Source organism: Peromyscus eremicus, chromosome 10 (assembly GCF_949786415.1).
Source record: "Peromyscus eremicus chromosome 10, PerEre_H2_v1, whole genome shotgun sequence".
Classification (NCBI taxonomy): domain Eukaryota; kingdom Metazoa; phylum Chordata; class Mammalia; order Rodentia; family Cricetidae; genus Peromyscus; species Peromyscus eremicus.
The window spans coordinates 81,264,674-81,325,621 of record NC_081426.1 but is presented as its reverse complement, the minus strand read 5'-3'; the positions used below and the strand labels follow the sequence as shown (position 1 = coordinate 81,325,621).

General features: G+C 38.5%; 2 protein-coding genes across 2 annotated transcripts; both read right to left on the bottom strand.

The window, feature by feature from the left end:
* Window positions 1–318: 318 nt before the first annotated feature.
* Window positions 319–18,758, bottom strand: Afp (alpha fetoprotein). The gene is made up of 14 exons (XM_059274653.1): window positions 18,665–18,758; window positions 17,913–17,964; window positions 16,859–16,991; window positions 13,578–13,789; window positions 12,353–12,485; window positions 11,051–11,148; window positions 9,491–9,620; window positions 7,604–7,818; window positions 5,474–5,606; window positions 4,727–4,824; window positions 4,048–4,186; window positions 2,203–2,426; window positions 880–1,012; window positions 319–363 (listed from the first exon to the last, which is right to left on the bottom strand). Exons 1-14 carry the CDS (start codon window positions 18,747–18,749, stop codon window positions 319–321), a joined length of 1,830 nt encoding a protein of 609 aa, XP_059130636.1. The 5' UTR covers window positions 18,750–18,758.
* Window positions 18,759–32,112: 13,354 nt separating this feature from the next.
* Alb (albumin) lies at window positions 32,113–49,289 on the bottom strand. The gene is made up of 15 exons (XM_059274651.1): window positions 49,164–49,289; window positions 48,252–48,309; window positions 47,191–47,323; window positions 44,543–44,754; window positions 43,631–43,763; window positions 42,555–42,652; window positions 40,858–40,987; window positions 39,672–39,886; window positions 38,238–38,370; window positions 37,110–37,207; window positions 35,807–35,945; window positions 35,271–35,494; window positions 34,170–34,302; window positions 33,344–33,411; window positions 32,113–32,257 (listed from the first exon to the last, which is right to left on the bottom strand). Exons 1-14 carry the CDS (start codon window positions 49,240–49,242, stop codon window positions 33,370–33,372), a joined length of 1,827 nt encoding a protein of 608 aa, XP_059130634.1. The 5' UTR covers window positions 49,243–49,289; the 3' UTR covers window positions 32,113–32,257; window positions 33,344–33,369.
* Window positions 49,290–60,948: the final 11,659 nt, after the last annotated feature.

Sequence of the window (60,948 nt, the reverse complement as noted above, 5' to 3'; positions counted from 1 at the left end):
TGAGTGCTCTATCTGCAAGTACAACTTTATGCCAGAAGAGAGCATCAGATCCCACTATAGAAGTTGTGAGCCACCATGTGGTTGCTGAGAATTGAACTCAGGACCTCTGGAAGAGCAGCCAGTGCTCTTAAACTGCTGAGCCATCTCTCCAGCTCCCTTATTTCAGTATTTTAAAACAAAACCTGTTTTATTAAATTATACTCATTTTAAAGGAATTTAATGGTATTTCTTAGAATCTTCATCACTACAGATTGATATGTAGGGAGAATCAACATCATTATTTAGTCTGAGGCTGAAATTTTTGTTACCTGGAGGAGTTCAAACTCCCAAAGCAGCACGAGTTCTTGAAATCAACTTTGGACCCTGAAAGTCAAGAACACATAAAAATCCTCAAACAGAGAGATGCGGGATGGTGGCAGTCACACAGTCAACTCAGGCAATCCCTTGCTTCTATTGTGGGTATACAAAAATGTGCTCCTAAGTGAGTTCAAGTGTATATCCTAAAAATATTCTCCTAAGATCTTGGTTATGTAATTAATACACTAAATAGTGAACTCTTTTAATTCAGTTCATGAAAACTGATTAACTTTAGCTCAGAAAAGTCTGCATTATCATCAACTATTTATATACATTTAATCATTCTCTCCATTAGGAAATAAATCAAAATTACTGATTCTCTTAATACAGTTTAAATTTTCAATTCTCCCTGATACTTAGGAAAATGTTACTGTTTTTGAACCTCAAGAAATATCCAAAGAAAATTTAAATCTGTCATTATTTTAAGTTATAGATTTGCAGCATATTACTTCCATTCTTTACTGCAGGATGCTCCATGCCAAGACAAACATTTTATTGGGGAATAAAATGTTTCACACGCACCTCTTCTGCAAAACAGACTTCCTGCTGCTGGCTTTGGCAGCACTTCTCCAAAAAGCTAGAGAAATCAGCAGTGACAGCCTCATGTTGCTCCTCCGTCATGTGAGGCTTTTGCTTCACAAGGTTAATGAGAAGCCTGTGGTTTAAAACAGAAGGAAATACAGGAGAGTCTGCCTTGTAATGGCGCTTTCCCAAAACGCTTTTAGTAGAACATTTTCAGAGCCCTGGCAGTCCCCACCCTTAGCCAGCACTTCTTCTACTCATTGCCAGGCTTAGCCCTCACAGTTTTCATCAGAAAGACTGAGGCTGGAAACATGCCAAGCCACTGGCCTGCCCTGGTGCAAGTTATAGATGAAACACCATGTCAGGATTCGACACGCTTTTATGGAGTGAACTGTGTGGTCTCTGTCTTACTTGCCTACATTATCCTTTTCTATTCCCTCTTCTGTAGTGTGGTTTATCCATGCACACAAGCCCAGATGTATAGATGCTCACACCTGCCACTGTCATACCTTAACCCAAGTATCACTGGCTGCCTACACTACTCACTTAGTGATTATATGGTGGACTTAAAGCTGGCAGGGCAATAGGGAAGGTTTGGGTGAAAAAAACACCATTCTTATTATTCTCTTCTGACTGAAGTGAAGAAAAATGGAAGAATGGGTCTCCCAAGAAAGGAAGGTCCTGTGCAAAATCAGTGAGTATTAAATTTAAATTAAAATGTATCGGTATTTAAAGAATGTAAGTTCCACTAGCTTTATCCCAATCACCATTACAGAATGTCACTTGTCATCAATGAAATGTGTATTTATTCCCTTTTATTTTAACAACATGATTTAGTCAGATATAATTATCCTGCTTATATTTCTGGTTGTGAGCCTAGCCTTTAACGGCTGAGCTAATAATAATAATAATAATAATAATAATAATAATAATAATAACAATAATAATAATTATCCTGCTTATAAATGCAGTCACACATTTCCTCTAATTGGAATGGAAGTACCCAGACTCAATATGAAGATCTCTCCTAATTTTTCAAAATAGATCATCCATTTTCCTTCTACCTAAAATATATCACAGTTGTTAGGACAGAGATAATTTTTCATAAAGGGAAAATTGTCTGCCTTAGTGGATTTTTCCAAATCAACTTCCCCCACAAGGCTGTATGAAAACTGAAACAGAACTAATTTCAAAGAGACACTTTAGTGCTTCAAGGGCAGTTATGTTCTAGGGAACCTATGAGTCATAGAAATGCAAAGCAGGAGTCTCAGCTCCTCCCTCTAGCATTGGTCTTCTCCAGGGTAGAACATAACAATGTCTTACTCTTGTTTCATGGTCTGCAGAGCTATGCCCTGAGCTTGGCACAGATCCTTGGTCAAGGTGAACTTGTCATCAGAAAATGGCGGAGGGACATAGCTTTCATCTATCACCAAGCTGGTGATGCATGGCCTCCTGTTGGAATATGAAGAGTTGCAGCAGTGGCCAATACCAGGGTTCAAAGGGTTTGCTTCATGTCGTATACACAAGTGTCCAATGAAAAGGTCAGCCTGGTTAGGAGAACGAAAAAGAAGAAAGCAGGGAAATGGAATTAGCTACCAAGTTGGCTCACAGTTCCTGAAATCTCATGTAGTGACACCCAGTGTCAAAGAACTTATCACTAATATTACAGGAAAACTTGCTATGTATTATTGTTGCCATACTAACAGCATGTTGTGGACTTCAATGTTTGCCCGTTTGCTTGGGATAAAACAATATGGAGTGACAGATTTTAACACATGTGACATTGATGAAAGCCCTTTAGCTGGCTGATATATGCTTCTAGTTGCACACAGACTTTCAAAAAGGAAAAATATCTCTATCTTGATGTGTACAAATCAATCAGTTGGTTGTTTTCTATGTGTATCTGGTTGAGTTTTGCTTTTCTTTGAACGTTTGTTTTATTTTTAGGCATGTGTACATAGGGGTGGGTGTGGGTGCCTGTGGAAGACAGAGGCATCAGATCTCCGTGGATCTGGAGTAAAGGGTGCTTGAGAGTCATTTTCAGTGGGTGCTGAGAACCAAACTTTGGTCCTCTACAAAAAGTACATACTTTGTTGTTGTTGTTGTTGTTGTTTTTGTTTTGTTTTGTTTTGTTTTCGAAACAGGGTCTAACTGTACAACCCTGGCTGTCCTAGAACTTGCTCTGTAGACCAAGCTGGCCTCGAACTCAGAGCTCTGCCTGCCTCTGCCTCCTGAGTGTTGGGATTAAAGGAGCGCACCGCCCCCAAGCAGTACACACTTTTAACGATCCAAGCTATCTCTTCAACTCTGGAGTTTGGGTTTTGATGCAGAGAATCACTTTCTGAAGGTCAGACTAGAACAAATCTAACCTTTGCAATTTTTATTACACACACACACACACACACACACACACAACTCATAGAAAATAAATGGGTGTGTAAATGTGTATCTAAGGCTTTAATATAGATTCTTCCAATCTTACATACTTCAAAGAAATCTCTTAAATATCTAGTTATAAATTTTAATTATTTTTAGCATGTTTGTGTGCTTACTATTCTCAGGCTAAGTCTACATGAGTCATTCAGATTACCTAGTCTAAGACAGTCACCCTAGAAAAATGGTACAATTTTTATTCTTAAGTATCAAATGCAAACAGCTCAAGCTTACTGACAGAAGTCTCCTTTCAGTGTGACATGAAAATTAAGGAGCTCACTATCCAGAACATGGATCTTACTCCTATACTTTACCTTGGGAACAAACTGCCCCAAATAGCACTATAATGATAAGACTGGCCTGCAAAAGGCAGATCCCTAACTATGGCTAAAATAAGATAACTAATTGCAATATATTGTAAGTAAGGCTTTGCTTTGCTTTTCAAATATTAAAGTAAGAATTTAGATAATACGAATAAGTTGAATGACATATTGGCTATTATCCTTCCTATGCATAAAGCTTGCTTATATGTTATTGAATAAGTCGGCTGCACTTCTACCAGGCATTCTAGAAGGACAGGAAGCCTTGGAAACCACTGAGAGACAGCACTCCCACAAACCCCTCCATTTGAACTCACTGAATAAACCAAGCAACGCCATCTCCACTATTTCTTCTAAGATGGAAATATGAAACAGCTTCAAGTCAAAGAGAGCAGAAGCGAGAGAGGATACTCACCGATCCCTCACCACAGGCAGACCATTTATCCTCGCTGAGCTGGCAGCACGTGGCTGCAATGCCCACCATATTCCCGGTGAGGTCTATCAGCTCTGCCGATGTCATCTGTGGGATTTTCCTTGTGTAAGTAATGAGGAACCTGAAAGAAGCATTTTTTACAGTGTCATCATTAGTTTTTACTCCTTCCTCCTTCACAAGGACCTACTTTTAGTGTCAGGAGACATGAGCACGTGGCTCAGCAATTGAGAAGTTTTTATTCCGACATCACTCCACACGCTCCAGTCTTCCCCACGTATCACTATGGGATGCTGATGCCGCAACAGCGGGCTGTCTTCCCAGCATCAGCACTTCCTTGATTTCAAGTGTGACCTTTGGGTGTTGGAACCTTGACAGGCTGTGAGCAAAATGGACTCCTCTCCTGCAAAAAGCCGCAGGGTTTGGGGAACCTGCAGCCAGTTCAATAGATCAGATTCCACAGGTGCTCCTGTGGATCCCTAAGGGGGAACGACGACCTGGGAGGAATCATGTAATCAGCTTTATACTGACTTCTGTCCAACTGGGGATGGAAGTGAGGGGAGGAGTGGCTTAAGAATTTAAATTTATGTTTCCCTCACCTATTAAAAGTGTTACATCACTGAACACAACAACAACAACAGCAATAACAACAACAACAACGTACTCCTTTTGTAAGTAGTAGGCCCCTAGCTTCTGGTAGAGAGCACAGCTCTGCTTCGCCAGGGCTTGGCTCTCCTCGACGTGTTTTTGCAGTTCTTCTTCCTAAAAATACAGATATTATTACGTGCATTTTTCTCTCCTCCCAGACACACAATTTTCTTTATGCCAGTATCTTATTCCATTACAAAACCCATCTTGGAAGCCTTTATAAAACATTAAAGATGATAGAGTGTGACTTTTGAAAATTAAAACAAATGAACTCTTGAGAACACAACCACTAGATAGCTGAAATTTCTGTGTAAGATTTTGCCTTCCCAAAACTGTCAAAAAATGAATATTCTCTCTATTCTATTCACCACAGAGCATTTGACCAACATTTTTATTTCTTATATAAGCCATTGGTTAGTGGTTGGAATAATTACTTAATAGTTAGGTTACTAATTTATACATATAATTAGCTAATTACTAGTTAATAAATAGTTACTTTGTATTTTAATAAAAATAGTCTATTTTTATTATTTGGTGAGGAGCATGTGCTTTTCAAAGGACATGTGTGGAAGCCTCTCAAACATTGTGGAGCAGGTTTCTTTTCCTTCTCCCTTCACATGGTCCCCTTCAACTCAGGTCCCCAGGCTCATGATATGGGTACCTTTACCTGCTGAACCATCCCTCTGGCCCACAAACAGTATTTTCAATGCTTCTTTATCAATGCAGTTTTATAGATTATGCCCCAAATTTCAGAGCAGCCTACCACATTATCCTGGCATGCAAGTGAACTTTCAGGCTGGGAACACTTCTCCAACATCTCCTGGTATGTTTTAGCAATTCTTAGAATGACAGAGACAGCATAGTTGGGATGTCTTCTTGAATATTCATAAAGAAAGCTGAAATATGTAGGAAAAATATCATGTTGTTGGAACTAAGACCAAATTACACTATTAATTCCCTAACCATTCCTATGTAATAGTCAGAGCATATAGGCATTAAAAATCAAATAGCAAGTGAAGCAGAAAAAAACAAACATAATTTGAACTCTATGAACAGCAAAACTCTTAATGCAGGCTATATATATAGTCCCTTAAATTATTCTGTAAAATGTCCTTTCATGGAAACATGACATCTGCCAGAAAATAGATGGAACTGGAAATCATTAAGTTAAGTGAATAAGCTAGTTTCAGACAAACTCTACATATTTTCTCTCATATGTGGAACCTAGGTCTAAAACTATGTATGCATGTATGTGAAATTATTTCTAATTAAAGAAGAATGATACAAATAATGCTGTTTTATTTTCCTTCATATTTTATGTTGGCTTTTTAGCGATGAGGTTTAAAATCATTTAACCAACAGATATGTTTTCCAGAGAGTACTGTATGCTAAAATTGCTCTAAACAGTGAAGGGCTAACGCCATGTAGCAGAAAATCTCTTTCCTCCCCGAAGCATTTGTTATAAAAAGGCAGAAGCAAGTTTAAAATGGGTCATCAATCTTTGGTAGTGATAAATCAATGGAGAGAAAATAAAGAAAGATGAAGGGCAAGAAGAGAGGTGGCGCCCAATGAGGGGTAGTCACTAAAGGGCACAGCTCCTTTGCGTAAGTGATACAGCAGTGGGAGGTGTGAGGGAAGGAAGTGCAAGGGCATGGAGGAAGACCGTTCTTAGCTGAGACAATTTCCACTGCAAACATTCTTTGCCACCAAAGGCCTGTCTCTATGAAGCACACTACTGGCTTTCTTAGATGTGTATGCACATATAAGTGTGAAGATTGCTCTTTAGTATTAATTGTGTTCCATGGTTATCGATATTGGTAGTGCTTACTTATACCACCAATAAAATCTCTAGCTGTGTCTCCTGAATCTACTCTTTCTTTTTGGTTTATATAATTTTATTTAGCAGTAAAAATGATATGTGAATTTTCTGATTTTAAGGCAACCAAAGAGCTACGTCTTCTGGGAATACTGGAGAGACAGTTGAACCATTGTTTTCACTGTGCGTTAGAATCAGACTCTTGAACTGAGAAAGGCCCTCAGAAATCATTAAATATAATATCCTAAGAGCTGCACAAATCCCTCTTCGCACAGTGTGCACAGGTACATACAGTAAAGGAAAAGGTATTAACTTGACTGTTGGCAAATAGAATGAATACATGCCTATTGATTCTACTACAAAAAAAACTACCATTGTGAAAATGTTCTAAATGTGTTTCCATTGGCTTAAAAACTCAATAAATAGTGAGCAATCTGTTTCAATGAAAGACTGTCTATCTGGCTCTAGCTATTGAGTTAGATTTAGGGGAATGGTTTTTTAAAACATGTATAGCAAGAGAGTCTATTCATGATCTTGGGCCCTTCTTGTTTTCAAATTTAATTTTATTTATCTATTACTACTAGATGGGGAGGCACATATGCCATAGCATGCATGTGTTGTTGAGGAGCACTTTTGGAAATTGGTTCAATCACTTTCCCTGGTTTGAACTCAGGTAGTCAGGCTTGTGTGGCAAGCATTTTTGCCAACTTGCCAGCCTAAGCCTTCCTTATTACAGAAATATCTATATTATCTCTGAAAGTTCACGGTGGCTATCATATGAGATATGTAACTAGGATGGCATTCCTCGTTTCAGAGAAAATACAAAACAAAACTTAGATTCATAAGCAAGCCAATTAATAGTGATTATTGATTATTGTGGAAGTCTCATCACTACCGTAGATCTCATCCCCTAGTTACTGGTTCCCTGCCTGCAGCTCCTTAGCATCGCAGCATCAAGACAGACAGCCTCAACTGAGCTCAAAAACTATAGCCACCACTCCCCATGCCAACAAAACAAAGCTTCCAGTCACATGATGGTCTCTATCATTGTGAACATACGTTTACGGGGCATGTTACCTTGCCATGAACATGATTTTTTCCTCTGAAGAAAATTGGCCAAAATTTCTATCTCCCAAAAACCCATTTAGATTTGGAGATAAACCTTCAGGTCTCTCATCGTTTTCTGCATGAATTATGCAATAGCCAAGTTCCAGGGTGGGTAATTTGCAGCATTCTGCTATTTTGCTTGACAGAATATCTTGTTGAGAACATATATACGACATGACTTTTTCCTGTAATGGGTATAACAAAATATAAATCTCAAAGATTTATCGTTTAAGGTAGAAACTTAAAGCTTAAAAAGGGAGTGGAAGAAGATATCAATGGAAAGGTGAAGAGAAAAATCAAGAGCCAATACAAGCATTTTGCTTCATCTCTCTTTCTGTTTTTAACTCCTCTCTCTCTCTCTCTCTCTTCCCTTTTATTTTGCTCACCTTGCTTTTCCTCATTGCTTTCCGAATTGTTCAAGACCTCTTTCCTGTAAGTCCTTCTTTCTATTTTAATAAAAATCTTCAAGAAATGAAGGAAATATGCTGCTCAAACCACACAGCATCTTTTTATTGGTATTGAAATTTTCCAATGGACAATATTCGCAGCGGGCATTCTAACCTTGCCAGCTCTCCCCTCCATCTTGATCAGAAAGATATGCAGTGACCCACTCTGCCCTCCAGAGGGCAGTCTCTAAACAACAAACCCGCAGTGAAAAATCCTGGAGAGAAAACTTTTGTCTCTGCTCAGGGCCATTATCAGCTGTGATGGTTGAAACCTAATATTCAGTTGTTAAAGCCTTCCTTAAAATACTGAAATTATTTTTTCTACTCTCAATGAAAAAGTAACTACAAGCTCCAAAAGTTAAATGGTCATGTTTTTAACCGTCTATGAAAATCAATAAAATTGTTACTTACAAACCAAGAAAGCTGTCGTCAAAGAAAAGCAAAATACTTTTTTGCTGGTATTCCTAACTGACCAATGAATTCTTAATGTGATGAGCAAATAAATACTCAAATCTATGCTTCCTGGTTTATCCATTCCTCATGACAGGGGTGCCTGTTGCCCTAGTATCTGTGCAGCTCTGTCCCTGGCAACCCCGGGCACCTGCTGACTTCCTGACTACCCCTACAAAAGCACCATGGGAGTGTACTGAAATGAGTCTTTTCTGCCTCATTTTCCAAGTCACTTGAGCCTCTAACAACAGTGATTTTTTTTAAGCCTCCTTGGTGTCACAGGGACGGGAGGGGAAGTGATTTGTTGTATGTAGACTTCTTGTTCCATGTCTAGGAAGCCCAGGATTGGCCCAAAATTGCCACGCCATGCACATGACCACTTCTTATAGATTCTATGGCTAGGAGTTTGGGGTTTTAATTCTTTTGGATCCCTTTATTCACACCTCTGCTTGCCATGAATGGACATTTTCCCTTGTGCAACAGTTTCTTGGGTTATTTTTACTTATAAATCTGCCATCAAACTATGACAGACTCTCTCGATGTGAAAGGCATTGTCCTGTAGACATATCAGTGAACAAGACAGTCTATAACTCCATGAAGGCCATTGTCTTATCTCTCTGATTAAACTATACATTCCTTGATGTCAATTTATGTTTTCCTAGTGCCTCTCATGGTGAACCAGCAGCTAACTGGGTGGTAGAAGATACTCACTGTATTTCAGTCAAATAAAGAAACAAATGTACCTTAGTCTCACAAACAGGGGCAGGGGTTGCTAAGGCCTGAAGTGAAAGCCAAGATCAAGAACATAGCTTAAATTCTACCCTTAGAAAGCCTATAACTTCACAAGGTCACAGCTACCATACACTGTGCTCCGGCCAAGGCAAGTAGCCTTCATTTAGAGTGAGACAAAGTGAAAAGGGAGGAAGCAGAAACCATCTCATAGAAAGAGAGAGACTCCTACCCCATCCTGCAGGCACTCCAGCGCATTTCCTAGACAGCACTCCTCATGGATGTGGGACACATCCAGGACCAGCTTCTCAATCTCAGTAAAATTCGCCCTGGGAAACTTTTGACTTAGCTTAATAATGGTTCTGGGAGAGGAAGATTTAAAGAAAAAAAATCAGCTTGTTTATGTATTAGAATGAAATTGCATGTCTATCAAGTGTCTGTTGAGTTACCTCCAAGGGAAAAGAACTGAGATGTCTTAGGTCATCAGCTTCAGCCCCACCTCTCCAGGTGGAAGCTCTGTAGATCATGGGCTGGGTCTCCAAATGATTTGTAAGCAATTCATAGCTTCGTAAAGACTCTCTAGGGACTCAAGATAAATGGTGTCCTTGCTTGTTCACCCCTGACTCTGAATATTTGGGATCCACTTGTCTATAATTCCAGCAGGCAGAAGGTGGAGGCAGGAGAATTGGGAGTTCAAGTCCAGCCTAACTACCAGATTCTGCCTCAAAGGGGACAAATACGTATTTTTATTAAAGAATAAATGATGAAGGGGTGGGAAAATTCTTTGAGAATAACACTTGCTTTTCATTTCTTAGAAATAAATAGTTGTGAGAAGCCAGCGAGGGTGCAGATGCCCAAATCAAGGAAATGAAAGAAGTGGAGCAGACTCAATGTTGGAGACAAGTCATCGGGTCAAGGCAGAAGGAAAGGATAAACGAAAGCTGCCTGCATCTGGGGATTCCATTCATGGGAAGGGCTAGCCATGCACATATCCCGCTCCTTGAGTAGATGCTTGAGTCATTGCTACTGATGAGAGGGAGTCTGGGGACAACTGGGGAGCATATGGCTCTACTTGCTGATAGATACATTATGCAGTTGCTGTAATTGTTTCTTCACTTCTATTTTACTCCTAAGACAGATTTTTAAAGTGCTTCATGAACTGATCATTAAGTTTCTGGCAGAATTGGGAAGTAATTGAAGGGTAAGTCGGGCCTCTTCCAGAAGGAATTCCCAGCCAGTCTTTGGAACTAACTACATGACTAAAAATGTCCGTTGAGTTTCAGCTGTGCACAATACTCATGACTCACATCATTTAGAACTTTCTTTTCACCTGCCACTGGGCTCTAAAGTTTTTGCCTCGAGGGAATATTTTAATGAGAAGCAACACTTGACACAATGGAGCCGATTAGGAAGCATAGTTAACATGAAGAATTTCTTGTTAGGCCACAAGTCTGAGATGCCTCTCCATGAGGGTTGGCCTACTTTGTAGAAGACCTAGGAAAATATGGTCTAACAAGGTGGTATAGTTTGATTGCAGATGGAAAATAAAGTGTCTAGAACAGGCAAACAATATAAACCTTAAAATTCTCTCTTGAATATCACCCCAGTGTGGCTTTTGTAAGTAATAAATGGCCAAGTGATCTGATAGCTTCCTTCCGATCCTAAGATTTCATGACTCTAATCACAGTCTCCATCACCAAAGGGGACTTTGCTCTGTAAGAGTGACATTGAGAAAAATAAACAGCAATTCTACGGCGCCTAGCTGATTGCTTCCATAGAAGCTTAAACTTACATGGCCTGGAGGTTTCGGGATCCAAATTTCCTTATTACTGCACATACGTGCTCATTCAGCAAGCTGCCTTCTCTTAATTCCTTTGCGATTGATGCCCTCTAGATGCAGAAGAAGTGAAGTGTTAAAAAAAAAAATGTACTCTTTCTAAGAATTAGAAAAGCAATGGGTACAGATAACACATGAAAGTGCATGGAATTTTTTTTTACTAATCTTAGAATTACCAGACATTTAAGCAAATTATTTTTTAATGACTTTTAGATTAATTCTTATGTATATTTGCCTGAGATTTATTTAAAATACTTCAAAACAAAACATCATAATTTTGATACAGAGACCATATGGACAGCTGTGCCTTTCCAGCCTCTAGGCAAACTGAAGCCTACTGACTCCTGCTCCATTAAAAAAAAACATGATTGCATCATAGTCTGGTATTGAGGAAAGTCATGCACTTCTTAGGAATTTGGGCCCAGCTGGGGCTATATAGGACTCTGTCTCAGCCAGGTGGTGGTGGTACATGCCTTTAATCCCAGCACTCCAAAGGCAGAGGCAAGTGGATCTCTGCTAGTTCAAGGCTAGCCTGTGCTACAGAGTGAGTACCAGGACAGGCTCCAAAGCTAGACAGAGAAACCCTGTCTTGAAAAAAAAAACAAACCCAAAACAAAAACAAAAACAAAAACAAAAAAGACTGTCTCAAAAAGTAAAAACAAGCAAGCAAACAAAAGCCAGAAGCTGAAATATGCTCCACTTTGCTGACATGAACAACCCCATCAACGTTCAGCTTCTTTAGCTCTGGTTGAACCTGTAGTGTGCTCATCACCTGTCAGTAATCCATGGAGTCGTTTATTCTGTATGGATACTGTTTCATGTCTGTCTGAGAAGCTGTAGGGACGCATTTCATTGTCCTACTCTGCAGAAGATGCATGGTTCCATCATTCTGTCCAGTTTATAGCTACTAAGTCACCATTTCCATGTAGATTGCTATTACTTCTACTTTCTTTAAAGATTCCGTAAATGCTGATTCATGAAGCCACAAAATATACACATTCTTACTTTGGCCTAAAGTTGTACTTTACCATTATGGGTATTGTTTCTAACTATAACTATAAATATAAAAGGAAATTTCACCGATAATGGGAAAGGTTCAGTAAAAGAAAAAAAAAGATGTTCATTAGGATAGAAAAGAATTACACTCTCTTCTGAAGATGATAGTCTCCACATGAGGCACATCTCCACTTTTAACTCTGTTTTCCTGAGCCATAGCTAGACCCCATTTAGGTGCAGATAGCTACACAAAGAGATCACCTTTGTCTGGAAGCATTCCTCCGCGTTTTCAGCTTTGCAGCAAGCTGGGACTGCTTTGTCGTACTGAGCAGCCAAGGAGAGAATGGTAGGCGCATACAGGAAGGGGTACCTTCTTGACACTTCGTAGATGACCCTGTGAAATGGACAGCACTTGGAGATTTGCAAACATATAAAAAAAAATGGATGGACGGCAACTGCTCTGAAGTGGACTCTGGGATTTATTTAAAGATTTGGATAACAGCAAAAGCAATGGAGTGCACTGCACGGTGCTTTTACTTTACTGGGCCCTTACGGGGGAAACGTCCATGCTTCTTCCAGATGCTGTCAAAAATTTTCCTCTCTGTCAACCCCAGGAGAAAAGAAAAGGTCAAATACTTGCTTCCAGAGTCTATTATGAAAACAAGCAAAGATGCTATGATTCTTATGGAAATGTCTTTTTCTGTAAGTCTGCTCAGACATGCCTGGGGAACCAACAAGGCCAGACCTCTTAGTAACCATCCTAGCAAGTCCCCCTCCCCCCTCTATATAGATAGATATAGATATATAGATAAATAGATTAGATAGATATATAAATACATGCGTGGATGGATGGTTGGATAGACAGACAGATAGATGAATGATAGATAGATAGATAGATAGATAGATAGATAGATAGATAGATAGATATAGAAAATTTTATATATATGCCTGTAACCCCAGCACTTAGAAGATGGAGACAGGAGGAGCAGAGGTTCAAACCCATCCTTAGCTACATACTTAGTGCAAGACCAGCTTGGACTTCATGAGACCCTGTCTCAAAAATAACATGAAATATTTTTAAAGGAAGGCAAGAGGGTGACAACAGTGCTTGTGAGCATTCATCCAGCCATTTGTGCCCAGCACATTTGTTCCAACATTACCTGACTGTACACTATTAATTATCAGTTTAGTGAGTGAGATACATAAATAAATACTTGGCTATTGGAAGTCATTCTTTCATTCAATACTGATGCATTTGGAGGTGAAGTGAAATCAAGACTTTAAGGGTGGGAAAGAGATAATGTCTCCAGAGGCTGAAGGATCAGAGGCTGGGTCTGCACATGGTCTGTCCTGCATCTCACAGCCTGTATTAAAAGGAGCCCTCGAGGTATTCTTGGTACAGACCTCAACAGACACACACTTCTACACACTTTGGAGTATACTTGTAGACTGCAGAAACACTGACTGCCTGGTGGATGGTCCTTACCTGTTCATGAACGCCTCCCTGTTTTCTTTGTATGCTTTGCAGCTCTCGGCAGGTTCTGGAAAGCTGAAGGGCATGACAGAGGCCACAGCAGTCTTCTTGCGCGCAAGCAGACACTGGTGTCTCCCCTCCCCACTTTGACTGCAGCAGTCCGAGAGTCCGTACTTGTCAGAGATCTCCCTCTCATGGCAGATTTCATCCAGAAACACAGATATCTGGGAAGAGAAAATCTTTGGTTTTTAATGAAATGAGGCCAGTAAACTAAGAAAATTGCCTGTACGTGCTCAATATGTTTCCTCTCAGTCTGATGTGATGACTTTCCTTGGTAGCTTTTAGGGTGAAAGGCTTCTAATTTACATCCTTGGGTAGCACATAAGACATAGCTATTTTATTTTAAAAGAAAAGGGGCCATGTAATAGTTTATCTTTCCTATCTTAATTTTAAATTAAGTGATTTTACTCTTTCATTTCATGAAAAATTTGGCCTCAAGATAATAGAAACTTTCCTCATTGTTTTATAGATATTCATTCCATTTGGCCTTATAACAATAGGATGATAGTCTAAAATTGAATATTATTTTCAATTAAAAGTAAAAACGACTTCAAAGTGGACTAAAAATATAACCACCCTTCATTAGTCATAATTACAGATTTAACTACAATATTTTAAAATGCTTCCTTTGTTAGTGCCTAAATTCACTGAGCTTGGACAAGATCTGAAGAAAGCCTCTAAAAAAATGCATGTTTTGTCCATTTTAGGAAAATCTTTAACTATTATAACTGCTAATATTTTTTAAATCTTGACAGTCTTACTAAAGACTCTACTTCTCGATATTCACTTCCTGTTATTGATGTTCTCTAAAAGGTTGAGACGGTGTTTCTTCATGAGATGGTCCTTGCTGGCCTGAAACTCACTTGCCCCAGCCTCCTGAGCACTGAGGTCATAGGAGTATGCCACCATGCTTGTCTCGATCCACCCTTCTAAATAAACCTTTTGAGTTGGAGGTGACAAATCACCCAGTCTGAAACACTGTCCTGAACTCTAATTGAACAAAAAAAAAATTCACAATAAGAAGTGGTTTGGGCATGATTCATGCACATGTTTTTTAACTGACTAACAGAGAAAGACAAAAACAAAAATATAAACCAAGGCTTCTTATTAACTCATAAACTTTAGAGTTTTAGGAAGCAGCTGAGGTTGCCTTCTTACTGGCTAGATTTCATAATGCCAGAAGGTTCTGTGCAAGCTGCTGGGGGAGAAAAGTCATCTAATCTATAGTCTTACCCAGCTATAAACTGTACAATTGTTAAGTGTACAATAGCCATTAGCCTGGCTAAGATATATCCATTGGTGCAACAGGGGCGTGAAGTTACAAGGGTAAATCTGATTGGCTGTCAGGCCTGCTCTCTCAGGGTAAGACTCATGCCTGGCAATGTAAACTGCACCAAGAACCCATGGTTGAGTATGCCATAGGCCCTAAGAGAGGACCTGTTTTTATTTATTTTACTGAACGGACATAGTATCGGACTGCCTTCTAAACCCTCGTGGCTACTGCTGGAGCCTAGTCCAGCCCTCAGCCTGCATCACTGATGCTTCTATTTGCGCTGGATGGTGATTAATACAGAGACTGACAGTTGTCAAAGTTCAGAAGATAAGTGACTGTGGGGTGCTCGCTCAGCAATAAAAGGAACATCTATAGAGAGGGGAACACTCTCTGCCCACAAGGGTCAGGGTCCATTGGGAAAGAGGGGGGAAAGGTTGTAGGAGCCCCAGATTGCAAGAAGACTTCTGCGAAACTGTTTTTAGACATGACTGGGCAACTGTACACATGAAGTTATAATGGCTATGGTTGTCTGTACAAGACCTGCATAAAATCAAGCTAGTCAAAACTCCTCACAAAGCCCCAGTCCTTGCAGAGGAGTTATTGGCAGTTGTTGCCTACTAGAAGACAAAGAATCGGTTTTCTTTAGGATGTAGCCCTTGGCACATGTACCAGCAGATGGCCCTGTGCCCATGCACATACTGGAAGACATCATGGATTTTTTTTAAAAAGGAAACAAAACTGAGACAGAGATGTAGCAGTAAGGGTAGTCTGGAGGACTTAGAAAGAGGGCTTGGAACATGAACATAATTAAAATACTTTGTATAAAAGTCTCAAAGAATACATTTTAAAATATACATTTTAAAAAGATCTCCTCTACAGTGCCCAGACACACAACGTTTTGGCAACTTCAACTCCACTGGGACAGAGCTCTGGGGATTTTGCTCCATACTTGCTAATTCCATCAAGTATAAAGTCCATTTCTATACAAAAGTAAACTAAAGGATAATAACTATTTCATAATGAGCTTTTATACCAGGACAACTGTGTACTTAAACTTGGTGGTTTTTCTGAAGTTCTGATTTACTTCGGTTATCAGATATTGATGCTCCTGTATATTTGCTATATCCAACAACCCGAAGAACCTGCTATGAGCCTCACACTCACTGTGCCATGCTGAACAGTGTGAGCAGCCTGCTAAGGACCTTATTTCTGGAGGCAGATGTCCTCATTTAAACCTCAGTTCTGCCAAACTATAGTTCCCTAAAGGAGTGACTTTTCTGAGTCTCAGTTTCCTGCACAGAAAAATTGTCCTCAGCCTCGGAGAATTATTATAGAGATTTGATTAATTTAACTATTATTATCATAAAATAGTATAACAATGTAATGTTATATAAAATCATGATTATATAATAAATAGAGATTGTTGTATAATTTAGCGATTTATCATTTATAAATTAGACAGGGATTCTGGCGATAAGCTGCAGCTAAGTTCTCTTAGATCACTGGACCGATGCTCTGATTGGTGGACATCATCTTCCATGTAGTGTTTTGATTAGCAATGCATTAGCAGTAATCCCTAGAGAGACGTCAGCCACACTGTGTGCACAAGAGGAAATGACCTGCCATTCATAGTTAACGTAAATCTCCATGAGGACTCTAAATGGACTTAATGTCACCCTGTATAGTGTAGATATGAAAGCTCAGAGAAGAGAATGTGTCCGTGGTTGCTCAGATAATCTTACTGTGTAACTGTAGCTGTGAGTCGCTATTGTTGTTTCCCTTGGCTCTTTTTAGCAGCCACCTGCTTTGTGACAGTGCTGTTCAGGATTTCAGGACTAATGGAACCCTGCTTTCATACAACAGGTTTTCAAATAACTAAAAGCACATATTCCCAGTACCTTCTCTTCTACAGCCTAAATCTTGGTCAAGTTTCGAAGTGGCTTTTCTTTCTTTCACTCACCTGGTTTTCTAAACACCCTCCATGCTGCTCATCACTGGTGGGTTTCTTAATCGCAGTCAACACATCGCTTGTCATTTTGCTTACTTCCTTGATAGTGGCTTCCGGAAAAAACTGGGCAAAGGTGATGGTTGCACTGAAATAAAACCACATGCAGAGGCTTAAGGACTAGACTTGGGTCACACTTGCCTTCCAAGCACAGCTTTTCCTGTTGGCTTGTGTTCTGATCTATTCAGAAGGCACCCTTTGCTAAAAGTCTGCATGAAATCAGGTTCTGGTCCCTCAGAAATGAATGTCAGCTGTCTTTCTGTCATCCTCATCCATAAAGACGGATGTTAACTCTTACAAGTCAAAATAAACAGATTTCCAAAAAACGTGCATCCTCCTTTTTGGACTGCTGCTCGTGTGATACATTGATAACTGCGAAGACCTGTATTCTTTAAAGTTTTTTCTTTCTTTCTTAATTTAAGCAAAGATTAAGACATTAGACGTCCAGTTATGTTTGCTCCTATCATGGCTGAACTCCGATCCTAGATCGTGGTAGTCTCAGACTGACTCAAAGTGATGTGTTCAGGTTTCTGCGTATAAATATCACCAGTAACACATGTGTTTAAATTCCTTACTATAAATTTCAAATGGGTAGAACAGAGGCAACATTTAAAGGAATAAAAAGTCCTCCACAAATAACAAAACTAGAGATATTTTGCTCCCTATGACTTGATATGAAACAGTCTACAAACTAGAGAATGTTGCAGTATCTTTCTGTTGGTACTGATAAGACAGATTCCTGAGCCCATACAGAGCTATTACTGACTGCTGAGAAATTAATCTTCAGTTTTGAAAATCTGATTTGCTTCATGGAATTCCAGGCAATGTATAGGTTAACATGCAAGACATTGCCCAAAGTTCAACATTTTGCAATCTGTTTGATATTCAGTATCAATGAAGCCTTAAAATTGTCCAATTCCCTCCTGTAATTTAAAAGCAATGTATTTTCAGTTGTCTAAAGATTTTTTTTTTTTGGCATGGTGTATCTGCAATACAAAGCAAAACTTACAGGTTAAGTATATTCTTCTCTGTTGAGCACTGGGGAGCATCTAACGTGGAAGCTGGGAAACAAAAGAGATTTTTGACACGTGATCATTTCAGCTGAGAAAGCAATCATTGTTGAATTTAAACCCAAACTATAACTTTTAGAACTGAAAAGTTATTAAGAACCACCTATCCAGATATCTTAATTTTACACTTGGGAAGACAAAAAAAATTAAGGAACGAAGTTAACCAGAATGATAAGTTGTGGACTTACCACCAATATCCATATTTCAGGTTCCCTAACTATTTGGCTCCCTAATAGTACAGTATTCTGACTGACTTATTTTAGCAGCCTTTGAACATAATTATGCTACAGTTGGCCCATTCACAGGGATGCTTTTCAGAGTCAAACAATTAGCCCTTACTGAGAATATTTTGTCAGTCTGAAGGAGCTAGGAATGTGGACTGGTTTCCGTGTATAATGTCTTTTCATATATATGATATTAAATGTGTATATGAGATTAAATAAATAACATCAAAAAAATGATTGAGCATGGAATGTACAAAAACTGACTGTGCTAAACATTACTGTGGTTTCATAAGCCTCTTGTAAAATTACATTTACCCTTCATCTAAATCTATTCACCAGTTAAATATTTTCCTCATCTATAACAGTAAATATCATGCCTAAATCAAGACACCTGAAGAGATGAAAATGTGAGAATTCTTAAGAATTTTGTTATAGAAAAATAGCTCCCGAATTATATAGCATCTTACCTATTCCAAACTCATTTCTATGCAGCGTTTTGGATTCAGCAAACCTTAGCAGGAAGACGAAGAAAATGGATACCCTCCACTTCATGGTTGCTAGTTTCTCCGGTGCTAGCAGTGGTGGAAGCGGAATATGGGAGCAGTCCTGCTGATGTTCTTTTATATCCTTCTTAAGGGATGCCTGTTAACTAGTAACCATCTCTTGGCAAACATATTACTCTATTTCCTTAAGTTGGAATGGGGCAATTTGCCAATAATTAACAGCAGAGGGGTCATTCGTATCTTATGTTCAAGGACACAGACCACTGCAGAGTGCAAAACAGAAAAACATCTTGCAAACGCTGCAAATGTTCTTCTCCACCTACACTGTTCAAATAGGTAATTCCCCCTAAACTGAAGAATAATTAATTTATTCCAATTTAAAACATTGATATATCCATAAAGAAAAGATACCAGACTTATTATGTAACTAAAGATGCATTAATTTTTTAAAAAGAATAAAATATGTATCATATGCTAGGCACTGAACATATTGCTTGGTTAATTCAGACTCTTCATTAATGGACATATTTCTTGATTATAATATTATTATTTAGCTCAAAAATATTTGTCAATCAGGTATATTTTATTTAGTGGGTTGTGTATGGTTTAACACAGAAAACAGCATAAACCTTGATGAACCAAGTCCCATTCTAATTTAATCTACCAAAGAATAATTCTGTATGTATGTCAGAGAGTGGATCAGCTCCATCATCCACAATTCTGTATGTATGTCACAGGTAAGTGGGTCAGCTCCATCATCCACTATGCAGCTCAAGATGATTAAGGTGATACTAAAAAATGGGCACCGATATACTTCTGACCCTAAAAATAATTCTTCTCAAACCTCATTCTCTATGTCATAGAGTCTATGAGGATTTTTAATTTCTCTACACATTAGAGTTACTGGAGAACTGTTAAAAATTCCCAATGCTTACCTAAACTATAACTCAGACCAACAAGTCAGAACCTGTGGACTTAAGATCCAGGCATCAGTGCTTTCTAAGACTTCATATGTGATCAATTTTATTTATTAAATTTAAAATTTAATAAATATTTTAAAATATTTAAAATAAAAATTTAAAAAATATTTTTAAATTCATTTTTTAAACATGCATTTTATGTGTTTGAGTGTTTTGATTGGATGTATGTCTGTGCACCATGTGCATGCCTGTCACCTGAGGATGTCAAAAGAGGGTGTTGGATCCACTGGAACTGGAGTTACAGATTGTTGTGAGCTGCCATGTGGGCACTGAAAATCAAACCCAGGTCCTCTGGAAGAACAGAAAGTACCATAACTGCTGAGCCATCTGTCTATCCCATGAGCAATTATTTTAAAAGCATGATTATAAAAACGAATGACTTATACTAGAAAATTAATATGATGCATATATAAAATGGAGTGAATGCAGCTATTAAACCAATTTTGTGGAGCAATATTTAATGTAATAGAAAGATTCTCATAATGGAGATCTAATAGGAAACAGGAAAAAACAAATACACAGTCTGGACATTATTTTTAGGCCATACCAGTTCTCTTTACTCTCCTCAAAATAAGTAGACTAAGACACAGCAATGAGAGGCCACAGAATCTAAACAGTTTTCTAGATTGCAAGTGAATAAGACTCTCTCCCTTCCTCCCTCCCTCCTTCTCTCCTTTCCACTCCTTCTCCCTCTCCCCGCTCCTTCCCTCCCTCCTCATTGAATAAAATAGCAATGAATGATGTAAGTAAACTGAGTACATTTTAGACTGTGCATAACGTATCAAGTTTCCTGATACTTAAACAAAGATTTAAATCACCAACAGTAGTTCAGATGCAAACATTTATCATAACAGAACCAATGCTGATTTTTGAGCTTTGTGCTGCTCCATTTTATTTATGTTTTCACTTTCTGCCGTCAGACCCCCTTATATTTCATCTTTTGAGGAATCTAATCACAGACACAGACCCAGCTTGGGTACCCTCTAAGAAGGGACTGGCTCTCCTTTCCAGCTGTTTGGCACAGCAAGATGGCAACGCCCTACTATTGGATTTTACCCAACTACGTGATGACAAGAGCGCTGTGAAGAACGGTTGAAAAGCTCCCATCATGAAACACTGGGCATAAAGAACTGAAACAGAGTTTGATGATTCACACTCTACACAGCTTGCCCCAACTCAGACAATCAATTCCAAAGCCTGTCCAGAGTGTGGTGTCAAAGCAGGACTCCACACTTGCTGAATGGATAATGAATGCATTTATCCCATGACATGGGTTTGAAGTGGAAGAAGAGTTTCCATTTTGGTAAATTCCAGGTTTTGTATGCTTTGAGATGTTTGCCTTAGTTTGGTTGCTTGGTTGGTCAATTATTTGGATGGTTGGTTTGTGGAAAGCTGGCTTTGGAGTTTGTGGTTTTCCTACCTCAGCTTCCCAGGTCCTGGATTACAGGTGTGCTCCACCATTCCTGGCCACTGTGAGATCTTCCTAACTTCACAAATCCTACTTCAAGTTTTATGCTAGTATGTATGTAATCTGCAAGGTCAGGTGCGCAGTTTGGTCATCTTTTCATGCTAAATAGATCATGTGTAATAAGATTTGGTAAATATTATATTTAAAACTATGACTATGTCTACAAATATACAAATAACTACAGAAAGCTTGTGCATATCAAGACAGAGGCATGTTATACCAGCCACCAAAGTCACTGGCATGCTTCTACACCTAAACCAGGAGGAACAGCCCAGATCAGCCCAGGGCCTGCTGGATTGGCATCATCCTTTCATCCCTCTCTGCACTCTGCCTTGTGGTGTGACTCTCTGCAATTCCAAAGCATGTGATCAGACTGGTAACCCAGGGTCACAGCAGAGATGGCGACTGGGTTTGAATTTTGCCCTCACTTATCTGCTCCATGACTTTGTGTGAACTCTCTAATACCAACTGCAAACAAGCATAAGCCCGTGTGTGTCATTACTCAAAGCTCAGCCGCAAATGCTGAGCTCACACCAAATTCTTTTCCATTGCTCTACTTCCTAAGCCCAGGAAACCACGTGGAACCAAGATGGCCTGATAGACTGGACTTTGGTATAAGAAAGGTTCTAACCTTGACTGTATCAGCTGTCAGGCAGGTGACATCAGGCAAACAACTCAACCCAGGCTTTATTTTCAACAAATTCATCTATAACATTATGATAAAACTAGTACCTTCTTACTGAACTAGGGTTAAACAAATGAACAAGAATTAATGGCTCAGAATACGGCCTGGCACAGAGTAGAACTCAGTAGATGGGGGATTATTTATCCATTCAACAAAAAATGTGGAGTCTGTATCGAAGACTCCGTTCTCTGATGGGAAGAGTCAGCAATAAGAGTCAGGCAGCATCTCTGACTGAGACCACATCTCATAGGTGTGCTGACGACTGCATCCACACTATCAGGTTGTATGATGGATGCTGTGATATATGGAGGGAAACGAGCTCCTGGCATCTTCAGATAGGTCAGGTGAAGTGTTTTTGGAGGAAGTAACATTTCACAGAGACCTGAAAAAAAAAAAAAAGAGGTAAATAGGCTAAGTAAAGAGGCTAACTTCCAGGAATGTAAAGGGCAACAAAAGAAGGCCCATTGGTGATAGAGAGAATAGCATGTCTAAGGAATGGGGGGAAAGGCAATGTCTATGAAACACAGAGTTCAGAAATGACAGAACTCAGCAGGATTGTGGCTCAGTGGTAGAGTGCTCACTTAGCTTCTAGCTCACTTAGCTGGATGCAACTCCTCCATAACACAGAAGAAAAAGAGAAGTGATGAAACTCACCCTGCAGAGGGAATTTAAATTTTTTAAACTTTATTATTGTGCAAGTGTGTGTTTGTGTATGTGTGTATATGTATGTGTGTGCACGTGTGCGCACGTGCTAGAGAGAGAAAGAGAAAGAAAAGACATATTATGACATTGGCACACACATGTGGCAGTCAGAAGACAATTTTGTAGACTCTTCTCTCCTCCCACTCTTATGTGGTATCCAGGGATTGAGCTCAGGTTGTTGGGCTCATGTGGCAAAGCGCCTTTACCCTATGAGCCATCTCACCAACCTAACAGGGAGAGTTTTTTTTTTTTTAATAAGGCTGGTAGAGGCCATATCTCAAGGACCTTATCATATTTAAGATGATACACTTAAGATAATTACACTTCATCTTAAGACACTGGGAGTGAGTACTACAAAGAAAGCTGATAAAAAAAAATCACCTTTGTATTTTGAAAATGTTTCTACTGTTGTCAAAGGAAACAAGACCAATTAAGAAACCAATGCAGTATGCAGGCTAATAAGCCACATGGGTGAAAGTATTGCTGATGGGAATATGAATGAAGTACAATAAAAAATGATAGATTCAGAAGCGAAGTTCGCATACACTGAGTCTCAGAGAGAGAGAGAGAGAGATACAGAAGCAGAGACGAGACACAGAGAGACAGGGAGACAGAGACTGGTTTACCCAAATGGTCCTGGGTAGCGCTTGATGACTTAGTGCAACCCAAGCTAGCTTTTCTCTCTCAAGAGTGCAATGGGCACAAACCCTGGTTTGCAGGTTGAAGACATGGACAATGGGCATGGGCATATTGCTTCCTATCCCCAGAACTACAAGAAGGGGAAGGATATTGGAATATCTCTGGCTTACAGAGGGTTACTCTAGCTGTGGGAGTGGATGAGAAACTGGGGGTCGGGGGCGAGCAGAACCAGAGACAGACAGCAAAATCTGCAAGGAGAGATAAAGATGAGCTTTGAACCACCGTTTGTATGCTGACTGCAAACAGTGCTAAACCCTGGGGGGTCATTGCTCAAAGCTGAGTCCTAAGTACAGGGTTCATGACAAATACCTTTCTGTTGCTCTAATTCCTGTTTGGTTTACTTTGTCATAAATCCTTAAATCTTCCTAGGTGCAATATGGCCCAGCAAACTGAACTTTGCCATCAAAAAGATTCTAATCTTGGTTGTGCCAATTATTAGCCAAACAGAATTCAGCAAATCGTTCAATATGGATGATTCTGGATTTTATCATTTATGTCACAAAAATAATACTTCTCAAGTTTATTTTCATGTGGAGGTAGAATAATGTAGTCTAAATGCTGGACAGCTAGAAACATTTCTAAAAAGATGAGGATAGACATTATCATTTTTAGGACTGCCATTTGTGTTAGAATGTACAGTTAGGTCACACACATGGGTTGGCAGAAAATGGTTCTCTCTTTTGGCGTCCTTTTTTGCCTTTTGTATTTGTGTGTGTATACTTCTGAAAACATAGTTCTTACACTTCTAGTATCTTACCCATCAATGTTTATAATAACCTATCACCACCCTTCTGTCTCTGTCTCTCTGTCTCTGTCTCTCTCTCCCTCTCTCTCTGAGACTCAGTGTATGCAAACTTCACTTCTGAATTTATCATTTTTTATTTTACTTCATTCATATTCCCATCAATATGATTCCCATTCATATTCCCAGCAATACTTTCACCCATGTGGCTTATTAGACTGCATACTGCAGTAGTTTCTTAATTGGTCTTGTTTCCTTTGACAACAGTAGAGACATTTTCACAATACAAATAGGGTGTGATAGGGTGGTGATAGGTTATTATAAACATTGATGGGTAAGATACTAGAAATGTAAGATCATATAGCACTCTGTGAGTTATAGAGAGTTATATATACTCACTAAAGAAATGGTCACTGTCTGACAACTTAAACAGTCTTTAGATTGTTTTCTCATCGAACGTCATACATAATCTTAAACAATAGTCTTTCGTGAGCCGTCACACTCTTCCTAAATGATTAACTTCTTGGATTTACCATGGTGCTTAGCACAACATCTGAAATACAACGTAATCTTTAAAAATAGAAATCAAAAGTTACTGAATCAAATTGTAGTCAGGATTTATGCCCTCATGGTCCTCGCTCACTCATTAACACAAATGAACAGCTCACCTCTCCTACTCTTGGTAACAGAACATATTGAAATGTTCATGTATTATTTTAAGTAATGCTAGGTCTCCACAGGCTTAAGAACATATATGAGAAGTGGATGCATCTTGAGAGGAAGCCAATAGTTGTCATCTCCAGATTTTAAAATGAATCCTGCAAAGCAGACATACTCCAACTCTAAGTAGTATTCCAGGCCACTACAGCCATCCTTACTCTGCAGATTTAGTTACATATTCTTGTTTTCTGTGTTATCCCATATTTATGTTATCTGTGGGCAGAAACAGACCCATTGGCCATTATAGTCTCCATATTTCTGAGAACTCAAGGATTAAGAGAGTAGCTCAAACTTTGCCTTGACATTTTCTTCCCTGTTCACTGATGCTGCTAAATTCTCTTTACTTATCCTATACATGTTTCCTGAACATATGAGGACCCTCCCCACAGTTTTTCAGGGAACCCCTAACATAGGACTGTATTAAGGAACTACGAGTCAACATGGAAAGACATTTCTACTATGTGATGATGTGTAAACACCACCAGATGACTCAAGACAAGCCTGCCCCATGTATTCTCAACTGGTTTTTTTCCCTTGGTCTCTTCACATCTAGTCCTAGCTGACACATATCTGTCCCCTTAATTGGTTTTAGTCAATTTTGTTTAGTTTGAGTTCATATAGACCCTGCTGTAAAGGAGAATGCTTCACCATTCATATTGTCTGTCAACCTATTTTGCTCAAAAGAAAATCAAAATGGAAAAAAAGACTGTTTTTCTTCATCAAAGGCATTTTATCTTTGGATCTTTGGTGTTTAGAGGAGAAAATATGTTTTCTTCCTCCACACAGGAACAAAGTAAAAGAGTTCAGAGTCAGATTGAGTAACTGAGCTACCTGTCAAACTTAAAAGGACAGAAATATGTCAAGGTCAATAAAGGTCATCTCAGACATCAATATAGGTCAAGCAGAGATACAGCAATGTCAATGGAGGGCTGACTGACTGAAAATCGGTTTCACAGAAATGTACAGTCTACCAGCAGCAATTGCCCTTCTCCAGGTTGGCTGCTTTGGACAGGCTGGGTATGGGCCCTTGAAAGTAGGAAGTTGGTCCACACAGCCAAACTATAAACCACTTGAGGGAAATGCCCCATCTGGAACACCACATCTGGAACCATGTACAGAAGAATTTCTTCCTAAGAACTTGTCTGGTGGTGACATTTTCAGATGGAGCCCACCTCTTCCCAGCCACTATAGAAATGACAAGAGTGCTGGGCCTTGTGCCAGTCATTGCTGGATACTCCTTTTCCTTGGTGTCTTCCTTTTCTTCTGATCTCACAAAATGCCTGGGATGGGGACATTCGTAAATAATAGAAATGTGTTTTTCTATTCTGGAGGCTTGGGTGTTCAAGATGGTATGGTCCCTGCTGACTCAATGTCTGGTGAAGAGCCATTATTCAAACATGGTACCATAAATGGCAGAAGAGACAGAAACACATCCTGGACTGGGAACGTCCCTTAACCTCTTTTATGAGAATACTAATAAGCTGGCTGTGACAGCAGATGCCTGTCATCCCAGAACTCAGTAGGCTTAGAGAGGAGGATTGTCACAAGTTTGAGGCCAACCTGAGCCATATAGTGAGACCAGTTCTCAGAAAACAAACAAACAAACAAGCAAGCAAAAGCACTAATCTATCCATAAGAACAGAGTCCCTGTGGCTTAATATCTTTCCAAATGCCTTAACAATTACTATCACCTTGGATATTAGGTTGCCACATAAGAATATGGTAATGATGTGTACACTCAAAATGTAGCAAATTGCAAAGCTGAGTGGCAGCTTATTGTTAACGGGTCATTCAGAAAAAAATTCCCTGAACAGTGCTTTCCTGACAAGGGACATCTGAGCAACTGCTTATTCTCTGTGGGTGTGTGAGGACACAGTAAGAAGAGGTTGTATTCCCCACAGTGCAGAAGCATCTTAATTTGGGAACATATTCTTCTTGACGGCTGTTGGAGCCAAACTCTGAGCTTTATATTCTACAGCTTTCCAAAGACATGGACTAACCTTGTCCCACAGCTTTATCTTGTGCTGCTTCAATCGCTAGAAAGTTTGTGATTCCTGAGTCTCAACTGTGTCCTCCTAATCACAACCCCAGTCACCCTAGTTGGGATGAAAGAACTTCTCCCTCTCAAATAGAATGGACTCTTCTCTACTTAAGACATCCAAGCAATACAGCCCTTGTGATACTGCTTCTTAATTCAGCCCTCTCTTGAGATTCTTAAGACCAAATTTTTAAGGAATCAGTCTAACATATTTAGGAAAGAAGAAGTAAATATGTGTGTGTGTGTGTGTGTGTGTGTGTGTGTGTGTATGTGTGTGTGTGTGTGTATCTGAGTAAAGATATAGAGCAAATATGGAAACATGATAATCACTTGTATATAATATTTAAACTGTTGGCCAGTCTAAAGTTTATAGTCTAGAGTTGAAGAAATTAAACAAGATTTCCATAAATGAAATAAGTTAAACAAAATGTTTATTACTCCACCTACCCATTAATCATCAAATGTAATATTATGATCAATTTTCAATAGTCAGAAGAGAATTCTTCCTTCCTCCAGGCATCTCAAAATGCTAATGCTCTTTTTTCAGTGCCATGGAAGTATTCATCTCCTTGCTCATCTATGTGTTCACATCACAAATGCAATTGGGATAATCCTGGATCAGATAAACTGAGGCAAGAGTGACACAACCATATGAAAGATGAACTAAGTTTGTCACTAATGAATATGAAGGTTTTGATGTATCTACTTTGGGGGTAATTACTGTTATTTCACATTTTAAGATACAATTAATACTTATTATCATAAAGAGCAAATTTGAATGACTCAAATTCATATAAGTTAAATTTACTATATTTGCTGTTTTGGAAGTCCAGGAATGATTCATGATTCTGTGGTTTTTGGTTTGTGTGCTTATATCATGATACTATGACAGCTACATTGCTAGGTGAAAGGAATTTTTCAGTGCCATTTGAGTCTCATGAGGCAAGAATTATATATACACTGTGCCCTTGACTCCAGAATCAATGAATCACACATGACTGTGCTGTCTTCTTAGTGTCAAATGCATCATATTCTTAGCCAATTTTTGTATCCTCAACCTCATGAAAAATATAATAATGTTGTGACTGATGATTTAATGGCTCTGAGGAGTCTATATTGATACAAATTAATCATCTTGCCACTATATTCTTTTTTTATTATGTATTTAATTTACGTCCATAACATCATTATCTATTCTATACCACTGAATATGTCACTATGAATTTGGTTTTCTGTTAACTATATTAGATGCCATTGTTATGTGTCTTTGATGAAAACCATAGTGCATGTCTCTTACTATTCAGATTTCTTTAACGTAAACGTCTAACAATACCCTTTCTATTCTTGTTTCCTTCTAAAATCTTAGTCCATGGTCATGGCATTCCTGCACTGTGCTCAGAATCGCTGCTCGCTCCACTCTTACAGACACCAAAAAGAAGAATAGTTACAAGGCCTACTGTTAGGTGAGAGAAGTGATTATATTCCTGCAAGGGTAATACCAACTTGAGGAAAGAAAACGTAAACACCTGATGAAAACAAGACAGGGCCAACTGAAAAGGCCTAGGAGTGGAGTAGAGCAGAAGGCTCCAGAGCCCTGGGAAGAGATAGCCACACACTCCTGACACCTGTGGGACCACTGAAATGGAGTTTGTGGAGAGAGTGGAATGGATGCCCTAGGTAACGTTAGCAGAGAGTGAACTGGGCAGAGGATATTTGCCTCCATCTCTGCCACCATTTTATACTACCAAGAGAGGCTTCTCTGCTGAAATATAAGAAAGAGACATGATGGCCCTATCTGCGCAGTATAAGCCAAAGATTCAGTGGAGACAGAGTCTAAATCCGTCTTGTACCCAGTGTAAATGTGATTTGACCCAAACCAACCCATCACCTCACTAAAGAGGACAGAGAAAAAAAAGAAAATTTGCCTAAATAACTGTGAAAAACAATGTTTTGACTAAAAGCTATAAGGTTAAAGACAAAAGAAATTGCATGTAAGTACTGTACTCTAGTTGTTAATAGTTCTCATGGAAATATGAGTCAATAATTCTGAAGCTCTTTAACATGTATCCTGGGATTGAACAAATGTATAAATTGAGGGCAGATAGTGGGAGAAAATCCCCACTATCAAAAGAAGAGTTATGGATCAACAAGAGGGTAAGTTCAGATGAGCCCTGTGGTTCTGAAATGGAGTCAGAGTTATCAGGTGGAACTCATATACACACAGATGATAGATAGATAGATAGATAGATAGATAGATAGATAGATAGATAGATAGAAGATAGATATAGATAGATTATGAATGTGTACATCCATATATATATATATATATATATATATATATATATATATATATATATATATATCCACATACTTAATGTTTCTTGGCTCTATTCTCTACAAAGTCATAGAAATATTGAGCCCTCACTAGTAAGGGACAAAGCCTCTCAGATCTTTGCAATACCATTCTTTAATGAAAGGAATCAGGGCTGCCTTGAAATGGCTGTTCTAAGGAAAGAGAATGGAAAACACAGAATCTGTAGCATCTTGTAGTGTCAGGAAGTGAAAAATACTTAAAAATGAAAAATGCAGTATAGCACAAATCCTAATTGTTCTTAATAAAACTCAGAGCCAGGTATCAGGGTAAATGCCGAGAGATCAGAGAGACAAAGGACCAAGCCACAGTTACCTCTCACCTCACCAACTCTTTAGCCAAAAAGATTGAGTTCCTGTCTCCTCCTGCCTTATATTCCTTTCTCCATCCAGCCATAACACTTCCTCTCTCAACCTCCCTAGTGCTGGGATTAAAGGCATGTGTGCCTCCCAAGTACTGGGAACAAAGGAATGAGATCCCAAGTGCTGGAATTAAAGGAGTGTGCCACCACAACCTGGCCTCTATGAGTAACTAGTGGCTGGTATTGACCTCTGATGCTTGGGAAAGCTTTATTTGTTAGAGCATACACAAAATATCACCACAATGCAGACACCTGAAAGGCATACTATACCAACCTGAAAGGAGGCCAAACATCCAAAGCTGTGATAATTTGAGTAATAAAATATATAACTGCATTATTGCCCCCAATCCAGAAAGAATATTGTGTTCATTTTGATATAAATAATTGAATAACTGTGAAGGAAATCTGTCTTCCTGAGGAATTCTAATGAGGCATGTACATGGCTCCCTTCCAGAAGTTTAATATCTTTCATTCCTCATATTCTGGGTGAGCTCTATAATGGTTTGCTTCCCCAAAAAGACTATGTAAAGGTAAAAGTAATAACTTCACAGGGAAGATACTTGGCAAATCCACCTTTAAAGAAATAAGTCATTAATCTAACATCCCAGTATTAAATCATATTGACATCATATCACGTCCTCAGTGTGTTATGAGACCAACTTTACATACACATGCACAAATACAAACACAAACAGGGACAAACACACACAAACACACACACACACACACACACACACACACACACACACACACACACACACACACCAGTGGGCCTGCAATATTCTGGTAGCCCAGGCTTCTGAATCATGAAGCAAAATACAGAGACAAACAGGTAAATGATAGACAGATGGGAATTATCCCCCAAAGGCTGCCCTCCCAAAACCAGAGCTGACCTGGGCTTAGTTTCAGGTCATCTTAGTTTCAGATGTTGACTCTATGGGAAGCAGGAGAAGTGGAGGCTCAGGGAAGATTGCACTGTGGAGCACAATTCTCTCTAAGTGTGAAGTTCCCCTTTGGTATCTAGGAGTGGTTACCGAGGCAGTGTCTTCCAGATAGTGCATCTAGATCTGGCCCCTATTTTTTTTTCCTTTTTTCTTTTCTTTCTTTTTTTTTTCTTTTATTTTACAATACAATTCAGTTCTACGTATCAGCCACGGATTCCCTTGTTCTCCCCCCTCCCGCCCCCCTCACCTTCCCCCCAGCCCACCCCCCATTCCCACCTCCTCCAGGGCAAAGCCTCCCCCAAGGACTGAGATCAACCAGGTAGACTCAGTCCAGGCAGGTCCAGTCCCCTCCTCCCAGGCCGAGCCAAGTGTCCCTGCATAGGCCCCAGGTTTCAAACAGCCAACTCATGCAATGAGCACAGGACCCAGTCCCACTGCCTGGATGCCTCCCAAACAGATCAAGCCAATCAACTGTCTCACCCATTCAGAGGGCCTGATCCAGTTGGGGGCCCCTCAGCCATTGGTTCATAGTTAATGTGTTTCCATTCGTTTGGCTATTTGTCCCTGTGCTTTATCCAACCTTGGTCTCAACAATTCTCGCTCATATAAACCCTCCTCTTTCTCGCTAATTGGACTCCCGGAGCTCCACCCGGGGCCTAGCCGTGGATCTCTGCATTAGATCTGGCCCCTATTGGTCCAGTTGAATAGCAATACCTTACTAAATTGTCCGCTATACTTCCTGGTTTCCACCAGGCCAGGTCCCAATCTTCATTCTATCCTTCCAGTCTTTCTCCTGCCTTGGACACTTTCATCAGGAGGCCAAAGCACAGGTTGAGGGAGATGTGAGTGTGGCATTTAAGAGGATTGAAAAGGACCTTTCTTTAAATGTGGTCTCCTCATCTTTTCAAGTATCATGCTTTAAATGAAACTATAAAGGATCACTAAGGGCCGGTTGTTGAATAATAGGCACAATTTGAAACCAAAGATATAAAATAAAAATTTCATATGGCTATAAATGACTATGAATGTAAATTCATAGACAATGCTTGGGTTAAGTCTTCAAAATTCATAGACCAGAATATATATGAGCAATCACCTCCTGGGACAGAGAAAAGAATCTAGCATTGAATGTAACTTCTAAATTTTTATACGACTTTTTCACCACCCAACTCTTGTGCTTCATCAATCCAGTGTCCTTCAGCACCCCTCCAGATCACCCAGTCCCCTCTTCCAACATTGCTTCTTGAGGCTTTATGCTATCATCCTGAACTGTAGTGAATTTTTCTCAATCACTTACTTTATCGGTTCACCGAGCCACCTTTAAAGTCATTCCTGTCTCCTTTGTCCACAACTCATTCTTAGAATCCCACTGACAAAGGAAAGCCATGGTTCATAAGCTTTTAGTCTCTCATTCAGAACTCTCATAATGTTGAAATTAGTTTATATGCTCACTGACCACAACTCAGGAGAATATTGATATTTATTTTCATCAGGTTGCCCATAAGGAGCTATATTCTCTGCTGAGGGAAAGAAGAGAGAAAACTGAGTGTTTCCCAGAGCCTACAAGGCTGTGGGGGTGAAGAGCACCTGAGTATTTCCCAGAGCCTACAAGGCTGTGGGGGTGAAGAGTGCCTGAGTACTTCCCAGAGCCTCTCAGGGGGAGCATGCCTTTGGAAAATACAGTCGTGAACAACAGAGTAGATTCTTTTCATTTTTTATTAATTGCAGTACAGAGAAAAGAAGTCAAATGTTTAAAGAAATTTGTGTTCCTTAGGATGTTGATTTTACACCAACAGAAAAGATGAGTAAGGCTTGAGTCTTCATGTCTCTCTTTTTCTCTGGGTAGACTGAAAAACAGAAAGGGAAGTGTAAGTGCTCTTTTCAAAATGGAATATGTTTTCCAAATCTATTTTTAGAAATGTTGAATCTCTTAGATTTTTGTTGCAATTTTCCCCAGTGTAGACAGCCTAAGCATGATCTACATTTAGCTGAACTCTCTCACTCAGGGGCAGATGATACACTGTTGCATGCTCTGACACCTCCTCTTCATCACTGGTCCCATCAGGGCCCTCAAGTGTAAAAGTCAGAGGTCTCACCATTTCTAAAGATCTACTTATTCCCTAATTTATTAAACACGAAGCTGTCTTCTCAGAACGCAACAAAATTTCCTTTTCCTTCTAAAATGGAAATAATTTTGAAATAACCCTATATTTGTAGGTTCTTTGCTTGAATACACAAGAAGTATGTGTTTTGATATGGAGAAACAATTTTCTTTCGTTATCTTATTCCATTGTAGGTCTGTTTTTTAAATTCTCTTCCAAAATATTTCAAACAAAATTGATCAACATAGCTATGTTCAAGTATCTACATTTTCAAAGGAAGCTGTTTTGAAATAGGAATAGCTTGGCATGTGGCACAGCAGAGACTCCAAAGCAGATCATTTACTATGAAACAGGAACCCCCATAAAACAGTTCCATCGAATCTTCTGGTGGAATGAATTTACAGAATTATTGGCTCAAAGTCTGCAGAATCAACAGTACACAACTGTTTTGACTTAAAAAATGTTCTTTCATATGGCTTCAGTTTTATTCTTAGGCTACCCTTGACTGGGCTAACATGTGTGACTCCATGTAGTGCACCATGTAAGTCATAACAGAACCGTGATTAAGTCCTCAGCTCTGATGTGAATTCTCCAGTTTGGCTTCTTCTCTCCCTAGTTTGGCTGCCCCTTGGGTAAATTGCACTGATCTGGGCCTTTATGTATTCATTTTCTTATCTGAAAATGGAACCCAAATCAGTGAACATATGTGAGGGGCTAAGAGTGGTGGCAGGTGCTAGTCTACATGGCTCTTGCCAAATGGTCAGCAAATCTTAGCCATTTTAGGAAAAATGATGATGATTACTTTTTTTTTTAAATCCCAAATACACTTACCTGAGATGCTTGTGATTGTGATGTGTTTAGGCTAAGGCAGCTTGGCTTGCAGCAACAAGTTTTGGGCCCTGAACACACACACAAAAAAGATAGATGTTAGAAAAATATTAGAAAGACTATTAGAATTTGCACTTCCACAGTTATCAGTGTTAACGAAGTAAATTCACATGCCTTGTATCACTTAACTACAGTTCTCCTAGAACTCTTAAAACAAAGCTCACTGATATCTGTTGTATCCAAAAGAATAAAGTAAACTCTTGTTAGGCCATAGGGGGAAATGTGAAATGATTCAGACATGTAACTGGAAATGTTCACCTCTCATGTGTGAAATTAGTCAATTCAAAATGTAACATTTCAAGACAAGGTTTAAATGAGTTAATGATTCTGGGCTTTACAAATATTTCTATGTTCTTTTTTTTTTTTTTTTTTTTTTTGGTTTTTCGAGACAGGGTTTCTCTGTGTAGCTTTGCACCTTTCCTGGGACTCAATTGGTAGTCCAGGCTGGCCTCGAACTCACAGAGATCCGCCTGGCTCTGCCTCCCGAGTGCTGGGATTAAAGGTGTGCGCCACCACCGCCCGGCCCTATTTCTATGTTCTTAAGTGTCATACGTTTGGAACTGAATGGCTTTTACAAACATTTTATATGCTACAGTGTGGTAGGACATAAAAATTAAGAACTATGTAAGTCAGTTTGTGTTACAGTTCTGTAGTGAACACAATCTAGATTGATCACATTATTCAGCATATGAGTGTCTAATGCCCAACCTGATCAAATGCACAAAAAAAATGGAAACTGAACATATCAAAATGCAAAATGCTCTATTACCTCTTCAGAGAAGCAGGCCTCCTTGTCGTCAGCCTTGCAGCACTTATCCAAGAAAGCTGCAAAATCACCCATCACGGTCTTCAACTGGTCACCTGTAGCCTTGGGTTTGTGTTTCACCAGCTCAGCAAGTGCCCTGCATTAGGACAGAGATCAGGAAGAGCAAGGAAATGTTGACTCCCATGCATGAAACCAAGACATCAAGGATGCAAGGCCACAGGTCAAGTTTACAAATCTTGGAGCCAAGTGACTTTGGCTTCCAGGACCAAGCACACCATTGCCAACCTTAATATTCTTGACTATGTGTGAGGGTAATAAGTGTACTAGGCTAGGACTGGATCAGATAGAATAATCAGTGCAAGTCACTCTCTGTTTTATGTAGTTTCCGGAAAATTCCTGAAAAACTTCTCTCTTTGCACTTAGTATACAGAATATGGCTCTCTAACATCTGCCCCATTTGAAGCTAATAATGGGGATGTTATAAGAATTAAAACAAGCCAAGCAAGAAGAGACTGCTGGGTCTTTGTCATTGATATTTGTAGACCAAATAGTACCGGAGAAAAAGAGTTTTGTAGGGGATGAATCTGGTAACATGGTCTGGACCACCAACACATCTTCCTACAATTCATGCTGTTGGAATCTCTCTCAAGAACATTGAAGAGTCCACCCTCCTATGTGCATTTTCAGCTGTTTCTTTTCCTATTCTCAGAAGTCACACTGTAGCCTTGTCTTGTCTCTGTTATGGCTTCATCATGGAACAATTACAGATAATTATTCATACCTTGAAATAAATTCTTCTATGATTTCTAGGGCCAATTTTATATCTATATAAGTTCACCAGTTAGCTATTTAGCATTTTCTACTGTGCCTCAACTGGAATTGTAGTCTTCTGTGGTTTTTATCCACAGTATTAAAGATATTTTATTTGAAAGATTTCAATACATTTTTTTCACATAGAAAAAAGTTGACACTCTTTCAACTCAATAATGCCAACATCTGAACAATTCTCTCTAAGGTATGTAATCACTGCATCAATAAAACTATCCAATTGACAGTTCTCCCTGTCTATACTACAGACATCTGCAATAAGAAAATGTAGCTCACGTTTGTTTCTTCATCTGTTTCTCCTTCTCTGGAAGTGTGCAGATATCAGCATGGAAGGTGAAAGTCTCAGCTTTAAATTCCTTGGGGACATATGTTTCATCAACTGGCAGAGCAGAGAAGCATGGTCGCCTTTCCACCACAGATCCAGTACAGCACTTGGTGACCTGCTCACTCACTGGGGTCTTCTCATGCAGCACACATACACGGTTCAGGATTGCAGCCAGCTAAGGAATAGACAGGCAGAGGAGCAGAACAGTCAATAGATCCACAGACACTCCCTTTCTGATGCACTAAAAGAATTGCCATATTGAATTAATAACTGTGAATTCAGCCTTGATTGCCATAGTGATTTATTTATCTTTGAAACCAAATATATGCCTTATAAAAATTCTCTTTCAGTTAAATATAGGTGCCCATATCAGCTACCATATACACATGCACGTATCAGCACACCCTTGCTCCTAAAAGTCAGATTTATCAAAGTCTAAAGACAAAAGCCCAGCACTGCTGACTTTATCGTAGTTTAAAAGACTCACATAGTCTTCCACGCAGGGCAGTCTCTTTTCTTCAGGAAGCACGCAGCACTTGCTGCCCACTTTTCCTAGGTTTCTTGCAGCTTCCACAAGAGTTGGAGTCGACACCTGAGGTGCTTTCTGGGTGTAACGAACTAGGAGCCTGTTATAAAAAAATAACTTATTTGTTTCCATCCAGACAGGAAACTTGTCTGGTGTAAAATATTTCAACAAGAGAAAACTTACCCCAAGTCAACTAAGATATTTTTTCCACATGAACCAAAGTTCTTCACTTCCAGGAGGATAGCACAGTATTAAAGGAAGGCCTTGTCCTGAACTACTAACTAAGTGACCATGAAAACTCCCTGGAGCATATGATCTTAGTCTTAGTTCTGTACTAAAATCATAAGGAAGTGAGTTACATTTCTCTAGTCTAACAGTATTAATGTACTTGGTGTTGCTTGAAATAAATTCTATCACAAACTTACACATATCAACACTATGATAAACTTAAAAAATGGCTGGTTTAATAAAGACAGTGCAAGGATTAAACCAAAGGAACTAATGTGACTGCCTGGTACATTATCTAGCATCTAATAACATCTAGTATTTAATAATGCACCATAATAATAAAAGTCAGTGTATGACTGTAGTTCACTCAAGTGAAGAAATCATGTCAACTCCAAAGGCTAGAGTTAGAAGAATGCTAAAATGTAAATGACCTGAATAAGGAATAATGTGTCTTCACTTTACCTCCATAGATAAGGTTCTATGGGATTGGGACATTACTCCAGCAGGGCATTCAGTCTCTATCTCTTCTAGGAATGAAATTCCATAGGAATACAATGTCACACACAACTATCAAAGTTTAGGTTTAATTCCCAAGTTCTAATGTTTCCCGAAGGGAACCCTTATTCATGTATCATTTGAATGTTATCTAAATCTTTTGTTATATTTTTGTGTTCAGCATTCCTATCAATTCTTGAACTTCTGCTGTCCAAAGCATGCTACTTCTTGTTCTACCAAATATCGTTCTACTGTTTGCTCATAAACTCTACCTACCCTTCAAAGGATACTCCCAGTTCCAAGTTATCAAGGTTTCCTATGAGCCCTCAAAACTGTATACACCCAAAAGACCCGTGTTTTATATTATACAGGGATATAGTCCTCTCCTACAAAGGAAGTTATCTACTCTCCAGAATATTTGATACATAGGAATTATCAATAATATGTTTTTATTACTAAGACCATATACTGGGTGGCCTAAACGTTGTTTTAAATAATTACAAATTGACCAAGGGGAAAAAATAGCTGAAAAACTACTCACGCATTTTGGAATCCATACTCGCCAAGCTTCTCAAAAAGTTCACAGTTAGATTTGACTAAGTTCTTAGGTTCTTCTACAAGAGGCTGAAATTCATCAAGCTGCAACATAAAAGAATTGTGTTTATAGCATCCTTCCTGAGAGCCCAAAGAAGGTTACTTGCATTTCTCCCTTCCTTCTGTCCAAAGACACTTCAGGAGATCTTCCCTGTCATGTCTGTCACACTACATTTAAATTGTTCTTTTTATTTGCAAGGTTATTTGGTGCAAGTCAAAAAGAATCTTTAGGCTCTGGAATTGAATGGCTGTGTTTGAACCAGGTCACCTGACTTGTTTTCTTGTGCAACTGTTCTTCCCATGTCTAAGCTTCAGACTGATCCCTTCTACAGGGGTATTATATGTACTTAACTAGTTCTGTTAACCAACTAAGTGGATGAAATTAAAATCACACCTAGTGAACAGCAGACCTTCAATTGACAGGGCCATCCTTTTCAGGCAATCTCTCTAGTTGGATCTTGAGGTCTCTGAGATGAAAAATTCTAATTCCAGACTCAGTCACAGAGTGATGCCTGGTATTCAGCAGCTTCTTTGTAAAATATTATTCTCTTCTGGCCCCAAATAAGTCAGAAACCAGTGTGTGTTGACAGAAACCCTGATGTCCTCCACAACAAACTTGCTCCAAAACCTTCTCCAAAATGTTTGAAAGTATTTTAAAGTAGTAGAGTATACAAACTCCTTTGAGATATTATTGCTAATAGTGAACAATTTGGGGTATCGGGTTAACTGTCTTCAAATCTAAATTAAATAAATCTCTTTTAGTTGGCATTTGAATTTACTCTATATTATTTTCAAGAGTATGAAAGGGGAAAAACTATGATAATGATTTTGTGCAAGTAAAGATTCCTTCCTTTCTTCAAACCTTCCCTTTCTAGAGTGATTATTAGAAGTTTCCTTACATTTTATCCAGTGTTTATCCTATAATGATTAACAACTTTAAGAGCTCAGGCTTGCCTACATCTCAAGAAAATATCTGAATTGACCTATATATCAATTCTCATTAGTCCATCACTTCCTTTCTCCTTATAGGAAGTGCTGCCAGGAGCTGCTGTGCTCTTGGCCTGTGGAAACGTACCACTTTGCCGTAGCATGCATGAGGATCAGCTTCAGCACAGCACTTTTCTAATGTGGCTTCATATCTCTTAGCAAGTCTCAGCAACAAGGCAACAGAGTAGTCAGGGTGCCTTCTTGAGTATTCATTCAAAAACCTAATGAAGATGAACATACAGAGTTAAATAGATGAGGAAGTAACAGATTGACATAAGTAATCTCAATAGTGATTCACATTCCAGGCATCCTGCATTGGAATGAGCTCCGTGCAGGAAACTAAGCAGCAAGAAGTTGAGACCAGATATAACTCTTCCCAGGTTCAGCTTTCCCACCTCGATGTATTTACTGTTCTGCAGGGGCAACTTATTAACACTATCAGTGCATTAACCTCCTCCAAATAGAAGGGAAAGAAGGATAGCATCTCTCTAACAAGGTGGGTTGGGATAAATACATGGCACACTCTATCACAGCACACAGAGACTGGTGAATATCAAATGATTGATTCATGGTTATTTTTACTGTATATCTAGTTTGTTTTGAATTATGTCTCCAAAGTATCTCAGCAAATGAGTAAATAGAGACAATGCTGAAAGTTCCTTTTTCTTCTACATATAAGTAAAATCTTTTATTAAGTACTATCTAGTGCATAGTGTACAATCATAATCTAATAATAAAACAATATAATTAATTATTGCAGTTACTGGAAACATATAGTCATTTGTTATTAATTGTATCCTGTCTTGCTACACAGAGACATTCTGGTCTTTTCAAACAAATATGAAACAGCTAGTATCATATTGGTGTTTATATGTATATGTTTGTGTTTTATATACATAAATATCAATATGACACTAGTTTAGATAGGTAGGTAGATAGATAGATAGATAGATAGATAGATAGATAGATAGATAGATAGATAGATATTCTTCCTGTAATCACACAGATGAATAGATATAGGTGGACAGGTAAGGAGATAGTTAAATAATACATAATATGTTTAAATGCATTAGATAAGAAATCTACTTATAAGAATGATTAAGTGATAAATACAATTTATATACTCATGGAATATTTCTAAAGATTTCCAGAAATATCCCTGTGAGGTAAGGAACATTGAGTTTATGCTAAATTCATGTATGATTCCATAACAATATTTAAAATTACTTAACATACTTTTCAGGTAAATTTTAAAGGCTGAGAAGGAGAAGGGTGAACAAATTTCCTGGGAGCCACAGAAGTCATGGTAACTCCAAAGAAAGCTTGGTGTAGCTTCCTAATTTCTTCAATTCTGCCAAAACTATGAAAGGAGCCAGGCATGGTGGCACACGCCGTTAATCCCAGCACTTTGGAGTCTAGCCTGGTCTACATAGTGAGTTCCAGGACAGTCAGAGCTACACACACAGTGAGACCCTGTCTCAAAAACAAAACAAAAACTATGAAAGGAAAGGCAAATACTCACTTGCCCAGGAAGATATCTTTGGCCTCAGCATAGTTCTTGCACACTTCACTATCCTCAACAAAATCAGCAGCCAATGAAGGCAGATCAGTAGGCATGTCATCATTTTCTACCTCACCAAGGCAGTGGGATTTCTGCAACACTGGTTTGTCACAGCAAGCCTGCAGTTTGCTAGAGATAGATGCTTGGTTTTCACACATGTACTTGGCAAGCTCCGCCTATAAGAAAGGAAAACAAATGTTTAGAGAAGTTATCTTTGCTACATTTTTTTCCCACACACCTTTGTTATGTGGGTAAAGCATATTCATCCTGCTCTAGACCATACATAACCAAAGCGGCTTCTGCAAACACATTCTCACCCACACAGTGCTTCAGAGCCTGCAGACTCAAGATGCTGTGAATAAAACATTTAGATTCAAGAAAGACTGTTCAGGAACTAGTTGTTTATTTATTTATTTAAATTGATTAGCTTTGATGGTTTATTAACTTTATGTTTCTATGACTGAGATACTTTAGGTTATTTTTTCCACAAAATTTAGTGCTATTTTCCAAAGTATTCCTCCCAAATTAAGGTGGGTATTTTAAAACTAAAACTATTGAGCAGAGTTACAGGACCTGCTTACATACATAACATATCGATCTTAAGTTTTCCAGGGTTATAATAGCAGAAGAAGATTTGGTTATATTTTTAATCTTTAGAAGGAGGAAGTGAAGGATATAGTAGTACAACTTTGGAGAAAGTGAGATCATAGCAAAAATTTTTGTACTTAACCCACAGTTAATTAGGGGAGAGACTATGGAGGAATAACTGCACCAATTTTTAAAAGCCTCTCCAATCTGTGGGGTCCCCAGCCCCGCTTCTCTCCCCAAAACATCTTAGAAATCTACATTTGTAACTGTTCTTTTTCCCTTTAAGCCTCCTCAGAATGTAGCTGAACAGAAGAGATTCAGGTCATTTAACAATTCAGAAAACTGTTTTGGGTTTTTTTTTTCTGTTTGTTTTTGGTTTTGTTCTGGGTTTTTGCTTGTTTGTTTGTTTGTTTGTTTGTTTTTTCTGGAAAGTGTCACAAAGCAAGGAAAGCTTGGTAGAATAAAGGAGAGCCCAGAGACCAAGTCAACCACCATCAGTGTTCATCAATGCAGCCAAACACATCCACTCACTGACTGTGAGCATGTAACAACTCCTTACCCTGTCATCTGCGCATTCAAGCAGGTCACCATGGCAGCACTCCTGGGTGACTTTGGTAAGGTCTGTTGCCAATTTGCTAATTTCTGTGAAGTCAGCGTTGGGGAATTTCTGGCTCATACGAGCTACTGCCCTAAAAAGAAAATTTCCCCATCAAAGAATTATTATCATGTTGTATTTGTAAGCAGTGAAAAGATACCATTTATAACAAGGAAATTCAAAAGTGAAATGAAGAAAATTATAAAAATTCATTAGTTCTTACAATGCAAGTTCTGACACAATAGTTAATAGTTACATTTTCCTTTGGCAGAATTATCTACTGAAAGAACGTGGGTGGTGCATGGAAAGCCAATGCCTCATAAAATTAAAATCAAAGAGAAATTACTAAAGGGTGGCTGTCGGAGGGGCATCAAGTTTTGAGTCCTCACCTGGCTTCTGTCCCGGGCTTGGTCACATCTTAGCAATGTGATCTCAAGCAGACTTTAGCTTTTAAAGTGTTACAACACAATAAATTAAAAGATCCATGAAGTTAAATTACATAATGACATAACAGTGTTTTCTTATCTGGAAATGAAGATTCATCATCTTTTGTCTTAAATAAGACATATCTTTCTGAATTCTAAATGTCTGTGGAGGGAAAAAATTCCCGAACTTCTAGAGAATTAGAGAGTTTTTATCATGGATCCTTCTGTCAAGAAATTGTTCCAGCAGACAGCCTCTAAGCTCTATGGCAAGATGTCAAAAGCCAAGATCTTCATTATTTCAAAAAAAATTTTTCAGTTCTATAGCTCTGATAAAGAAACTTGTTTGCAAGAACCAATCATAGCCCATGTAACAGTGTGTTGTTTCATGTTGGAGTTGCTATATTTATTGATCTGATTGGCTTTAAGAATTTGGAGCCGGGCGGTGGTGGCGCACGCCTTTAATCCCAGCACTCGGGAGGCAGAGCCAGGCGGATCTCTGTGAGTTCTAGGCCAGCCTGGGCTACCAAGTGAGTCCCAGGAAAGGTGCAAAGCTACATAGAGAAACCCTGTCTCGAAAAACAAAAAAAAAAAAAAGAATTTGGATATTAAGGATGACTCAGTGAGGATAATTCCTGCTGACAGTCTCTAGAGAACACACACAGTGTCTGTCATCTCCATTTTCTCTCCTGGTGGGTTGATTCACTATTGACAAACAGGAGAGGTGCTAGAGAGGCAGGCACATTAGTCTTGACTTACATATTAAAGGATGCTCCCGGACTCAGCTACATGATATAAAAACAAGAGAGGGTGGAGCAAACACATGAGATTAGGGACAGAATTGGAGTTGTAAGAAAAGTCAAAGTAATAACTCCAAATTGGTTGATGGCTGAATTCTATTATCCAGACATTAAACAGTCAATTTCTGATTGAGGGAAAATAAATTAAGTAAATTAATTACATTGACTGCGACTGTATGTTTTTAATCTTTTAAAATGAGATTCCTGGTCTTTATAAACAAATGGTACTTAAATGCCTGTCTTCTGTTAGACAAAAAACAAGTCTTCTAAGTTCTTTGACAACTTAAAACAAAAACGCTGAGACAAAATTGTCAAATTATTATGGTTATTCTGATATCACCTCTATCAACTTTTTGTGAAGTACATTATAAGTGCACAATCTTGTAGACTGGACATTTATCATTATCAAGATGTGAACTGTTACATAAAAAACATGTACCATGCTTTGAAAGCTCTCTCTCCAAATTTCTGAATACTGGAGCACTTCAGTCTTTGGTGGACAGAGGAAGACAATGCTTTCTCCTTCAGAGCTTCAACCTACAAAAAGAAATCCAGTTGAAAAAATTTGGAAAAGGTAATTTCTACACACACACACACACACACACACACACACACACACACACACACCCTCAAAACTTCAGACAGCTCTGTGCCAAAATAACTTGTTTGGGTGGGGAGTTGAAATCAGGACCTTGTGCGTGTTAGGCAAGGGCTCTGCTGCTGAGTTGCACCCTCCCTCCCAATGAAAATTTTAAAAGATAATTTACATCTGAATTCACAAGTACTCCTTTTGACATGTGATTATTTTGATACCTAAGGGAACAAAAATCAGTCTGGTCATAGTGGAGGATTCTAGATACTTAAAAAGCAGTATAGAGACATTGCCAGGGGAAAGGTCCTGATATGTATAGTAATACCCAGGGCATATATATATATATGTATATATACATATATGTATATATATGTATATATACATATATATATGCCTGTAGTGACTTTTTAATTGTGTAGCTAATTCATCTAAGTCCTTACTTCATCACTTTTCATAAAATGAGTAAGTGCCTAAGAAAAACAAATGATTCACATAATAAATATTGATGGAAGGAAGGAATGGATTCCAACATCTAGCCTCAGTAAAATGCACTGCTTTAAATTTTATCTCCATTAAAATGTTCCAAGGAAGGACTAAAAAATAAAAAGCAAAAAACAAACAAAATAGCCCTTGCTGTCCAGTGTGACAAACGCTATTATACTCCAGAAGTCACCACCATAAAGAATGGGAAGACAAGTAAACACACACCCAAGAATTCCCTCTCTAGACCATCACTGCTAAATCTTAGAAGGAAGAAAGGTATGAGAACTAAAAGCCATTTGGTAACTTAGAGTGAAGAAGGTTTTCTAATGACATAGAGAAGTCTCATTCAGAGATTCAGATTTCCTAAATCAACCATAAGATGGTCAAATCTCTGGGTTTGGTATACAGAGCAGTTCTGTCCCCATCTTCCCAGGGGTCACCTTTGGTGTCAAGCAGGCAGCTTTGTCAGCTTCTGCACAGCACTCAGTCATGATGGCACTGTACTTCTCAGCATAGTAAAGGAGCTCTGGGCCATAGAAGTAAGGATGTCTTCTGCCGACTTCATACAAATAGCTGAGTTATGGAAGAAGAAGAAAGCAGGCAATCATTTCCCACAGCACATCACACTACAGAAATGATCAGTCAACCCAAATCCAAAGATTTGTAATTGACCAAGTTTACTCATTGTGGCCATGAGTGATGGCCTGTCTCTGTTGTTCTCAAGTGAGAGAAGGTAGATTAAATTTGTGTATCTGCGTGCAAATATTTACATGTGCATATTTTTGGTAAATAGTTAAATTTAGGTGATGTAAAATTGCTGACTAAAATGAAATTGACACAGAGAACATGAACATTACACATACACACACACACACACACACACATACACACACACACACACACACCACTTCAGAATATTTTACAACTTCTCAATCTCAGATTTTTCACACAGGCCATATCTGTTTTCAGGATCAAAATATCCTTGTTTTGTTTTATTATCATTGTGCTTAGTTTTATGGTATCAAATATTATATATATATATATTTTTTTTTTGGTTTTTTGAGACAGGGTTTCTCTGTGTAGCTTTGCGCCTTTCCTGGGACTCACTTGGTAGTCCAGGCTGGCCTCAAACTCACAGAGATTCGCCTGGCTCTGCCTCCCGAGTGCTGGGATTAAAGGCGTGCGCCACCACCGCCCGGCCCCAAATATTATATTTTTAAAAATCACCTCAAGGTAAAACCTTCCCAGTCTTGATGTTGGATATTTGGGGTTTTGATGACTATTAGCATAAGTGTTACTGGCAGAGCTATTGCTCAGCTTCTAATTTAAAACATAGATATCTGTTTACTTACTGTCCCATAAATGAGGCTGAATTTTCCTGAAAGGAGGTGCACATGGTCTCAGCATCTGGCCTCACAAATGGGGGCAGGTTGGGGTTGTCATCCCTGTGTTGCAGGAAACATTCATTTCTTTCGGGTTCTTGTTTCGAACAGCAGTCAGCCAGTTCACCATAGGTTTCGCGAAGACTTGGAAGGGAACAGAGCTTGTCTCCAAAAAGAGTTTGCTAAGTGGGAAACAGAAGCTGTCAAATTCCTGCCAGTACCTGACTTTCTCTATAACCAAAGAGCAATGTAAAAAACTGAATGTGTGGATAAAACTTGGTTATGAAAGTAAGTACCCAGTGTGTAGATATATAGATGATATGTGCATATATTGAAACATCACATGACACCTTGAAATATATCCAATTTTATGTTTTTATATACCACTTAAATAAATTTAAGTATGAAATTTTGTTAATGATATAATTTTTTTTAACTCTGAAGCAAAAGAAAATCACATGAAATCCAGATATTTTCCTCTGATTGGTCTATTTTTGGGTAATTTTGTAATAACCAAGTGCCACGGTACTGTGTTTGGTGAATAAAACAGAAAAACAAATAGCTAATGGCCTTCAAGAATGTTGTCCTACGTGTTTTCTGTCTGGCACTAAAAGCTAGAAGAAAAGCCACTATAATAAAATAAAATCAAGGGAAGCTAGTACTTGAGGGAGCATGTGCATTCATGCTCAGGAGCAGTGTATTCACACAACTTCTCATGTAGTCTGCTCCTTTTGAAGAAGCCCAAGGTTTTGGTAGGTTTCCTGTCAAACTGAGGAATAACACAATCTACTATAAATAATGATAAATAATGAGTGCATTAAAATACAGATATCCCCATTATTCTAGAAACAACACCCATCCAAAAGACTTTATTTGTTAAATAATCCTTCCCTTCCTCATTCATTTTCAATTACAAAAGTCATTTAAAATCGTGGAAATTTTACTGATCTAACCAGAAATTATTAACTTTCAAAAGTGTACTTTTAGGAATATCAAGGTAGAACTGTAATATTTTGTGTGAATCACTAACTCTGCAATGAGAGGAAAAGGTTTCCAGAAGAAAGCAAAAAGAAAGGGCCTAGAGATACATTTGAGAAATGGCTTTGCCCATATATTAAGCAGTCAGAGAAGCTCAAGCCTCAGGTTCTGAAGCCCTACCTGTAAATAGCAGAACTTCTTCTAAATGACTGAAAACCCCACATTTTAATTATGTATAAAATATTCATGTCCCTAAAATAGAAATAAAGAGCTATACTATAATTTTACCCAAGTAACCAAATAGCATAGTAATCAGCTGATGCATTCTGAAGATTAGCACAGTACCATTATGTCAAGAAAACATTAGCCCTCCTAGGCTACTGTAGCATTGCCTGTAATAATCAAAATGTATGAACAGCCTAAACAGGCACCAGCAGATGAATGGATAAAGAAAATGTGGGTGGGCAGATAAAAGTGTGGTGTATACACACTAGGGATTACGCTCAGCCTTTAAAGAGGAACGTTCTGCAACTGCCACCAACATGGGCCAACCTGGAGGACATGTTGGGAAGTGCAATAAGCCAGTCACAGAAAGACACGTTCTGTGTGGTTCTACTCAGATAAGATACCTAAAACAGTTCAATTCACAGACTCCAAAAGGGGTGTGATGGCTGCCAGAGAGAGGAGAAACTCAGTGACTGATCATCTGGCATAGCCTCTTAGTTAAGCAAGACAAATTTTACAGATCTGCTTGATGGTATTTTAGCTATTGTCAATTACAATAAGAGGGTAGAGGGCTCTCACCACAAAAAAAAATAATCAATACATAAAAGCATGCTATTCCTATTTGCCTCTGTGAACAGAAAGCAGATTTTAGAGCTTGGAAAAAATTGTGCAAATAACAAATTGCCATTGAAAATATTATAATTGCTATCTGTAGCCTCCAAGAATCTTTTAACTTGTGAACATGGCTAGAATGTCTCCACTTACTTGCAACTTTGATCATTTAATAATTTTTAATGCTTCTTTTCTTATTTGAAATTACTTTATAATTACATCATTTCCTCCTTCCCTTTTCTCCCTCATATCTGCCCACATATGCCCCCTTATTCTCTTTCAGAACTACGACCTCATTTCTCATTATTTATGATATATATATATATATATATATATATATATATATATATATATATCCCTAAATAGAGCCTGTTAGTCTGTATAATGTTACTTGTGCACATGTTTTCAGGGCTGATCATTGGTATTGAACTAACCAATTGGTTCTCTCTTCCCTGAAGAAGCCAGTTTCTCCTGCTCTTGGCATTCCTTGTTTGCCTGAAGTTCTTTGTGTAGGGTTGAGGCCTTGTGGTCTTTCATCCACCCTGGCACGTCTATTGTGTTGTTACTGTTAAGTTCACATTTGGCCAGTCATGTTGGTGAGACTTTTTGAATCTAGCTTCTGACATTATTAGGAGACAATCTCACAGCAAAATCCCAGTTCCTCTGGCTCTAACAATCCTTCTGGCCCCTCTTCCACAGTGTTCCCTGGGCCTTAGGTGTGGGAGAAAGTATTTGTTTTCCCTTGAAACACTCAGAATTACATAAAAAAAACAAAGGGATCCTCAAAATCAGAATGTACTTACAATTGATTTGTCACAGTTTGCAGCAGACTCGTCAGCAACACATGTTTTTGCAAATTCGGTTATTTCATTCACTAATTTCACATGTTCTTCATATGGGCATTTCTGGAGATGCTGGGCAAGGGTGACCAGGACTCTGAAAACAGACATAGAAATAAAACTTTACTATGAAGTAGTTGGCTTTCCTAAACATCAAATTGTGTACGTGTATACCATCTATATTTTGTCTATCTTTCTTAGAACTCTCTAGAAAGCCTATTCCTGTCAGCTATTCTCTGAGGCATAACCAGGAAGAGCTGCCTTTCCAAGCAAAAGGAACATAGATTCCTACTATGCTGAAGTATAGACACATATGTGTGTCAGTAGATTTATGAACATGGGGCAAACAAGTAAACTATGTTCTAAATACATTTCGTTGTCAAGGCTAGACATTATGTAAGTCCTTTGAGTTATTTCTTTTCTAATCCATATACCGCTGTTAATCGGGGGTATATGACCCTATTGAACTTTTAAATATAAACTTCTCATTTTCACTACATGAAAAGATTTTGGAGGTTGGGGATGTGACTTTATTATAGATCACTTGTTTCACATGTGTGAGTCCCCAGTACTACAAAGACAAAATAATCTTCTCAAAATAGCATGGGGTCTTATTGTGTAAAGAAGAATTAGCAAGTTAGCCTCTCAAGTAGCTATATATCATAGGCCTTTCCAGAAGCAAAACTAAGATTCCATTCTTCACAAGTTTAATGTGGGCTCCAGAATCTCATTCTCCAGTAAAGTAGCCATTAGCCACAAGTGGATAGATACATTTAATCAAAGTTAAATATCATTTGAATGTGTGCTCCTCAGTTAGACTTGCCATGTTTCAAGTGCCCAGTAACCATGTGTCCTCTGGCTGCCATGTTGGTCAGCACAGGTCCACAGTCTTTCCATCAACAGAGATATTTCTATTGGACAGTGCTGCCCTACAATTTTGCATGCTCAAGGTGGGAAAAACGCAATTTAGAACTGGAACTAATATTACCAGAAACATTAAATTGACTTTTAACATTTTAACTTACAGGCCTTTGAAATGTTGTTCTCCCAAATCATTAAACCGATGAGCAATCTCACTCTTGTCTGCGGGAACAGGGAGACAAAAACCACAAAACATATTTAAAGATTGATGACAATAACTAATTATAATGCTGCTTCTCATACTTCTTTCCACACACTTAAGCTATTCCTTTACTTTAAGACACTGGGCCGGGCGGTGGTAGCTCACGCCTTTAATCCCAGCACTCGGGAGGCAGAGCCAGGCGGATCTCTGTGAGTTCGAGGCCAGCCTGGACTACCAAGTGAGTTCCAGGAAAGGCGCAAAGCTACACAGAGAAACCCTGTCTCGAAAAAAAACAAAACAAACAAACAAACAAAAAGACACTGGCCTCTGATCTCTTTTTGCCAATGACTCCTTCCTTCTGCATTTAAAGAACTGCCCTTTCTCCACAAACACTACTTTAAAACTGTCTAAGTGTTTATAGCTTTGCATCCAAACCTGAGAGTCAATGCTTTTGTCGTGTCTCTAAGGATCTACTAAGACAATCTGAAATGAAAGTCAATACAAATGGAAGCTCCATTCATAAAATTAACAACACACACATTTAGTTTTTAGTACAGCATGGTAGAGTAAACAGACTTTCAAGATTGTGAAGATTCTGGCTTCAGCTGTATTCAGTATAGTTTAAGTCACTCTGCCTAGCATGTCTTCAAAATTAAAAGAAATGTAAAATTAAACTTAAAAAAATCCCTCATTATAGTCACCTAAGGTGTCTAAAGTATATTAATAATATAACCACACAAGGGTTCTCAGATGCAAAATATCATCAAAGTCTAGAAATAAGCACTAAAGGAAACCTTAACTCTCTCAAAATGCAGGGCTTCCATTACTAGGAAAGTAAGATAAAAGTGGAGCAGTAAAAAAATAAAATTCTTACGTGCATCTCGTCGAAACACACCCCTGGAAAAAGCAGAGGCAGAGACAAAGAGGAGGAGGAGGAAGGTCACCCACTTCATTGTGCCAGAGGCTTGTGGGGTTGATAGGAAAGGTGAGATGTGTGCAGGGAAATCTGCTCTAATATACTTCTTTAACCAATAACTGTAGACCATTAACCAGACTCAGCTCGCATTCCATTGGTTCCTACCCAATTACAAAATCATACATTCTTTGCCAAAAAGTTGTTTGACTAAATCCCTTGCGTATGTTTGCCATCTGGAGCTGTTTTCCCCAGAAGACTTTGTCAATTCATTAAAGTTATGTAAAACATCAAATTTTATATAAGTGTTTAAACTGTTCAAACCTATTTTCCCTTACTGTGCTCGCTGTATCTCCCATTTGAGCACTTTTGGTTTGGGCCTTTGCATGGAAACATGACGTATTTTAAAAGCTAGGAACTGAATTATATGTATTACTCATTCTAAATATGCTTTTATCTATCAGTAATAAGGAATTTGCATGAGGAAAGGGAGAAGCTGATTATAGGATTTCCATGTCTTTCTCATCCTTTCGAAATTAGAATCTCCCGTAAAGCTCACATTGCCTCAAATGTAAACTAAGAAAAAGTCAGAGCAATGAGAACAATCATGGAAGATGTTTAGAAGTTTTGTGTCACCATTCCAGCTCTGGCTGTGTGTGAAACAGGTCTGGAATATTTTCATCTGACATGAATCTCTTTCTTAGGTTTTTTTTTTTAGAAGAGCCAGTAGAAGAACACACACCTAAATGATAGTGATGGTGGTCTTTGCCATTGTGACATACTTCCTCTGACACAACAGAAAGATAATTAGTAGCAGACCAGTTGTCTTACTTACCTCAAAAAAAGTGACTTAGTCAAGACTGTCATCCAAATTGTTCCCATGGTACCTACTTTTATAGGGACTACTGAGTGGCCAGAAAAGCATTCTTTTTTCATATCTAGTTAGACAATGAAAGGAATTGACTTTCCATGACCTCATTTCATGTCCTCATCTTCAGGAAAGTGAACAAATTATATGACCAAACACAGGTGATATCAAACACAAATAATGAAGGAGAAGGAACAAGTGTTTCCTTGCTGTTTTATGACTCAAAGCCATCCTGAAATGAAATAACCGACTAGTTTGTGAAGACACAGATGAACAGAATATAAAAGAAATAATCCCCGGGGGGGGGGGGTGAGCCAAAAACTAGAGAAGAAAGAAACTAAAGAAAGAAGATATTTGTTTCTTGGACAAATTATTAATTTTTCTTTAAACTTACTAGAAAGAGTGGTCACTATTTATTTGAAGTCAGTAGTCATGCCTAGCTCTGTTCTAATGTAAGTCTGGAGGCATGAGCAAGTATGTATTACTTAAGTCCTTGAATATATTTTTATTGCTAATTCACCAATTCAGGCTTTTCACACACATATACTATGTATATACATATATTTTATGGGTTGATAATTGAGTAGAAAAAATTATCTGCATATCTACTTTGCATTTATTGTAGTCTAATCATAAATACCAAAGTCTAAAAAAAATCACATTTATAATGGACTAGGAGCTTAAGTTGATTTACTGACTGATGAAGCTCCAATAAATTTAAAATACAAATGAATAACAACTGAATCTTTTCTTAACTGTGTTAATTCAATGTTTTACATGTACATATCCTAATTAATCATTAGCAGCAGAGAATGAAAGGGCTTAATTCTTTACACTATCTCTATACTTACATTTCAGCTCAACTGATAAGAAATGCTTGAACAGTTGCATTTGGTAAAAAAGAATTGATACTCTTTCTTCTGAAAATCCTGCCATTAATTCTGCATGGATATTCTATAGTGAGAGGAATGAAGCCACATAATTGTTAGTTATTTCTAAATGTCCTATTATTCAAGGTTTTAAACTCTCAGGTTAGTCTGTCAACAGAAGAGTTTGGCATGACCATAAATGCAAAATTTAAACTGAGTTTTAAATATGGTTTAGGGAATCTAGTTTCTGAGTAAATAGAAAATAGCTCAGATGATTTTTAAGTGTTTCCTCATGCTTGTGTGAGCACTTCAAAAATAGAGAGTAGTTGAGAAAATTCTTTGTTTGGAAAGTATAATTGTGTGCTCATCATTTACAAGTGGAAAAAAAGAAAAACCCCACTCCTGTTGAAACCCAGTATGACTGGGAATTAACCCTGAGCTTCAATCCCTTTGGTCCCTTGTTTTCCCATCGTATTGTTGGATGTTTGTTGTTTTGTTTTGCTTTCACTCATTTTGATTGGATGGTTTGAAGTTGATGGATTATCTCACTGGACTTTTTTTTTACTTACTTGTCACCCCATTATAACCTTAAAACCAGCACACACACACTCTTTCCCTCCTGATTTCTGGAACTTCTCATAAATTCTTTCAAGGCAGCCTTGCCTTCCATCTGCCAACCTTGGTCCAGCCTGCACGTTTCTTCCCCCATGATCCTATAGTACTTCCGGACCTCTTCTTGGAAACACAATGTGTCCAGGGAAATAAGACAGCAATATCTAATAATGTCCTCAGGATTTTACCACAGATTGTCTAAAAGTACCTGTATTCATTCTAAAATATAGGAAATTTGGCTAAATTTGGAAGAAAAATAGGGACACAAAACATGTTCTCAGTGTTTTTTCTATAATTCAGTGTATATATGCAGATCTCACCTAGTCTGAAGGGCTAGATATGCCTTATAAAGAATAAAGTAAGTAAAATAGAAGATCATTATGCATAAAACTCTACAACTGAAACATGATAAGCAAATTAATTTCTCATTCAGTTATGAAAATACATTTGTAATAAAAGTAAAAAATGTCCGAGATAATTGAGCTTATATCGTTTTCTTATGCAAATACACATTGTAACTCAAACATTAATTGTCCCTCATCATTGCCATATCTAAGGCAATGCTCCCAAAATATCCACTTGAATTACTGAGAAATACAGATTGTGATAAATAAGAGATTATTTAAACTTAGAAGTAAGAGTTTACATCACAAAAAAATCTCACCTTAGACAGGTGGAGCACATCAGTACTAGGCACTGATTTTGAGCAGATCAGCAGATAGCAGCTGATAGAAGGAACACCATGAAAGGTGTTTAAGTAACAGCCAACTCAGGGGATAAATCCAGAAACTCCTGGCTCTTAGATTGGCAAATCGTTCTGATCAGATTCCTAGGAAAGCAGTGGCAGAAAGTTCTGAGTTCACAATTGACAGATCTGTCTTAGAATACTGCTCCTCATAAACCGCCTATTCCTAAACACCCAGTGCCTCTAGAAAACTTCAAGAACAGCCCAAACATAAGCCTCAACGGTTCTTTGGGTCTATGTATTGCTGGGTATCAAATCCAGGGTCTCATGCCGTGCCAGGCAAGTGATCTAGCACTAGTTTGTAACTCTAGCCCCTTAAGCATGGAAACTGTGGGGTGGGGTGTCCTTCAGGCTGTGCCTTATGGTGACAGACACATTTAACAGTGGTGTATTGATACTATCAACAGCAGACATTGTTTTAAGATAATGACATTGACGAGCAGTTTGAGCAGTACTAACGTGACAAAAATGGCTGCAGTAGGTGGGACATCATTGACAACAGGGTCCAGCATTGCTTTGTTTTATTTTTTTGTACCTTTTGGGTAGGGACTTAATCTTTTAAATATATACCTGTGAAGGTGATGCACAGTGTGGTGAATAGTGGGCCTGCCAGAACTAGAGCAGTTGAAGGGAAAAGATTCTGGATAAATTGACTAACGTGACACCAAACTCCTCCACCCCCTTGAAGCTGATCAAAAGTAGATGAAGATTTTTAAAAATAGAAGAACTTAGTAACATGCTCTCTGTGGTTAGATTCCATCAGGTAAATAAAGACACTGCAAGAGAGTTAATGACCACATTGACCTGGGATACTGTGGAGATGGAGAACCCAGAACCATTTGGAGATAAGAACGATTCACAACAACCATGTGCAGAACTCCAAAAAGTGAGTCAGGACCTTCTCTATGAAAACTTCCACTCTGAGAAGTTTGATAGGGAATGTGGGAATGTAGACAGTGGATATGAGTAAAGAGCAGATTTTGTTGGAAAAGGAAGCTGAGCTCTGCCACACGATGACATCATTGTGCCATGCCTGCAGATTTCCCTATAATCCTAGTACTAAATGAAGACAGAGATCACAAATTTCAGGCCAGCCTGGGCTATATAGTGACAGAAATTCTGTCTCACGAAAAGAAGAACACTACTACAATGTGGACTCAGATGCATATGAGAGGGAGTAGAGTACGAACAAAGGAGGGATGGAGGGAAGAAAGGGAAAGAACAGAATCATATAATACAGTCCACATACATGAAAGTAAACAAGTATTCTAAATTGCTCTTGGAGCTGGTGTGTGTGTGTGTGTGTGTGTGTGTGTGTGTGTGTGTGTGTGTGTGTTTCATGGACACATTTTCATTGTACATTGTTCTGACTCACATAAGGACACCTTTGTATCAGTATATAGTAAAATATGAGTTTATTTGGCCTGTTGTTCCTATATGCTGCCTTCTTATCCATTTTATTGCCCCTCCCATTGGTCTCCTTTATTCCTTCAGATGGTGTCACTTCTGCTCTTCTGTCATATATACATACATGATTTTGTATATCTGCATAAAATCTAGGAACTACAACTGAGAGAGAACACATTATTTGTCTTTCTAAGACTGACTTCACTTACTCAACACGACTGTCTCCTGTTGTAGCCAAACCTTGGAAAAAGATGTAGCTTCATTTTTTATAGCTGAGAAAAAGATCCACTGTGTTCATATCCCTCCTTTTCCTTCTCCATTTTCTCTGTCAATGGACTCCAAAGCCAATCTGTGAGCATACAGGGCTTTCTTCTCCTAGTATCCTCTTCAATTTATTTTTTCAGTGTTTTAAATTTTTCACTGAAAAGGCATCTCATTTCCTTGATTAGGTTTATAGCATGTTTTTTTTTTAAAGGCAACTGAGAATGGGGCTGTTTTCATGATTTCATTTGCACGTTATCTGTCTACAGGCAGCCTACTGATAGGTATAGATTAGTTTTCTATCCTGCACCTCACTGAAAGTGTTTATCTGATCTAAGAATTTTCAAATGGAGTCTTCAGGGTCTTCTCTCTCTAGAACCACATCTATACACAGGGATAGTCTAGCTTCTTTTTGTATCCATATCCTCTTCCCTTTTTGTTTTATTTGCTTTGGTTGAGATTTCAAGCACCATTTTGAATAGGAGTAAAGATAATAGGAACTTTTGTCTTGTTTCTTATTTTAGTGGGAATGCTCTTTAAGCCCTTCCCCCTATTTCAGCATGTGTTTTCATGATATTGTTCAGAAAGTGTCCATTACATTTTGAAGATGTGTTTGATAGTAACTATGTTCATAGTAGCATTATTCATAATAGCCAGAACCTGAAAGAAGCCTAGATGCCCCTCAACCAACGACTGGATAAAGAAAATGTGGTACATGTGCACAATGGAGCTGTAAAAAACAGTGACATCATGAAATTTGCAGGCAAATGGATGGAACTAGAGAACATCATCCTGAGTGAGGTAACCCAGACTCAGAAAGACAAACATAATATGTACTCACTCATAAGTGGATACTAGATGTAAAGCAAAAGATAATCATACTACAACCCATAGCTCCAGAGAAGCTAACTAACAAGGAAGACCCAAAGAGGGGCATACAGATCACCATGAGAAGGGGAAAGAGAGGAGATCTCCATCAGTAACTGGAGATGGGCGGGCAATAAAGGGGAGAGATAGGGGATGAGAACACGAGGGAAGTGGATGGTCAAGCTGGAACAGGAACGGAGTGGGAAAGTAATAAAAGAGATATCTTTATAGAGGGGGACATTATGGGGTAAGGGAGAAACCTGGTTCTAGGGAAATTCCCAAGAATCCACAAGGATGACCCCAGATTAGACTACTAGCAACAATGGTGAGGGTGCCTTAACTGGCTTACCCTGGTAATCAAATTGGTGAATACCCTAACTGTCCTTATAGAGCCTTCACCCAGTAATTGATGGAAGCAAGTGCAGAGATCTACAACCAAGCACCAGACTGAGCTCTGGGAGTCCAGACAAAGAGAGGGGAGAAGGATGATATGAGCAAGGGGGATCAAGATCATGATGTAGAAACCTACAAGGACAACTGAATCACACTCATAGGAACTCAAACTTTAGACCTACAACTGTGGAACCTGCATGAGACCGGACTAGATCCTCTGCATAGGGGAGAGAGTTATGTAACTGGGTCTCTTTGAGGGGCCCCTGGCAGTGTGATCAGGATCTATCCGAGGTACATGGGCTGGCTTTCTGGATCCCATTACCTGTGGTCAGACACTGTTCACCCTTGATGCAAGGGGGAGGGGCTTGGTCCTGCCTCAACTGAATGTGCGAGGCTTTGCTGTCCCCTCCATGGGAGAACTCACCCATTTGGAGGAGGTGATGGAAGGGTTTAGGCCAGGGTAGGGGGAGCGGGAGGAGGGATAAGAAGGGTATCTGTGGTTGGTATGTAAAATGAATTAAAAAATTGAAATAAAAAAATTATTGCACATAAAAAATAAATTAAATAAATAAATGTTGAGATTGGTGTTTCAAGTATTTCTTGGTGTGAAGTGTTCTGAACATCTGTATTTCATTTCTGTGTTACTCTCAATGCTTTGTGAAGTGCACTTTCATTTTCCCTGTCTTCTTGCTTGACTAATCACAATGAATCACTGTGCACAGAGGATCCTGCACTTCTTTGGTTTGGCTACATAATCATTATACTGGTGAATACTCTAATTTTTCATCCACAACTTTTAGACTCATCTAGAGTGTTCTGATATGGTAGGTACCTAGTAGCACAGAAAGTTGTGCCAACTTGATGTAAGGCTATTTATATATCAAGCTGCACCATGTAGAGAATGTTATCTTCTTTGATTGTATGCATGTCTACACTCCTAAAATCAAAGTTTTGCTGCTCTATCCTGCTCTATTAATGACATTAATTTGCTGCCTATGCACATGCCGGCTAACAAAATGCAACAGAACAGAATTATCTAATTGGAAAAATGCTTAGAATTAGATAGCATTTTATATTGTTCTCTAATAATGTCATCTGCATATATACTGGATTTTAACTACCCACTACCCTCTCACATCCCTCCTCTTTCCTACGAAAACAGTCTTGGGAATGGAATTTTGGAATACTTTGTATTCTGATGCTAGGTCATTTTAAAAACCAATGTACAGACAACACACAAGATCATTACTGTAATGTACTCCTCTAATAAGAGTTTTACAATGCCTCAGAGACAATCACAGTAGCTACGAGCTCCAGTTTTCATATGATAACTAAGTCCTTCACTATATCATCATAGTCTATGAACTATTTTTACTCAACTAAATTAGAAAAAATTTAAAAGAAAGTTGAGAGTTGGCCTGTTCAGCAACCACCTTTTAATACCTTATTCTTTGTTTTAATGTAGTCTCTATAATTTCAGGAAGAAATATCCACCCCATCAATGGAAATAAGAGTTCTTTTGAGCCAGCATACCTAAAAACAAGACTTGCCATGGCCTTGGTAAAGCTCAAATGCTAACTAGACTTCTCTGATTTGGATCTCCCTAAAAGTTCCCTTTAAAAATAACTCTCTAATGAGAAGAAAAAAACAGAAGTTATTTTGAAATGATAACACAGGCAGTCTCATCTGCCCTGACATTGCCAATTCCTTCATTTTATAAAACACAAATTTCTCTATATGTAGTTAAGGATGAAAACAGCACCTCAGATCTGTAGTGTGAACTGGCTAACTGATGTCAGCCATGGCGGTACCTTGACTGTCTTCTAGGTGCTGTGGCTCTGTCCATCATCTTTTATCCCCTTCCCTCCTCTGTCCCTTTGTGGTTACACTTCACCGTCCCTTTTTCATGATTTACTAATATTACAAAATGTGAGCTGAGTAAGGGCTGGGTGAGAGGAGACAACAGTTGTGAGGGAAACAGGAAGTGCTTAGTAAATTACTTAGGCTTAGATGTTCTCATTTTGATATAATTGGAATAGTTAAAATAAAGAAAATGCTTAATTCAGTGATGATACAAGAATATTTCATTTTTGTTAGGAGTATCTGGCCAGAAAATAAAATAAAGTGAGATTGCCAAATCATATTTTTTGTGGAGTTCTAGTTCAGAAAATAACCTGATGTTCTCAATGACTGTGCCCTGACATGGTTGCTCATTGTGAATGGTCAAAGGCTGTATGTTTATCCTCAAGGTATGAAATTTCTACCAAGAAAAGTATTCCATGACTTAAGAGGATATCATTACACAGTTATTTGGGTTATTTTGACATCCTTCATGCTACATGGAAAAAATTATTTAAAGAAAAATATGTTAAGGTACGTATTGGCTGCACTCTGAAATTATCAATCAAAACCCTGCATATATACGAAGAACAATAGCAGTTAGAATAAGAAGCCGCCCAAGGAAGGCTATGCTGGACAGAGGGAATCTACACCAACACATTCTAAAACTGCTTTTGTGTTGCTAACTAATTCTACACAAGTGCTTTTGCTGGGCTATTGGATTCTTCACCACAGGATAATCAGTACCTATGGAATGATATTTTGAAATGCTAGATGCAGTGGTGCAGACCTGTGATCTGATGCTCACCCAGCCTGAGCTACATGAGACTCTGCTAGAAGCAAACAAACAAATAATTAAAAACAGGGAGGAGAAGGGAACAGAAAATTGAAAGAGAAATACATTTTAAGAGCAGTTATTTTATACAGCAGGATTATATCCATTTAAACTACATTTTTTTTTTTTTTGGTTTTTCGAGACAGGGTTTCTCTGTGTAGCTTTGCGCCTTTCCTGGGACTCACTTGGTAGCCCAGGCTGGCCTCGAACTCACAGAGATCCACCTGGCTCTGCCTCCCGAGTGCTGGGATTAAAGGCGTGTGCCACCACCGCCCGGCCTTAAACTACATTTTTTCATTAAAACACTGTTGAATATATATTAAATACCCATGAAATTACTAATTTCAGTTATTTTATCTGTTCAATCTCTTTTACCCATAGTTTCAATGGCAAAAAAAAATGTACTTTTCTGCCCTTCCTCTTCTAGATTCAGCCCCTAGAATTTATGCCTGTGTCACTCACATTTCCTATCTACTTCCTTCCAATGTCTTAGTTACTGACTACAGTTTCACTCAGCTCAGTTTCAGTTTTTTGCTACAGCCTTGGACCTGTGCTCTGTTAGTGTCTCCAGGCCATGGTAATCAACTGGAATAAAATTATCCCTAAGTCTTCCCACTTTGAGCAATCTATGATTCTGTGCTTCCTATGTGACAGTCTTATGGAATGAGATGGTATCTAGAAATATAGGAAAGGATACATGAAATTAGAGATTCGAAGCTGGAGAGCTAGTTCAAACTAAACCATATCATTGCTTTTCAAGTATTCCCCCTATCAAAATCAGCTTAATATTTTTTAAGAAATTAAATGGTGGCTAAGCTTATCTAAAATATATTAATAAAACACTTTTTTCATATGAATGCTTTTCCAATTAAAAGTATACCTAATGCCTACATGTTTATCTGTTTTTTATAGATGAGCAAGTAGAACATATAAAATAGAAATACTAGTAACTGCTCATAATTATTGTACAGATAAAATACAGCCTTAAGTAAATACACTACTGAACATCTGTTCACAGTCTGCATGTTTTCCAAATGTAATCTAAAAGACTTCTTAGATGAAAGATTAAAGTCATAAAACCAACTTTTATAATCTCTTACAAAACATAATTTGCAGCTGAGTGGTTGTGGCACACGCCCACTTAGGAGGCAGAGGCAGGTGGATCTCTGAGTTTGAGGTCAACCTGCTGAACAGAGACAGTTGTAGGACAGCTAGGGCTACACAGAGAGATCCTGTCTCTAAAAGTAAATAAATAAATAACAATAAATAAGATTGTGTAGCTAAAATATTCTTATGTTGAATATTTTTGTGGCTCAACTTTAGAATATTGTCATTAAAGGTAATACTTGTTTATGCTCATTTCTAAAGCTTTGGAATTTATTGTTTTCTTTTTTTTTTGGTTTTTGGTTTTGTGTTTGTTTCTTTGTTTTATTTTGTGTTTTGAGACAGGGTTTCTTTGTGTAGCCCTTGCTGTCCTGGAACTTGTTTTGAGAACCAGCTGGCCTTGAACTCATAGAGACCCACCTACCTTTGCCTCCCAAGTGCTGGAATTAAAGGCATAAGCCACCACTGCCTAGCTAAAATTTAATATTTTATAATCTCCTGTGGCCAGTCCTTACCTAAAGCTTCCCAACCTATCACACAACTAAAACTTAAAATTTAAGTCCTGAAATTTCTATGAGTTTTACAAATAACTATGAACAGTATAACAATAAGAAATGGATTATTTGATCTCAAATCACTTTGTTGAGTTCTCATGTATCAAATATGTAATTGTCCATGGTATTTCTTTAGAGTATTAGAGAGAGATGCCTCTGCAGCTTAATTATTGTAATCTATATAATATAAATGTTGGAAAGATGATTGTAAAATATTATTAGGTATATAAATATTGAATTGTTCATATTGACTTTAGTGATATTGACATTGATAAAACAAACCCCTTTATTAAAATAATATATATGGATTTGAAGGGTTTTTTTGCAAAACAATTTCAGTGAATAATACCATGACAAAAGTATGCATTCAAATAGAATGTGTAACAATATGAGTAACTTCTGACTCTAGAGCACTCCTTCCCGGATGGGCCTGCTTAGTAGTTGTGACTGCACCTGTGTACTTAACACCAAAAGCCTAAATAAGTAGCTGAAATGCATATAATTGATATTTCAATAGTTCTAATATATCTATACTCTTTCTACAGCTACATATTAAAAGTATGTAAGTTAGCCATTTCATATTGCTTGAAAGGCAGATGGCTGTATTGATCAGTCCAAATTTCTTTCTGCAGTTACATGGGAAACTGGCCAAGATAAGCACATCAGGAATGATGGTATCTAAGAGCACAGTGTCCTGCTGACGAAGCACAAGGCACAGAGTAACATTTCATTCTTATTTTAAACAGTGTCACCCCATGCTTTACTCATGCTCAACAGATGCTGAGTGGACACTGTAACACAGGCTGTGTTCTAGACTGTGAGGATACAGCGAATAAGGTACAAAAATAAGAAATGAATAAGACAGTCTTGGCTTCAAGGAGCTCACCGTCCAAGAGAAGAGACAGGTGGACCCCAGAAAGTAATTCTAGTGCAGCCTTAGTGCAGCATTGCGAGACACTGTGCATGGAGAACACATGGTGTAGCTAGGATGGATAGTAGAGGAGAGGCTCTGAACCAAACAGCGATCTCATGTCTAAAGATGTGTGGGCGCAACCTCTTTAGCACCTATGCAACTTAGAAGACTATGTAATTTAGAATTTGCTTTCACTGGATAAATTTGTGTTTGTGGAGCAATATTTTGGGAGGTTGTGGGGTGGGGTGGTTAGAAAAATGGCATGAGCAGGCAGAACACTGTGGGAAGTAGGAGGATGTGAAGACAGGTCATTTCAAAAGTTTCCCCAAAGACCAAATCAAAGAAGTAGGCCCCACCATATATAGAGTGGAATTTCCTGTGGGAACATTAGGAAAGCAATTAAAGGTAAGCTGGCCGGTGAAAAAGAAAAGTCAAACTTTCAATTATTTGAGTTTCCAAGCTAAGTATGGGGATATAGT

Excerpts from the sequence above, each read along its gene's own strand:
- Afp (XM_059274653.1), bottom strand. The coding sequence starts at position 18,749 with ATGAAGTGGAGGGTATCCATTTTCTTCGTCTTCCTGCTAAGGTTTGCT. Across the intron at positions 16,992-17,912 it reads GAGAAGAATATACTTAACCT|TGCAACCATCACCTTTGCCC; the intron begins GTAAGTTTTGCT and ends GTTTTATTTCAG. Across the intron at positions 11,149-12,352 it reads AGGAATGCTTCCAGACAAAG|AGGGCATCAATCGCAAAGGA; the intron begins GTGATCTCTTTG and ends TTCTGCATCTAG.
- Alb (XM_059274651.1), bottom strand. The coding sequence starts at position 49,242 with ATGAAGTGGGTGACCTTCCTCCTCCTCCTCTTTGTCTCTGCCTCTGCT. Across the intron at positions 43,764-44,542 it reads TCAGCCTCATTTATGGGACA|CTATTTGTATGAAGTCGGCA; the intron begins GTAAGTAAACAG and ends TCCATAACTCAG. Across the intron at positions 35,946-37,109 it reads GAGTATGGATTCCAAAATGC|GCTCCTAGTTCGTTACACCC; the intron begins GTGAGTAGTTTT and ends TTTTTATAACAG.